Source organism: Ranitomeya imitator, chromosome 4 (genome assembly GCF_032444005.1).
Source record: "Ranitomeya imitator isolate aRanImi1 chromosome 4, aRanImi1.pri, whole genome shotgun sequence".
Classification (NCBI taxonomy): domain Eukaryota; kingdom Metazoa; phylum Chordata; class Amphibia; order Anura; family Dendrobatidae; genus Ranitomeya; species Ranitomeya imitator.
In genome coordinates, this window is record NC_091285.1 from 7,105,172 (window position 1) to 7,166,159 (window position 60,988).

Sequence of the window (60,988 nt, forward strand, 5' to 3'; positions counted from 1 at the left end):
AACACGTTTCAATCACAGTTCCAAGACCACATGACCCAAGTCTTCAGGCTTAAGTAGGATCCTGTTCATGACGCCAAGTTGGATCGCCCCCAGACACAGGGCCACGAGTTCTCGGTACCGGGCCTCACTGGTTCGGTTCTGAAGCTGTCACGGTGGCTAGACCCGGTCCGCGACCCTGCTAAGGGGCGTCCAATGAAGGTGGTAGTACAGTCTGTCAGGGGTTCGTGACGCCACCTGTGGTGTTCGGTCAGGGTGACCGACGCTGCTGTGGGGTCCGCTGGGGTGATGGAATGGCAGCTGGATGGTATACCTTCCCACAGGTGAAGTATGTCCCCAGGGCTTCCCAGTAAGGTGGATGGTGATGGTGTGAGGTGCAGGCAATAACGAGGACACAGGGTTGCAGTCTCTTTACCTCTTTACTGAAGGCTTCAGGATCCTCAATCCAGAGCACGTTTAACAGGGCTATCTGAGACCGGCCGGTCCGATGGGCACTTCCAGAGTTTCCTTCGCAGGTGGAAATCGTTGCCTACCAATAGCGCCTGTGTGTTGTAGTCCTACCCTGCTGAGCATTCGGAATAGTCCTCACAACTGCTGTTCTCGTTCGTTCTCTACAGCTCTCTCTGTCTTTTGTTCCAGATGTTACTAGTTTCTCGTCCACCAGGTATGTTTTGGCTAGGACGCACCCGTATGATGGGAAGGCCTGGAGGTCTTCCAGGACCCTAGAGACGCCCCTCTCCCACTGTTGCCCCCTATGTCTTCTTAGGAAATTTAAGGTAGACAGCCAACCTATAATTAACTATCCTGCGGAGTTCGAAGTAAGGCCTGAAGTCAGTTACTCCTACGGTGTTCCGGTCACCGACTACGCGCCTCAGTAAGATGTTGCCTCTCTCTCTCTCGGCACGACTCTTACTGGCTCTCCTTTGTGCTGATCTCGTTTACACTGTTCCACAATATCCTTCCCTTCGTGCCTCTTTCTTAGGATACCGCCGCAAGGTAGTGCAGGCGCGGCTCCGTTACGTTCTGTTCTGTTCGCTAGGCACCTGCCAGGTTCCCACGCCTGACAGGGACCCCCCTGTGTCTTCTCCCTGCAACACCCCCTGCCACGGGATGTTGCCTGGTTCCAACCCAGTCAGCTTCTCACTTACTTCCTCCCCAGCCCCTAGTTTTACCCGTGTGAGGAGTGGCCCAATAAATAAAGCCTTTTTCTCCCCCTAGTGGCCGGAGTGTGAAGTGTAATGTGTTCTGGTGATACCTGGTCAGTGGAATTCCTTCAGTGCCATCAGAGGTACCGCTGCTCCCCTTAGTGGCAGAGCGTCATACTGCAACGACCAGATCTCTGGGGCGCTGCATACCTGTAACCTGGTATATCACGGGTCTTGTGGGGTGTTCCCGGTATATGACGGGTCTTGTGGGGTGTTCCCTGTATACGGCTGGTCTTGTGGTGTGTCCCCGGTATACGGCAGGTCTTGTGGGGTGTTCCCTGTATACGGCTGGTCTTGTGGTGTGTCCCGAGTATATGGCGGATCTTGTGGTGTGTCCCCGGTATATGGCAGGTCTTGTGGGGTGTTCCCTGTATACGGCGGGTCTTCTGGTGTGTCCCCGATATACGGTGGGTCTTGTGGGGTGTTCCCGGTATACGGCGGGTCTTGTGGGGTGTACCTGGTATATCGCAGGTCTTGTGGGCTGTTCCCGGTATACGGCAGGTCTTGTAGAGTGTTCCCAATATATGTATACAGCGGTTCTTGTGGGGTGTTCCCAGTATACAGCGGTTCTTGTGGGATGTTCCCAGTATACGGCGGGTCTTGTGGGGCGTTCCTGGGATACGGCGGGTCTTGTGGGGTGTTCCCATTATACGGCGGGTCTTGTGGGGTGTTCCCGGTATACGGCGGGTCTTGTAAAGTGTTCCCAATATATGTATACGGTGGGTCTTGTGGGATGTTCCCAGTATACAGCGGGTCTTGTGGGGCATTCCCGGTATACGGCGGTTCTTGTGGGGTGTTCCTGGTATACAGCGGGTCTTGTGGGGTGTTCCCAGTATAAGGCGGGTGTTGTGGGGTGTTCCCATTATATGGCAGGTCTTGTGGGGTGTTCCTGGTATACAGCGGGTCTTGTGGGGTGTTCCCAGTATACAGCGGGTCTTGTGGGGTGTTCCCATTATATGGCAGGTCTTGTGGGGTGTTCTAGGTTGTGGAGACTCAAGGACAGTGAGTGTTCTCGTCCGCTGGTCCGGCTGTCTTTAGAAAGACCACATGGACCAGGGATCCTGTCACCGATGCCCACTCTCCTTTCCCCATGAGTATAATACTAATCAGACAACAGAGGGTGAAGGTAAAACAGTGTGGCAATAATTTATCGAACCATAAATCAGGCAGATAACTCAGAAAAGTCCCAGCAAAATTCACCAAGATGGTGCACATTACAGAGTCTCACCCTGATTCGCCGAGATAACGGTAGATAATGGTAGCTTCCAGGGTGGCTACCCCACCTGTGGCACGCACACAAAGAGGAGGTAACGATAAGTGTAGGAAGCGGACAGTCCATTGAAGTACAAGGCCAGGTGACCGGAGGGTCACAGCCTGGCTTCTCCAAGCATCTCCATGGAGCCAGGTTTCCTGTGGGCCCCAATCCTGACAACCCCAAACGTGGCTCAGTGATGGTCAATGCAGCAGATCTGTGCGTTTTCAGCCAGGGTCTGTGGTCCCCTAAGCTGGCATCCTGTAGAATGACACATTTGTGTCCCTCGTGATGGAGCCATGATGTCCTGGCTGATGTCTTATAAAGTGTTCCTGGCTGTGGTTTTGTAAAGAGTCTCTGGTTCTTTGGATCCCTTGTTATAGAGGAATATCCCACTTATATAGTTCACAGTTATTGTCCTTCAAGTCATCATCCAGAGGTCAAGAGGAAGATGTGAAGAGATTAACTCGCATTGTTTGAGTATTTAATCAAGTTGAATAGCTTTTACTCCTCTGTTTTGTAAGTCAACAAGCCACAAGACCCACACAATGGTCATTCAACATATTATCAAACATCGATTGTTCAATGACCATGCATCACTGTCTTGCAAAGATAGCACAAAATAAGCTTTAGAAGCTGATATAAAAGGCAAACATCAGCCATTAAAAAATCTTTAAAAAAAATCAACATTTAAGACTCATATAGTTCTTGACAAACTGAAGAACAAACACATAAATTCAAAAGTCAACATGCCTCCTTCCTAGCTTACTGAAAATGGACGTCGGGATAATTAAGATTAAATTAAGATGATATGCTGTGTTGTCACAGTCTCTATTTGGCCAGGTGACCGGATGGTCGCAACCTGGCTTCGCCGACCTGACCTGACATCTGTCCTTCAAGTCATCATCCACAGGTCAAAGGGAAGGCGGGATGAGGTCAACTCCCATTGTTTGAGTATTTAATCAATTTGCATAGTTTATTTTTCAATTTTTATGCAGGTCAACAAACTGCATGGTCTGGTACAATGGGTAATCAGCATATTAGCAAACATCAATTGTTCAATTACCCAGCATCCCTGTCCTACAAGGATAGCAACACAATAATCAATACAAGAGTCAATGTTTAGGCTCATATGAACAATGGCCTATGTCTCTTACCCACCAAAGAAAAACACACCAATTCAAGAGTCATCATTCAGACTCATATAAACAATAGTCTATGTCTCCTGGCCTACTGAAAAATATGTCTGGCTTAATTAAGAATAAATTCTATGTCGTCATACTGGTATATGGCAGGTCTTGTGGGGTGTTCCTGGTATATCACAGGTCTTGTGGTGTGTTCCCAGTATACACTAGATCTTTTGGGGTGTTCCCAATATACATTAGATCTTGAGGTGTGTTTGTGGTATGCATCGGGTCTTGTGGGGTTCCCAGTAGACAACGGTTCTTATGGGGTGTTCCCAGTATACGGCGGGTCTTGTGGGGTGTTCCCAGTAGACGTCGGGTCTTATGGGGTGTTCCCAGTAGACGGCGGGTCTTGTGGGGTGTTCCCAGTAGACGTCGGGTCTTATGGGGTGTTCCCAGTATACGGCAGGTCTTGTGGGGTGTTCCCAGTATACGACGGGTCTTATGGGGTGTTCTCAGTATACGGCGGGTCTTGTGGGGTGTTCCCAATTACACGTGGGTCTTGTGGGGTATTCCCAGTATACAACGGGTCTTCTGAAGTGTTCCCAGCATACAGAGGGTCTTGTGGGGTGTTCCCGATAATACAGTGGGTCTTGTGGGGTGTTCCCAATTACACGGGGGTCTTGTGGGGTGTTCCCGGTATACGGCAGGTCATATGGAGTGTTCCCGATTATGTGGCAGGTCTTGTGGTGGATCTTCAAGAGTGTTCCCGATTACACGGCGGGTCTTGTGGGGTGTTTCCAGTATACGACGGGTCTTATAGGGTGTTCCCAGTATACGGCGGGTCTTGTGGGGTGTTCCTGGTATATGGCAGGTCTTGTGGGGGGTTCCCGGTATACGGCAGGTCTTCTGGAGTGTTCCAGATTATGTGGCAGGTCTTGTGGGGTGTTCCTGGTATACAGCGGGTCTTCCGGAGTGTTCCTGATTACACGGCGGGTCTTGTGGGGGGGTTCCCAGTATACGGCGGGTCTTGTGGGGGTTCCCGGTATACGACGGGTCTTGTGGTGTGTTCCCACTGTGCGGCAGGTCTTCTGGAGTGCTCCCGATTATACGGCGGGTCTTGTGGGATGTTCCCGGTATACAGCGGGTTTTGTGGGGAGTCCAGGCATACGACGGGTCTTGTGGGGGGTTCCCAGTATCCGGCAGGTCTTGTGGGGTGTTCCCGGTATACGGCACGTCTTATGGGGGGGGTTCCCAGTATATGGTGGGTCTTGTGGGGTGTTCCCAGTATACGGGGGGTCTTCTGGAGTGTTCCTGATTATAAGGAGGGTCTTGTGGGGTGTTCCCAGTATATGGCAGGTCTTATGGGTGTTCCCGGTATACGGCGGGTCTTGTGGGGTGTTCTCTGTATACGGCAGCTCTTGTGGGGTGTTCCCTGTATACGGCGGGTCTTGTGGGGTGTTACCGGTATATGGCGGGTCTTGTGGGGTGTTACCGGTATACGGCGGGTCTTGTGGGATGTTCCCGTTATACGGCAGGTCTTGTGGGGTGTTCCTGATTATAAGGCGAGTCTTGTGGGGTGTTCCTGGTATACGGCGGGTCTTATGGGGTGTTCCTGGTATACGGCAGGTCTTGTGGGGTGTTCCCGGTATACGGAGGGTCTTGTGGGGTGTTCCTGGTATACGGCGGGTCTTATGGGGTGTTCCTGGTATACGGCAGGTCTTGTGGGGTGTTCCCGGTATACGGAGGGTCTTGTGGGGAGTTCCTGGTATATGGCGGGTCTTGTGGGGTATTCTCAGTATATTGCAAGTGTTCTGGAGTGTTCCCGGTATACGACGGGTCTTGTGGGGCCTCAGTATATGACGGGTCTTGTGGGGCCTCAGTATATGACGGGTCTTGTGGGGCCTCAGTATATGACGGGTCTTGTGGGGCCTCAGTATATGACGGGTCTTGTGGGGCCTCAGTATATGACGGGTCTTGTGGGGCCTCAGTATATGACGGGTCTTGTGGGGCCTCAGTATATGACGGGTCTTGAGGGGTGTTCTCGGTATATGGTGGGTGTTGTGGGGGATTCCCGGTATACGGCGGGTTTTGTGGGGAGTTCCCGGGATATGACGAGTCTTGAGGGGGCTCTGTGTACTTTTTAAGCACAGTCATCATTCTTGTGCCCGGGTGATGGGGAGTTCACGGCTCATTGATGGGGGAGGGGGTACTGATGCCGCCTGGCGCTGCCCCTTTTCCTAATATCGGGGGGCTATATTAGTCACCGATTTCAGTCACGTGACCGCGGTTATTTCGGTTGCCGCAGTCGGTGACACGGGGTCACGTATTTCTGCGCCTCTCGTACACGAAGAGGCAGATGGCGGCACAGCTCCCCTCCCCCGCCGCCCGGCTGAGGTTTCATTATACGGGTAGATGACATTACCGCTGCCGGCCGAGCCTGAAATATTAATGATCTGAGCCAGAGGAATGCGAGAGCCACGATCTCCATCTTCTGTCTTAACTCCGCTCCTGTCAGTGAATGGAAGCGTTTCTGGTTTACACTGAGGGCGTCGTTACAGTGGGTCAGTGCAGACAATGCCCGGTCCCAATAATGGACGACCTGCAGGATTGTTCTGCCTCTGAAAGGAAAACTTCACATTCTGACCACGTCCGGAGTCAAAAACAGAGAGCGTGAAAAATGGGAGACATGCACGGAAACCATACAGGAGCCCTAGGGATCATGGAGGGGTCCCAGCACATCATGTGAAGGGTGGTCAGCCCCGCCCCTTGGCGATGACATCACTGATATGACAGCGACATACGAGCCACGCTCTGTGATGTCATCGCTCCCAGCTTCTCTCCTGGTATTTCCAACTTTCTTAAAAAACTTCTCCAAAGAAAAAATAATAAATTTGTGGACAAATCTCCTGGATGATGGGTCTTTTATTCAGTTTTATTTAGTTTTTCGACCTCTTCATCACTGAAAGGGTTAAAGTCGCCCCCGTGGAGGAAAACTTCCCCCCATGACGAGCGAGTCGGGATTTGTACAGTTTTTTAAAGTTTTCTTTCTTCTCTAAAATAAAATCTCACAGGAAAAGAAACTGTTTTGGCGCCTCAACCACTGCAGCGTCCAGGCTTCATGGATGCTCTTCTTCCCAGGCAGGTGTCTCCCTCTATTCCACCCTGTGCAGAGTTCACCCGTTTAGAGGTCACCCCCTCCTACCAACCACAGCGCTCCTCCCCTGCGCCACATTCACCCCTCCTTCCAACTGCAGCGCTCCTCCCCTGTGCCACATCAGCCCCTCCTCCCAACTGCGGCATTCCTCCCCTGCGCCGCATTCACCCCTCCTCCTAATTGTAGCGCTCCTCCCCTGCGCCACATCAGCCCCTCTTCCTAACCGCGGCACTCCTCCTCTGCACCACATTCACCCCTCCTCCTAATTGTAGCGCTCATCCCCTGCGCCACATTCACCCCTCCTCCCAACTGCAGCGCTCCTCCCCTGTGCCACATCAGCCCCTCTTCCAAACTGCGGTGCTCCTCCCCTGCGCCACATTCACCCCACCTCCTAATTGTAGCGCTCCTCCCAATTGTAGCGCTCCTCCCCTACGCCACATCAGCCCCTCTACCCAACCGCGGTGCTCCTCCTCTGCGCCACATTCACCCCTCTTCCTAATTGTAGCACACCTTCCCTGCGCCACATCAGCCCCTCCTCCCAACTGCGGTGCTCCTCCCCTGCGCCACATTCACCCCTCCTAATTGTAGCGCTCCTCCCCTGCGCCACATTCACCCCTCCTCCCAACTAGAGCACTCCTCCCCTGCACCACAGCCCCTCTACCCAACCACGGCGCTCCTCCCCTGCGCCACATTCACCCCTCCTAATTGTAGCGCTCCTCCCCTGCGCCACATTCACCCCTCCTCCCAACTAGAGCACTCCTCCCCTGCACCACAGCCCCTCTACCCAACCACGGCGCTCCTCCGCTGCACCACATTCACCCCTCCTCCCAACTGCAGAACTCTACCCCTGTGCCACATTAGCCCCTTTTCCCAACCGCGGCACTCTTCCTCTGCGCCACATTCACCCCTCCTAATTGTAGCGCTCCTCCCCTGCGCCACATCAGCCCCTCCTCCCAACTGCAGCGCTCCTCCCCAGCGCCACATCAGCCCCTCTACCCAACCGCGGTGCTCCTCCCCTGCGCCACATTCACCCCTCCTCCTAATTGTAGCGCTCCTCCCCTACGCCACATCAGCCCCTCTACCCAACCGCGGTGCTCCTCCTCTGCGCCACATTCACCCCTCTTCCTAATTGTAGCGCTCCTTCCCTGCGCCACATCAGCCCCTCCTCCCAACTGCGGTGCTCCTCCCCTGCGCCACATTCACCCCTCCTAATTGTAGCGCTCCTCCCCTGCGCCACATTCAAGCCCTCCTCCCAACTAGAGCACTCCTCCCCTGCGCCACAGCCCCTCTACCCAACCACGGCGCTCCTCCCCTGCGCCACATTCACCCCTCCTCCTAATTGTAGCGCTCCTCCCCTGCACCACAGCCCCTCTACCCAACCGCGGTGCTCCTCCCCTGCGCCACATTAATTCCTCCTAATTGTAGCACTCCTCCTCTGTGACACATCAGCCCCTCTTCCCAACCGTGGCACTCCTCCGCTGCACAATATTCACCCCCTCCTCCCAACTGCAGCGCTCCTCCCCTGCGCCACATCAGCCCCTCTACCCAACCGCAGTGCTTCTCCCCTGCGCCACATTCACCCCTCCTCCTAATTGTAGCGCTCCTCCCCTGCACCACAGCCCCTCTACCCAACCGCGGCGCTCTTCCCCTGCGCCACATTCACTCCTCCTCCTAATTGTAGCACTCCTCCCCTGTGACACATCAGCCACTCTTCCCAACCGCGGCACTCCTCCGCTGCACCATATTCACCCCTCCTCCCAAGTGCAGCGCTCCTCCCCTGCGCGACATCAGCCCCTCTACCCAACCGCGGCGCTCCTCCCCTGTGCCACATTCACCCCTCCTCCTAATTGTAGTGCTCCTCCCCTGCGCCACATCAGCCCCTCCTCCCAACCGCGGCGCTCCTCCCAACTGTGGCGCTCCTCCCATGCGCCACATCTGACCCTCCTCCCAACTGCAGCACTCCTCCCCTACGCCACATCCGCCCCTCCTCTGCGCCACTTCACCCCTCTCCTCCCAACTGTGCCCCTCCTCCAAACTGTGGCGCTACTCCCCTGCACCACATCCGCCCCTCCTCTGCGCCACTTCACCCACTCTTCCCAACCACGGAGATCTTCCCTTGCGCCACATCAGCCCCTCCTCCCAACCGCGGCACTCCTCCCCTGTGCCACATTAGCCCCTCCTCCCAACCGTGGCGCTCCTCCCCTGCGCCACATTCGCGCCTCCTCCCAACTGCGGCACTCCTCCCCTGCGCCACATCTGACCCTCCTCCCAACTGCAGCACTCCTCCCCTACGCCACATCCGCCCCTCTTCCAAACCATGGCACTCCTCCCCTGCGCCACAACCTCCCCTCCTCTGCACCACTTCACCCCCTCCTCCCAACTGCGCCCCTCTTCCAAACTGTGGCGCTACTCCCCTGCACATCTGCCCCTCCTCCCAACCGCGATGCTCCTCCTCTGCGCCACCTCACCCCTCCTCCCAACCGCAGCGCTCCTCCCCTGCACAACATTGGCACCGCCTCCAAACCGTGGTGCTCCTCTCTTGCACCACATGCACTCCTCTTCTGCGCCACTTGACCCCCTCCTCCCAACCACGGAGCTCCTGCCCTGCGCCACATTCGCCCCTTCTCCCAGCCATGCCGCTCTTCCCTTTCAGCACATCTCCTATCCTCTCTTCATCTCCAGCACATCACCCCCTCCTCCCTTCCTCTCTAGCAAGTCACCCCCTCTTCCTCTCCAGCACGTCCCCCATCCTCTCCAGCACATCTCCCCCTCTTCCCTTCCTCTCCAGCACGTCCCCCTCTCTTCCCTTCCTCTCCGGATGTCCCCCCTCTTCAGCACATTTCCCCTCTTCCCTTCCTCTCCAGGACGTCCCCCCTCTTCCTCCTCTCCAGCACATCACCCCTCTTCCCTTCCTCTCCAGCACTTCTCCCCTCTTCCCTTCCTCTCCAGCATGTCCCCGCCACTACATGGATAAGCAGTAAGCCACACACCGTTGATTATTACAGGTTTTATTCTTCCCACATTTTGTGACGACTAATACTGGACGCACACAGATGCGGATGTCACCCCCAATCGCAGCGGGGAAAGAACAGAAGACTGAGGGTCTGTGAAGCTTCAGCACCGGAGGTGGGGGAGGGTGACTCCCTGACATCCTAACAGGGGGGGGGGGGGGCGATGTTAGAGAAACGACAAGGACCAGAAACGTTCAGCGGTTTGTAAGGCACTAGGAGCGGAGGACATAGAATGGCGGGGGACCCACACACGCGGGCGAGCGCGCGGGTATCGGGACATCACAACGTCACATGCCGGTAACTTTACGGTTAGTGTCTGGGACGACGGGAAAAAGAATTAAAAAAATGAAGTCGGAATCTATTGTGCAACCTGAAAGTAAAAAGGAAGTGAATATATATATTCTATATACTGGTGAGTCTATGGGAGGCGCGGAACACGGCGAGCGCCGCGCGGAACAAAACGAGCGCCGCGCGGAACACAACGAGCGCCGCGCGGAACAAAACGAGCGCCGCGCGGAGCTACATTGTAGCGCGGGGAGGAGCTAATAAAGTGACTTGGAATAGAGATTAGCAGCAGTGTCCGACTCAAGTCCTTCCGGAAGTTTCCACGCCTTTTCCCATCATTCCTCTGGTCTTTACGTGCCAGCTCCTTGCTCCACGTAGCCACGGTCGTCCTTCCTCGCGCCCCCTTGACAACATCCCAGATCTCTCTTCACAAAGTAAAACCTTTCTCGCCCCATTTATTATTCTTTTTTTTTTTCTTTTTTTTTTTTTTTGGTATTTTTAAAAATGGCGTCCACCGCCGTCCTGTAAAACGTTAAAAATGCCGAGTGTCTAAAATGTCATCGCTATCAACACTGAGGGAGGCATAAAACTAAAAGCGGTGCAAACGTTATCAGAGGTATCCAGAGTTTCCCCTCCCCTTATACCAAAAGGGGGCGGGGTTTAAAGGGGGGGGGAACAAAACTAAGTGGGGTCTCCCTTTGGCGCAGAGTGCAAATACACATCAACTTCTCTGCGAATATTAAAATCAGAAATTTAAATCTAGAATGATCCAGAACCCTAACTCTATAGACTCTGCATAAGCTTCTAGGTCTACGGCACCAGATCCTGGCGATCTACGATCAATAAATACAGCATCTCCAGGCGGCTCCTCGAGGGCGGGGCCTCCAGCAATGCCCACCCCCTCCAACAGTCCAGGGTGAGAGGGAGGGGCACTCGAAATGTGGGCAAAGTCCAAACCTAGATGGTGGAAGATTCCAGGGGTTCCATCCTCAGCACCCCTGTGCCCACTCTTGTCCTGACTGGGTGGCATGAGATGTCCACAAAGGAATAAAGTTGCCAGCAGGGGCGCACCTCCATGTTTAGTCTGTGCTTCCCCTCAGTCCCCCCCTCCACCTCCGGGGTCTAGATGTAGGGGTACTGATTAACCTTTGGCGGACTCAGGGGATATCCAGTGTAGACCGTGGAGGATGGAGATGCTGGGATGTAAGTCTGATGGGCGAACTGCGCCTGGTACTGACTAGGGTGAAGACTTGGAGATGGAAGCAGTCGGGGAGCCATGCTCACAGGGACGATACTGGCGGGGTAGGCTGCGTGGCGTGCGGATCCTTGAGATGCCACTAGATGAGCCACGGTGCCGGTGGAGCCCAAAGCAGCTGGTGCCGTGTAGGTGTAGAGGTGCGGCTGGCTGGGCAGGTGGGCTGTAGCCGCCAAGTGAGGGTGGACCGCCCCGTGGCTAGGACTATTGTGCGGGAAGGAGTACGGAGCCTGGGCCATGGTGGGGGTTATATACGCCTGCTGCCTCCGGTGGCCTCCGGATCGTTCTGTGCTAATGTGCTGAGACACCTGAGAAGGAGGACGAGAGAGACAGACATTATCGGATGTGACAGTCTACAGTGACCAGAGGAAAACCACCGTCAAATTTACATAGGACTAATTAATCAAAAGCAGAGCGCCGGGGCGACGCCAAGCCTCCCGCAGCGCCGGGGCGACCCGAGCCTCCCGCAGTGCCGGGGCGACCCGAGCCTCCCGCAGCGCCGGGGCGACCCGAGCCTCCCGCAGCGCCGGGGCGACGCCAAGCCTCCCGCAGCGCCGGGGCGACCCGAGCCTCCCGCAGTGCCGGGCGACCCAAGCCTCCCGCAGTGCCGGGGCGACCCGAGCCTCCCGCAGTGCCGGGCGACGCCAAGCCTCCCGCAGTGCCGGGGCGACGCCAAGCCTCCCGCAGCGCCGGGGCGACCCCAGCCTCCCGCAGCGCCGGGGCGACCCAAGCCTCCCGCAGCGCCGGGGCGACCCAAGCCTCCCGCAGCGCTGAGGCGACCCGAGCCTCCCACAGAGCCGGGGCGACCCGAGCCTCCCACAGCGCCGGGGCGACCCGAGCCTCCCACAGCGCCGGGGCGACCCGAGCCTCCCACAGCGCCGGGGAAAACATGATCCCATCCCACCCCGTGCTTTACCTGGCTGAGGTTGAGTGGCTGCTGTTGGAAGGCATGAGCGGCAGCTCTAGGCTGGCGATACGTGGCTGACGTGGTACAGTTGCTGGAGGAATGTGTAGCGGAAGCCGCTATGGAGGACGAGGATTTGGGCTTGTAGGAGTGGTGACTTGTTGTATCTACAGGTGAAAGAAAGAAGAGTGAGTGCAATCACCCCCCAACGGGGACAAGGTGTAAAGAGACGCCAGTTTTATCCCCCCACCCCATGGTGCACTTACCCGGCTGCCTGCGCTCACATTCCAGTCGCCCCTCACTTTGTTGGGTCTTCAGGGGCGGCACAATGATGGTGCGAGAGTTGACGGGGCAGGGGATATCAGGCTGGCATTTGGTCTCGTGTGCGGCGGTGTTGGGCGCACGTCGGTGCCTGGTGGCTGCGTAGGTGCTGGTGTTCTTTGAAGACTCAGAGATAGGAGAATCGTGCACCGTGACGCAGCTGATGACGTTCCGCCGCTGCTTGGGCAGGCTGTGGGGGTGGGAGAACACAAAGGGTTAATATTACAACAAGTGTTATCAAGCCTCCAGGGGGCGCTCCGCATGGGGGTGACCACATCAGAGGGGGCGGAAAAAGTCACATGAGGCAGAGGGCGCCGGAGGGTCAGGGACAAAGGAGACCATTAGTTACACTTCTCCCCAGGCTGCGGTGTCCGTGCGCCCTTCAGACAGTGGAGGGGCAGGTTTGGCTCGTCCTGTTTGTGCTGCCTTCATCATGTGGAGGCCCCCAGTGTGGACGGTGTGGGTCCCCCCTTTAACCAGTCTCCCAGTATCCCGAGTGTATCGGGGCTCACCTGGGCGCCACGTGCTTCTGCTCCTCCTCTTCGTCGGTGTCGCTGCTGATGGTGATGACGCTGACCGCTGGGCTGGGAGTATCCGGGATGACGATGGTTTGCCGCTGATGGTCAGCACGCGAATGGCCCAGCGAGCTCTCGCCCCAGCCACAGGTGATGGAGGGGACGCACGGAGCCGAGCTCTGCGGGATGGAACAGCGAGGGGGCGTGTTCTCCTTCACCCGCTTGGAACGCTGGGGGGAGTTGTGGGATTGGCTGGATGACACCTCGTAGGAGGAGTTATTTCTGCAGAGGAGGAGTCAGATATAGAAAAAAAACAAAAGTAACAAAATAAATTGTTATGAATTTAAAAAAAAAAAAAATTAAATAAAATATAAAGGATAATATAGCAGAATAGTGAGTGCAGCTCTGGAGTATAACACAGGTTGTAACTCAGGATCAGTAATGTAATGTATGTACACAGTGACTGTACCAGCAGAATAGTGAGTGCAGCTCTGGGGTATAATACAGGATGTAACTCAGAATCAGTAATGTAATGTATGTACACAGTGAGCGCAGCAGCAGAATAGTGAGTGCAGCTCTGGAGTATAATACAGGATGTAACTCAGGATCAGTAATGTAATGTATGTACACAGTGACTGTACCAGCAGAATAGTGAGTGCAGCTCTGGAGTATAATACAGGATGTAACTCAGGATCAGTAATGTAATGTATGTACACAGTGACTGCACCAGCAGAATAGTGACTGCAGCTCTGGAGTATAATACAGGATGTATCTCAGGATCAGTAATGTAATGTATGCACACAGTGACTGCACCAGCAGAATAGTGAGTGCAGCTCTGGAGTATAATACAGGATGTAACTCAGGATCAGTAATGTAATGTATGTACACAGTGACTGCACCAGCAGAAAAGTGAGTGCAGCTCTGGAGTATAATACAGGATGTAACTCAGGATCAGTAATGTAATGTATGTACACAGTGACTGCACCAGCAGAATAGTGAGTGCAGCTCTGGAGTATAATACAGGATGTAACTCAGGAGCTGTAATGTAATGTATGTACACAGTGACTGTACCAGCAGAATAGTGAGTGCAGCTCTGGGGTATAATACAGGAGGTAACTCAGGATCAGTAATATAATGTATGTACACAGTGACTGCACCAGCAGAATAGTGAGTGCAGCTCTGGAGTATAATACATGATGTAACTCAGAATCAGTAATGTATGTACACAGTGACTGCACCAGCAGAATAGTGAGTGCAGCTCTGGAGTATAATACAGGAGGTAACTCAGGATCAGTAATGTAATGTATGTACACAGTGACTGCACCAGCAGAATAGTGACTGCAGCTCTGGAGTATAATACAGGATGTATCTCAGGATCAGTAATGTAATGTATGTACACAGTGACTGCACCAGCAGAATAGTGAGTGCAGCTCTGGAGTATAATACAGGATGTAACTCAGGATCAGTAATGTAATGTATGTACACAGTGACTGCACCAGCAGAATAGAGAGTGCAGCTCTGGAGTATAATACAGGATGTAACTCAGGATCAGTAATGTAATGTATGTACACAGTGACTGCACCAGCAGAATAGTGAGTGCAGCTCTGGAGTATAATACAGGATGTAACTCAGGATCAGTAATGTAATGTATGTACACAGTGACTGCACCAGCAGAATAGTGAGTGCAGCTCTGGGGTATAATACAGGATGTAACTCAGGATCAGTAATGTAATGTATGTACACAGTGACTGCACCAGCAGAATAGTGAGTGCAGCTCTGGGGTATAATACAGGATGTAACTCAGGATCAGTAATGTAATGTATGTACACAGTGACTGCACCAGCAGAATAGTGAGCGCAGCTCTGGAGTATAATACAGGAGGTAACTGAGGATCAGTAATGTATGTACACAGTGACTGCACCAGCAGAATAGTGAGTGCAGCTCTGGAGTATAATACAGGATGTAACTCAGGATCAGTAATGTAATGTATGTACACAGTGACTGCACCAGCAGAATAGTGAGTGCTGCTCTGGAGTTTAATACAGGATATAACTCAGGATCAGTAATGTAGTGTATGTACACAGTGACTGCACCAGCAGAATAGTGAGTGCAGCTCTGGGGTATAATACAGGATGTAACTCAGGATCAGTAATGTAATGTATGTACACAGTGACTGCACCAGCAGAATAGTGAGTGCAGCTCTGGGGTATAATACAGGAGGTAACTCAGGATCAGTAATGTAATGTATGTACACAGTGACTGCACCAGCAGAATAGTGAGTGCAGCTCTGGGGTATAATACAGGATATAACTCAGGATCAGTAATGTAATGTATGTACACAGTGACTGCACCAGCAGAATAGTGAGTGCAGCTCTGGGGTATAATACATGATGTAACTCAGGATCAGTAATGTAATGTATGTACACAGTGACTGCACCAGCAGAATAGTGAGTGCAGCTCTGGGGTATAATACAGGAGGTAACTCAGGATCAGTAATGTAATGTATGTACACAGTGACTGCACCAGCAGAATAGTGAGTGCAGCTCTGGGGTATAATACAGGAGGTAACTCAGGATCAGTAATGCACATGCACAGTTCAGTCTTCCCCTCCCCCGGGGCGGACCTCTCACCTCACTGCAGAGTGATGCTGCTTTTTGCGAGAGGAGGAAGCACTGCGGATTGGCTGCTGTCTCATGACATGAGCCACGCCCACATTCAGCGGTTGGGCGGAGGGTAGGGTCACGTGACCCGCGAGGAGCGCCGGCTGCTGCATTATTGGGTTGTAGTGGCCGCCATGAGCGTGCGTGTTCCTGATGGGATGGAAAAATATTAATAAGAAGGTAAAACAAAAATATCATTTAATGAACTATGAATTACCCTGACCCCGGGACAGGCTAGTCCTGCCCGTCACCACCAGGGGCGCTGTGGTGCAGCTGAAAGGACTATCACTTGAGCAAACCAAACAAAAGCCATGTACAGTGGCCCCTCACCTCCAGTCCGCCAGCTGCTGGCTGCCAGTCATGCTGTCGGGGATGACCGCGGCGTGCTGCACAGAGGTATGAGCTGCCACTCCTGCCAGCTGCTGCCAGGCCGGGGGCAGCAGTATCTGCTGAGTGCCGCTGGGCCACGCCTGCTGCAGAGATACACAATGTCACTGTCCTGCATAGACTGCAATGTAACAGTGCCCCCTAGAGGCAGGGCAAGAGGGAAAAGCGTGTAAGCCGTCTGCACTGGAGCCCGTACCTGAGTCAGGAGCCCGGGCTGGATCTGCAGAGCCGGAGCGCCGGCGGCCTGTGTCACCAGGGGCACAGTGTTATCCATACGCACAGAGTAGCCACCATGTTTGGAAGGAGAGGCCTGCAGCCCTGCGGAGAACCATGGACATAATACATTGTGCAGGAATGGCGCATGGTAATGATCGGACTAGACAATCAGTGCTGCGCCTGCAGGCCCTATAGTCCTCCACTAACTGACAGCAAGCAGAGATCTTGCAATGGTTGGGATTGTGACTCTTCAGCCTCCTGCAGACTATACGCTGTATACACGGAGTGTCTCCGGCCGCGGGACACTTACCTTGGAAAGCTGGAGGACAGACGATCAGGGCCTGCTGGAAGGGGTCCGGCCGGGCACAGATCTGCGTGGCCCCGCTCTGCAGGGGCATGCTCCTCTGGGCAACGGCCGCCATAGAGGCCGCAGAGGTCTAGAAGAAGAGGAGGCCATGAGACAAGTAAATGAGGCGCTGACGGCAGCACCAGGCAGGAGCAGGGCGCTCACCTGGCTGTGCACAGTACTCAGCTGGTTGCTGAACGTCATGGTGAGGTTGGTGGAGGTGCTGGGGGCCACGTGCGTGATAAACGGGGTCTTGCTATGGTTCACAGTGTCGTACATATTCACCCGTCTCTTGCAGATCTCCATATTCTGGAAGCAAGACTTAACACTGTGGAGAGAGAGACCAGGAATGAAGGATGGGGCAGAGCGAGCAGAGCCGAGGAGGAGGATAGGGACGGGGCAGAGCGAACGGGGCTGAGGAGGAGGAGGGGCAGAGCGAGCGGGGCCGAGGAGGAGGACGGGGCAGAGCGAGCAGAGCCGAGGAGGACAGGGACGGGGCAGAGCGAACGGGGCTGAGGAGGAGGACGGGGCAGAGCGAGGGGGGCCGAGGAGGAGGACGGGGCAGAGCGAGCAGAGCCGAGGAGGACAGGGACGGGGCAGAGCGAACGGGGCTGAGGAGGAGGACGGGGCAGAGCGAGCGGGGCCGAGGAGGAGGACGGGGCAGAGCGAGCAGAGCCGAGGAGGACAGGGACGGGGCAGAGCGAACGGGGCTGAGGAGGAGGACGGGGCAGAGCGAGCGGGGCCGAGGAGGAGGACGGGGCAGAGCGAGCAGAGCCGAGGAGGAGAGGGACGGGGCAGAGCGAACGGGGCTGAGGAGGAGGAGGGGCAGAGTGAGCAGGGCCGAGGAGGAGGACGGGGCAGAGCGAGCGGGGCTGAGGAGGAGGAGGGGCAGAGCGAGCGGGGCCGAGGAGGACATGGCAGAGCAAGCGGGGCTGAGGAGGAGGATGGGGCAGAGCAAGCGGAGCCGAGGAGGACGACGGGGCAGAGCAAGCGGAGCCGATGAGGAGGACGGGGCAGAGGGAGCGGGGCTGAGGAGGAGGAGGGGCAGAGCGATCGGGGCCGAGGAGGAGGACATGGCAGAGCAAGCGGGGCTGAGGAGGATGACAGGGCAGAGCAAGCGGAGCCGAGGAGGAGGACGGGGCAGAGCAAGCGGAGCCGAGGAGGAGGACGGGGCAGAGGGAGCGGGGACTACGATAAGGAAGACAGAGCAGAGTGAGTGGGGCCAAGGAGGAGGACGGGGCAGAGTGAGCAGGGCCGAGGAGGAGGACGGGGCAGAGCAAGCAGAGCCGAGGAAGAGGACGGGGCAGAGCAAGCAGGGCCGAGGAGGAGGACGGGGCAGAGCAAGCAGGGCCGAGGAGGAGGACGGGGCAGAGTGAGTGGGGCCGAGGAGGATGGGGTAGAGTGATCTGGGCCTAGGATAAGGAGCATGGGGCAGAGCGAGCGGGGCCGAGGAGGAGGACGGGGCAGATACTGAAAACCTTCCATCCCAGACCTGATGAGGGCGACACTTCTCACATTACACCTGTTCTGACAACTCCATCCCCTTCTTAAACAAACTGTCTGACAACTGATCCTAATGTGACAATCCTGATTAGAGACGGGTTTAGGACTAATAGTAGGGAGACATCTGTCCTGCAGGGGGCGATATAACATCAGGCAATTGCTGCAGCATCTCCCGTGCCCCCCCATCCCGTCCCTAGGAGGCCCTAGGCTGACGCCATACTGTGAGCTATGAGGGAAGTCCAGGAGATGGGTCATGGTGACGAACGGATGGTTCAGGGTCTCGATGGGGGTTATCCTCTTGTCGGCGTCGATGGTCAGCATTTTCTTCAGCAGGTCGATGAACTCTCTCCTGTCCGCCTTCTCCACCAGCATGTCGCTGCCTTCCAGATCCGAGGTCATATTCACCTGCAGGGACGGAGCGGTCAGTAAGGCTGGACACACGACCACCAGCAGCAGTGGCCGGTCCATGGAGACCTCGAGGGCGGCCATAAAGCTGCAACGCCACAAATTACTGCTAAATGTGACATTCTGCAATTTTCTAACAAGCCATGTGGAAAAGATGACAAACACACACTATCTCCGCTTACTGACAGTAAACTGAAACATGCTCATTTTTATCCTAGAGATATGAATGTAAATAATAAAGGCTCCATTCACGTACTGGATGAGGATTTGGATTCATGCAAAAGGCCATTGGACTGACCAGTGCCGCCGCCAGCCAGACCCGTCCCCAGCGCCGCCGCCGGCCAGACCCGTCCCTCAGCGCCGCCGCCGGCCAGACCCGTTCCCCAGCGCCGCCGCCGGCCAGACCCGTTCCCCAGCGCCGCCGCCGGCCAGACCCGTTCCCCAGCGCCGCCGCCGGCCAGACCCGTTCCCCAGCGCCGCCGGCCAGACCCGTCCCCAGCGCCGCCGCTAGTCAGACCCATCCCCAGCGCCGCCGCTAGTCAGACCCGTCCCCAGCGCCGCCGCCGGCCAGACCCGTCCCCAGCGCCGCCGCCGGCCAGACCCGTCCCCAGCGCCGTTGCCATCCCGGACCGTTCCCTCACCTGTGCCATATCATCCAGGCAGTTGAAGATGTACTTTCTGGCCTCCTTGGATTTGATTCCGGTCTCAGATTCATGATCATCAGGGGTCTACCGCAAGAAAGAGACAAGTCTATTACTCCCTGTTATCAGCCATTATCCAGACAATCCATATAACATATTGAACGCCATGGCCCCCGATGGGCCGGCTGTGGTGGTGCGAGGCCTGATATATTCAGATCCTTGCGGCAGCTTTATATGTCACAATTTGTGGCGCACATCACTACTGAGAAGGAGCATGGTAAAGCCACACATAACGAGGCCGATTGTTGGCGTTCATCGGCTTTACTTTGGGACCAGGGCTGGAAATCATTTTGTGGTTTAATTGATGTCATAAAATTTATGTCAGAACCTGATGGAAATCACAGCCGAACACTACAAGTGCCCATAGTGGGGAAGGTTTGCCTTTTGTTGGCACACTTAGGTATTGTACCACCAGCGACTGCGGCTGGCACAAAAAAACGTTGCCTTTATTACTGACCCCATAGGGCCTCAATACTGTTAATAATAGGAATGTATGTGTTACCCACAGCAACCAATGACAGTGCAGCTTTCTTTTCTCCAGAGCAGTTTCAGAAATGAAACGTGCTTTCTGATTGGTTGCTATGGGTAACAGAAACTGTTTTACTACTGACAGGCTTTCATTGACGCCTCTAGGCCGCCATATGCATAACAATTTTTTCCATTTACGAGGATTAATTAATGAACGATAACGTATTTATCACGGAGCTCCCCGCATACCTTCAACCTCCACAGAGGATACGGAGAGTCGCCATCACGATTAAAGAACCTGGTGGTCTTCGTCCCGGAGCTGAGCAGATATTCGGCAGGTAGACCCTGAGTCTGGGAGATGTACCGGATCTGAGAGGAAATAAAGCGCATCTTATAATAGTGCCGGAGCGAAATCACACATGGACCCTCTCATTTATATCACCCATGGCTGATACCAGGGAGCAATAGATTGTACTCGCCTAATGTCTCCAGGCTAGATGGCTAATAACAGCGAGCGGACGCACAGGATATATATATAGCGGGTACAGTGGCTGAGAACGATGCACGCGCCATAGAAAACAACTCACCTGATCATACTCAGACGCCCCGGGGTACAGAGGCCACCCCAAAAACAGCTCGGCAATCACACACCCCAAAGACCACATGTCGATGGCTTCACAGAACGGTAATCCCAGAATAATCTCCGGAGCCCTGAAATAAAGAGAAATCATAGATCAGGTGACGCGAAAGAGACTGTAATCATTGTTCATTATAACAGGGACCACAAAAGGGTTAATGATGCCTAAGAGAATTGATTCACAGGGTACACAGACCCCTGCTTCCCAAGTGCAAAGGGTTAATGACGCCTAAGAGAATGGAGTAATGTTCTGTCACCGCACACTCTTGATAGATGCTTGTGAGGACTTTATTGTACAGATATAGATGCAGCGATAACACAATTCATGAATAAGGAATCGGTGCAGGGACAAAGAGTTCACTGAATGGTGTAAAGGATATCCTGCTTGCAACAGGACACCTGGGTCCAGGGTAGGTCCGGCGCACCTGCCGCTTGGATTGTAGGCTGCAATGAGAATGGATTCACAGGGTACACAGACCCCTGCACCCACCTTCCCAACTGCAAGGGGTTAATTCCGCATCCCACTTCGAGAAGGTGATAAACAAGGTCCCAACTCAAATTCAGGTCTGATGCATCATTATAACTACATTGATCTAGAATATCCCTGTAATATACACCGGGCCGACCCAGAACATCCCCATAATATACACCGAGTCGATCCATAACATGCCTGTAATATACACCGGGCTGACCCAGAACATCTCCATAATATACACCGAGTCGATCCATAACATGCCTGTAATATACACCGGGCTGACCCAGAACATCCCCATAATATACACCGTGCCGACCCAGAACATCTCCATAATATACACCGAGTCGATCCATAACATGCCTGTAATATACACCAGGCCGACCCAGAACATCCCCATAATATACACCGAGTCGATCCATAACATGCCTGTAATATACACCGGGCTGACCCAGAACATCCCCATAATATACACCGTGCCGATCCAGAACATCCCCATAATATACACCGTGCCGATCCAGAACATCCCCATAATATACACCGTGCCGATCCAGAACATCCCCATAATATACACCGTGCCGATCCAGAACATCCCCATAATATACACCGTGCCGACCCAGAACATCCCCATAATATACACCGTGCCGATCCAGAACATCCCCATAATATACACCGTGCCGACCCAGAACATCTCCATAATATACACCGTGCCGATCCAGAACATCCCCATAATATACACCGTGCCGACCCAGAACATCTCCATAATATACACCGTGCCGACCCAGAACATCTCCATAATATACACCGAGTCGATCCATAACATGCCTGTAATATACACCGGGCTGACCCAGAACATCTCCATAATATACACCGAGTCGATCCATAACATGCCTGTAATATACACCGGGCTGATCCAGAGCATCCCCGTAATATACACCGTGCCGACCCAGAACATCTCCATAATATACACCGAGTCGATCCATAACATGCCTGTAATATACACCGGGCCGACCCAGAACATCCCCATAATATACACCGAGTCGATCCATAACATGCCTGTAATATACACCGGGCCGACCCAGAACATCCCCATAATATACACCGAGTCGATCCATAACATGCCTGTAATATACACCGGGCTGACCCAGAACATCCCCATAATATACACCGTGCCGATCCAGAACATCCCCATAATATACACCGTGCCGACCCAGAACATCTCCATAATATACACCGAGTCGATCCATAACATGCCTGTAATATACACCGGGCTGACCCAGAACATCCCCATAATATACACCGTGCCGATCCAGAACATCCCCATAATATACACCGTGCCGACCCAGAACATCTCCATAATATACACCGTGCCGATCCAGAGCATCCCCGTAATATACACCGGGCCGATCCAGAACATCCCCGTAATATACACCGGGCCGATCCAGAGCATCCCTGTAATATACACCGGGCTGACCTAGAACATCCCTGTAATACACACAAGGCTGATCCATAACATGCCCGTAATATACAAAAGGCTGCTCCAGAACATCCCCGTAATACACAGGGCCGACCCAGAACATCCCCGTAATATACACCGGGCTGATCCAGAACATGTCCATAATATATACGAGAATGATCCAGTCTGCCCCCCGTAATTTATATTCAGCTGTTTATATCTGTGTCTGGGAATGACTGATGACAGCTGTTAGAGCATGTACTACAAATCCCATCATGGATATTACTCGGATTTCACAGTGTCACGTATCAGGGGAGCTCCGTCATTCACAGCTAAGTTTGGAGATTTGGATACCACATACATACACACACAGCAGAGAGGGGGCACAGATTATTCCTGCAGGTACAGAACGTAAATCTCCAAAATAGCAGATGTCTCCAGAGAAATCCCACTGCAATGCAGGCAAATCAAAGGCCTGTGCCATCATCATCAGTGTGACCGATCAACATGAAATCCAGATCAGTGTGGCCGTATACAGCAGGAGTATCCAAGGCCTGTGCCATCATCATCATCAGAGGGACCGATCAACATGAAATCCAGAACAGTGTGGCCGTATACAGCAGGAGTATCCAAGGCCTGTGCCATCATCATCAGTGTGACCGATCAACATGAAATCCAGATCAGTATGGCCGTATACAGCGGGAGTATCCAAGACCTGTGCCATCATCATCATCAGAGGGACCGATCAACATGAAATCCAGAACAGTGTGGCCGTATACAGCAGGAGTATCCAAGGCCTGTGCCATCATCATCAGAGGGACCGATCAACATGAAATCCAGATCAGTGTGGCCGTATACAGCGGGAGTATCCAAGACCTGTGCCATCATCATCAGAGGGACCGATCAACATGAAATCCAGATCAGTGTGGCCGTATACAGCAGGAGTATCCAAGGCCTGTGCCATCATCATCATCAGAGGGACCGATCAACATGAAATCCAGGACAGTGTGGCCGTATACAGCAGGAGTATCCAAGGCCTGTGCCATCATCATCATCAGAGGGACCGATCAATATGAAATCCAGATCAGTGTGGCCGTATACAGCGGGAGTATCCAAGACCTGTGCCATCATCATCAGTGGGACCAATCAACATGAAATCCATATCAGTGTGGCCGTATACAGCGGGAGTATCCAAGGCCTGTGCCATCATCATCAGAGGGACCGATCAACATGAAATCCAGATCAGTGTGGCCATATACAGCAGGAGTATCCAAGGCCTGCGCCATCATCATCAGTGTGACCGATGAACATGAAATCCATATCAGTGTGGCCGTATACAGCAGGAGTATCCAAGGCCTGCGCCATCATCATCAGTGTGACCGATGAACATGAAATCCATATCAGTGTGGCCGTATACAGCAGGAGTATCCAAGGCCTGTGCCATCATCATCAGAGGGACCAATCAACATGAAATCCAGATCAGTATGGCCGTATACAGCGGGAGTATCCAAGGCCTGTGCCATCATCATCAGTGGGACCGATCAACATGAAATCCAGATCAGTATGGCCGTATACAGCAGGAGTATCCAAGGCCTGCGCCATCATCATCAGTGTGACCGATGAACATGAAATCCAGATCAGTATGGCCGTATACAGCGGGAGTATCCAAGACCTGTGCCATCATCATCAGTGGGACCGATCAACATGAAATCCAGATCAGTATGGCCGTATACAGCAGGAGTATCCAAGGCCTGTGCCATCATCATCAGAGGGACCGATCAACATGAAATCCAGATCAGTGTGGCCGTATACAGCGGGAGTATCCAAGACCTGTGCCATCATCATCAGAGGGACCGATCAACATGAAATCCAGATCAGTATGGCCGTATACAGCGGGAGTATCCAAGGCCTGCGCCATCATCATCAGAGGGACCGATCAACATGAAATCCAGATCAGTATGGCCGTATACAGCGGGAGTATCCAAGGCCTGCGCCATCATCATCAGTGGGACCAATCAACATGAAATCCAGATCACTATGGCCGTATACAGTGGGAGTATCCAAGGCCTGTGCCATCATCATCAGTGGGACCAATCAACATGAAATCCAGATCACTATGGCCGTATACAGCGGGAGTATCCAAGGCCTGCGCCATCATCATCAGAGGGACCGATCAACATGAAATCCAGATCACTATGGCCGTATACAGTGGGAGTATCCAAGGCCTGTGCCATCATCATCAGTGGGACCAATCAACATGAAATCCAGATCACTATGGCCGTATACAGTGGGAGTATCCAAGGCCTGTGCCATCATCATCAGAGGGACCGATCAACATGAAATCCAGATCAGTATGGCCGTATACAGCGGGAGTATCCAAGGCCTGCGCCATCATCATCAGAGGGACCGATCAACATGAAATCCAGATCAGTGTGGCCGTATACAGCAGGAGTATCCAAGGCCTGCGCCATCATCATCAGTGGGACCGATGAACATGAAATCCAGATCAGTGTGGCCGTATACAGCAGGAGTATCCAAGGCCTGCGCCATCATCATCAGAGGGACCGATGAACATGAAATCCAGATCAGTGTGGCCGTATACAGCAGGAGTATCCAAGGCCTGCGCCATCATCATCAGAGGGACCGATCAACATGAAATCCAGATCAGTGTGGCCGTATACAGCAGGAGTATCCAAGGCCTGCGCCATCATCATCAGTGGGACCGATGAACATGAAATCCAGATCAGTATGGCCGTATACAGCAGGAGTATCCAAGGCCTGCGCCATCATCATCAGAGGGACCGATCAACATGAAATCCAGATCAGTATGGCCGTATACAGCAGGAGTATCCAAGGCCTGCGCCATCATCATTAGCAGCAGCTGTGGGAGAGACCATACTAAATAAACACCGGCATGGCTGCTTGGCAGGGGAATCCGATCATCAATCAATAAGTAATCCTCACCAGTATGGACTCTGTACATGAGGCCTGCACCACCATCATCATCATCACAATCCACAACAGTACTGCAGGAGCATACGAGGCCTGCGCCATTATCATCATCTAAGGGACTGGCCAACAATTCCTCACCAGTACGGCAGGTGCACATCAGGACTGCGCCATCATCATCATCGGGAAGAAGGTAACTTTGCAGAATGTTTGTTTGTTATTAAACGGTGCAAAATTTCTCCGATAGACAAACTCCAAAATTATTTCACTCCTCAGAGTGAATGTCGAGTATTGTCTGCTCCAAACCATGCAAGAGACAGCAAAAAAACACACAAAACTGCGCCAAATTTATCCCGAAGGACACTCGGCAGGTGTGCACAGCTTTCAGGCCCGGAGCAGACATGGAGGTGACGGCACAGATCCCCCTTCTGGGAGCCACCTACAGATCTGCTCATCCTGGGCCACCTGTTTCCTAAATAGCATTTTTTTGACTACGGTGAAGATTGACACATGCTGTAAGCATGGGAAACAAAGAGTGAGACAGGAGCCTGGCGGCTGCTACAATGCGTCCTGCGCGCCCCGCCACCACACATGAAGCCGATGGCGTCCAGATATACAGGACTGGGGTGTGTGAATGAGGTCACATTGGGGAGACATCTCTGCTGCCACATCTGTCTTCTCCAGGCAGAACAGCTGCCAGAAGGGGGAGAGCCGCCGCCGCCAGAAGGAGGAGAGCAGCCACCACCAGCAGGGGGAGAGCCGCCGCCACCACCGCCGCCAGCAGAAGGAGGAGAGCAGCCACCACCACCGCCAGCAGGGGGAGAGCCACCACCACCGCCAGCAGGAGGAGAGCCACCACCACCAGCAAGGGGGGGAGCCGCCACCACCACCGCCATCAGCAGGAGGAGAGCCACCACCACCAGCAGGGGAGAGCCGCCGCCACCACCGCCGCCAGCAGGAGGAGAGCCGCCACCACCAGCATTGGGAGAGCCACCACCACCAGCATTGGGAGAGCCACCACCACCAGCAGGAGGAGAACTGCCACCAGCAGGGGGGAGCCGCCCCCACCACCGCTGCCAGCAGGGGGGAGAGCCACCACAACCGCCGCCAGCAGGGGGGAGAGCCACCAGCAGGGGGGGGAGAGCCACCACCAGCAGGGGGGAGCTGGCACCACCACCGCCGCCAGCAGGGGGAGAGCCACCACAACCGCCGCCAGCAGGGGAGCCATCACTGCCACCATGAGCGGGGGGGAGCAGCCACCACCACCGCCAGAAAGGGGGAGCCGCCACCGCCATCCGCACTATGCTGCAGAATCTCAAAGAAAAAAAATCAAGCATCAGCCAACAGTCGTGACCAGAGAGCACAAACAGCCATGACAATGGGGGGACGGGAGGGAGGACGGCAGCATGGAGGCACCAAAGAACCCAGATCACTGCTTGCAGAGAGGAGGCCTGACCCACAGCGGCACACGAAGGGTTACAGTCCGAAAATCAGCGATAATGTACAGAAGCCGTGTATCTAATCCTCTCCTGTGTGATACCATCTGCTGAGCCGTGTATCTAATACTACCCTGTGTGATACTGTCTGCTGAGCCGTGTATCTAATCTTATCCTGTGTGATACTGTCTGCTGAGCCGTGTATCTAATCCTCTCCTGTGTGATACTGTCTGCTGAGCCGTGTATCTAATCCTATCCTGTGTGATACTGTCTGCTGAGCCGTGTATCTAATCCTCTCCTGTGTGATACTGTCTGCTGAGCCGTGTATCTAATCCTCTCCTGTGCGATACTGACTGCTGAGCCGTGTATCTAATCCTCTCCTGTGCGATACTGACTGCTGAGCCGTGTATCTAATCCTCTCCTGTGCGATACTGACTGCTGAGCCGTGTATCTAATACTCTCCTGTGCGATACTGTCTGCTGAGCCATGTATCTAATCCTCTCCTGTGCGATACTGTCTGCTGAGCCGTGTATCTAATCCTCTCCTGTGCGATACTGTCTGCTGAGCCGTGTATCTAATCCTCTCCTGTGCGATACTGTCTGCTGAGCCGTGTATCTAATCCTCTCCTGTGTGATACTGTCTGCTGAGCCGTGTATCTAATCCTCTCCTGTGTGATACTGTCTGCTGAGCCGTGTATCTAATCCTATCCTGTGTGATACTGTCTGCTGAGCCGTGTATCTAATCCTCTCCTGTGTGATACTGTCTGCTGAGCCGTGTATCTAATCCTATCCTGTGCGATACTGTCTGCTGAGCCGTGTATCTAATCCTCTCCTGTGCGATACTGACTGCTGAGCCGTGTATCTAATCCTCTCCTGTGCGATACTGACTGCTGAGCCGTGTATCTAATCCTCTCCTGTGCGATACTGACTGCTGAGCCGTGTATCTAATACTCTCCTGTGCGATACTGTCTGCTGAGCCGTGTATCTAATCCTCTCCTGTGTGATACTGACTGCTGAGCCGTGTATCTAATCCTCTCCTGTGCGATACTGTCTGCTGAGCCGTGTATCTAATCCTCTCCTGTGCGATACTGTCTGCTGAGCCGTGTATCTAATCCTCTCCTGTGTGATACTGTCTGCTGAGCCGTGTATCTAATCCTCTCCTGTGCGATACTGTCTGCTGAGCCGTGTATCTAATCCTCTCCTGTGCGATACTGTCTGCTGAGCCGTGTATCTAATCCTCTCCTGTGTGATACTGTCTGCTGAGCCGTGTATCTAATCCTCTCCTGTGTGATACTGTCTGCTGAGCCGTGTATCTAATCCTCTCCTGTGCGATACTGTCTGCTGAGCCGTGTATCTAATCCTCTCCTGTGCGATACTGTCTGCTGAGCCGTGTATCTAATCCTCTCCTGTGTGATACGGTCTGCTGAGCCGTGTATCTAATCCTCTCCTGTGTGATACTGTCTGCTGAGCCGTGCATCTAATCCTCTCCTGTGTGATACTGACTGCTGAGCCGTGTATCTAATCCTGTCCTGTGTGATACTGACTGCTGAGCCGTGTATCTAATCCTCCCCTGTGTGATACTGACTGCTGAGCCGTGTATCTAATCCTATCCCGTGTGATACTGACTACTGAGCTGCATCTAATCCTACCCTGTGTGATACGGTCTGCTGAGCCGTCTATCTAATCCTCTCCTGTGTGATACTGTCTGCTGAGCCGTGTATCTAATCCTATCCTGTGTGATACTGTCTGCTGAGCCGTGTATCTAATCCTCTCCTGTGTGATACTGTCTGCTGAGCCGTGTATCTAATCCTCTCCTGTGCGATACTGTCTGCTGAGCCGTGTATCTAATCCTCTCCTGTGCGATACTGTCTGCTGAGCCGTGTATCTAATCCTCTCCTGTGTGATACTGTCTGCTGAGCCGTGTATCTAATCCTCTCCTGTGTGATACTGACTGCTGAGCCGTGTATCTAATCCTCTCCTGTGCGATACTGTCTGCTGAGCCGTGTATCTAATCCTCTCCTGTGTGATACTGTCTGCTGAGCCGTGTATCTAATCCTATCCTGTGTGATACTGACTGCTGAGCCGTGTATCTAACACTCTCCTGTGTGATACTGTCTGCTGAGCCGTGTATCTAATCCTATCCTGTGTGATACTGTCTGCTGAGCCGTGTATCTAATCTTATCCTGTGTGATACTGTCTGCTGAGCCGTGTATCTAATCCTCTCCTGTGTGATACTGTCTGCTGAGCCGTGTATCTAATCCTATCCTGTGTGATACTGTCTGCTGAGCCGTGTATCTAATCCTCTCCTGTGTGATACTGTCTGCTGAGCCGTGTATCTAATCCTCTCCTGTGTGATACGGTCTGCTGAGCCGTGTATCTAATCCTCTCCTGTGTGATACTGTCTGCTGAGCCGTGCATCTAATCCTCTCCTGTGTGATACTGACTGCTGAGCCGTGTATCTAATCCTGTCCTGTGTGATACTGACTGCTGAGCCGTGTATCTAATCCTCCCCTGTGTGATACTGACTGCTGAGCCGTGTATCTAATCCTATCCCGTGTGATACTGACTACTGAGCTGCATCTAATCCTACCCTGTGTGATACGGTCTGCTGAGCCGTCTATCTAATCCTCTCCTGTGTGATACTGTCTGCTGAGCCGTGTATCTAATCCTATCCTGTGTGATACTGTCTGCTGAGCCGTGTATCTAATCCTCTCCTGTGTGATACTGTCTGCTGAGCCGTGTATCTAATCCTATCCTGTGTGATACTGTCAGCTGAACCGTGTATCTAATCCTCTCCTGTGTGATACTGACTGCTGAGCCGTGTATCTAATCCTGTCCTGTGTGATACTGACTGCTGAGCTGTGTATCTAATCCTATCCCATGTGATACTGACTACTGAGCTGTATCTAATCCTCCCCTGTGTGATACTGTCTGCTGAGCCGTGTATCTAATCCTCTCCTGTGTGATACTGTCTGCTGAGCCGTGTATCTAATCCTATCCTGTGTGATACTGTCTGCTGAACCGTGTATCTAATCCTCTCCTGTGTGATACTGTCTGCTGAGCCGTGTATCTAATCCTATCCTGTGTGATACTGTCTGCTGAACCGTGTATCTAATCCTCTCCTGTGTGATACTGACTGCTGAGCCGTGTATCTAATCCTCCCCTGTGTGATACTGTCTGCTGAGCCGTGTATCTAATCCTCTCCTGTGTGATACTGTCTGCTGAGCCGTGTATCTAATCCTATCCTGTGTGATACTGTCTGCTGAGCTGTGTATCTAATCCTGTCCTGTGTGATACTGTCTGCTGAGCCGTGTATCTAATCCTCTCCTGTGTGATACTGTCTGCTGAGCCGTGTATCTAATCCTATCCTGTGTGATACTGTCTGCTGAGCCGTGTATCTAATCCTCTCCTGTGTGATACTGACTGCTGAGCTGTGTATCTAAACCTCTCCTGTGTGATACTGTCTGCTGAGCCGTGTATCTAATCCTCCTGTGTGATACTGACTGCTGAGCCGTGTATCTAACCCTCTCCTGTGTGATACTGACTGCTGAGCCGTGTATCTAACCCTCTCCTGTGTGATACTGACTGGTGAGCTGTATCTAATCCTCTCCTGTGTGATACTGACTGCTGAGCCGTGTATCTAACCCTCTCCTGTGTGATACTGACTGCTGAGCCGTGTATCTAACCCTCTCCTGTGTGATACTGACTGGTGAGCCGTGTATCTAATCCTCTCCTGTGTGATACTGACTGCTGAGCCGTATATCTAATCCGCTCCTGTGTGATACTGTCGCAAACGGCACAGTGTATACGGCATGCACTCACTGTATGGCGGTATTATCCCACGTTCTGCGCGGTTATATAGGAGCCGGGTGGTCTGCAGTCCGGTGTCTCGCACACGGCACAGTGTATACGGCATGCACTCACTGTATGGCGGTATTATCCCACGTTCTGCGCGGTTATATAGGAGCCGGGTGGTCTGCAGTCCGGTGTCTCGCACACGGCACAGTGTATACGGCATGCACTCACTGTATGGCGGTATTATCCCACGTTCTGCGCAGTTATATAGGAGTCGGGCGGTCTGCAGTCCGGTGTCTCGCACACGGCACAGTGTATACGGCATGCACTCACTGTATGGCGGTATTATCCCACGTTCTGCGCGGTTATATAGGAGCCGGGCGGTCTGCAGTCCGGTGTCTCGCACACGGCACAGTGTATACGGCATGCACTCACTGTATGGCGGTATTATCCCACGTTCTGCGCGGTTATATAGGAGCCGGGCGGTCTGCAGTCCGGTGTCTCGCACACGGCACAGTGTGTACGGCATGCACTCACTGTATGGCGGTATTATCCCACGTTCTGCGCGGTTATATAGGAGCCGGGCGGTCTGCAGTCCGGTGTCTCGCACACGGCACAGTGTATACGGCATGCACTCACTGTATGGCGGTATTATCCCACGTTCTGCGCGGTTATATAGGAGCCGGGCGGTCTGCAGTCCGGTGTCTCGCACACGGCACAGTGTATACGGCATGCACTCACTGTATGGCGGTATTATCCCACGTTCTGCGCGGTTATATAGGAGCCGGGTGGTCTGCAGTCCGGTGTCTCGCACACGGCACAGTGTATACGGCATGCACTCATTGTATGGCGGTATTATCCCACGTTCTGCGCAGTTATATAGGAGTCGGGCGGTCTGCAGTCCGGTGTCTCACACACGGCACAGTGTATACGGCATGCACTCACTGTATGGCGGTATTATCCTACGTTCTGCGCAGTTATATAGGAGTCGGGCGGTCTGCAGTCCGGTGTCTCACACACGGCACAGTGTATACGGCATGCACTCACTGTATGGCGGTATTATCCTACGTTCTGCGCAGTTATATAGGAGTCGGGCGGTCTGCAGTCCGGTGTCTCGCACACGGCACAGTGTATACGGCATGCACTCATTGTATGGCGGTATTATCCTACGTTCTGCGCAGTTATATAGGAGTCGGGCGGTCTGCAGTCCGGTGTCTCACACACGGCACAGTGTATACGGCATGCACTCACTGTATGGCGGTATTATCCCACGTTCTGCGCGGTTATATAGGAGCCGGGCGGTCTGCAGTCCGGTGTCTCGCACACGGCACAGTGTATACGGCATGCACTCACTGTATGGCGGTATTATCCCACGTTCTGCGCAGTTATATAGGAGCCGGGCGGTCTGCAGTCCGGTGTCTCGCACACGGCACAGTGTATACGGCATGCACTCACTGTATGGCGGTATTATCCCACGTTCTGCGCGGTTATATAGGAGTCGGGCGGTCTGCAGTCCGGTGTCTCGCACACGGCACAGTGTATACGGCATGCACTCATTGTATGGCGGTATTATCCCACGTTCTGCGCGGTTATATAGGAGCCGGGTGGTCTGCAGTCCGGTGTCTCGCACACGGCACAGTGTATACGGCATGCACTCACTGTATGGCGGTATTATCCCACGTTCTGCGCGGTTATATAGGAGCCGGGCGGTCTGCAGTCCGGTGTCTCGCACACGGCACAGTGTATACGGCATGCACTCATTGTATGGCGGTATTATCCCACGTTCTGCGCGGTTATATAGGAGTCGGGCGGTCTGCAGTCCGGTGTCTCGCACACGGCACAGTGTATACGGCATGCACTCACTGTATGGCGGTATTATCCCACGTTCTGCGCGGTTATATAGGAGTCGGGCGGTCTGCAGTCCGGTGTCTCGCACACGGCACAGTGTATACGGCATGCACTCATTGTATGGCGGTATTATCCCACGTTCTGCGCGGTTATATAGGAGCCGGGCGGTCTGCAGTCCGGTGTCTCGCACACGGCACAGTGTATACGGCATGCACTCATTGTATGGCGGTATTATCCCACGTTCTGTGCGGTTATATAGGAGTCGGGCGGTCTGCAGTCCGGTGTCTCGCACACGGCACAGTGTATACGGCATGCACTCACTGTATGGCGGTATTATCCCACGTTCTGCGCGGTTATATAGGAGCCGGGCGGTCTGCAGTCCGGTGTCTCGCACACGGCACAGTGTATACGGCATGCACTCATTGTATGGCGGTATTATCCCACGTTCTGCGCGGTTATATAGGAGTCGGGCGGTCTGCAGTCCGGTGTCTCGCACACGGCACAGTGTATACGGCATGCACTCATTGTATGGCGGTATTATCCCACGTTCTGCGCGGTTATATAGGAGTCGGGTGGTCTGCAGTCCGGTGTCTCGCACACGGCACAGTGTATACGGCATGCACTCACTGTATGGCGGTATTATCCCACGTTCTGCGCGGTTATATAGGAGTCGGGCGGTCTGCAGTCCGGTGTCTCGCACACGGCACAGTGTATACGGCATGCACTCACTGTATGGCGGTATTATCCCACGTTCTGCGCGGTTATATAGGAGTCGGGCGGTCTGCAGTCCGGTGTCTCGCACACGGCACAGTGTATACGGCATGCACTCACTGTATGGCGGTATTATCCCACGTTCTGCGCGGTTATATAGGAGTCGGGTGGTCTGCAGTCCGGTGTCTCGCACACGGCACAGTGTATACGGCATGCACTCATTGTATGGCGGTATTATCCCACGTTCTGCGCGGTTATATAGGAGTCGGGCGGTCTGCAGTCCGGTGTCTCGCACACGGCACAGTGTATACGGCATGCACTCATTGTATGGCGGTATTATCCCACGTTCTGCGCGGTTATATAGGAGTCGGGCGGTCTGCAGTCCGGTGTCTCGCACACGGCACAGTGTATACGGCATGCACTCACTATATGGCGGTATTATCCCGACGTTTACGCTCGCGGCAGTGATTACGGTCTATTTTTACCCGTGTGGCACCTCGCAGGATCAGCGGTGACATTAATGCAGTCAGAGATCCGGCAGATTAGGAGACACGATGACGGCCGCAGCTGATCCCCACAGGTGATTCCGATAAAGGGAACCTGCGCCCCCAGTAACAGGCTGTTATCACAGGTCACATGACCGGGACTCACCTGTAATATCTGGACTGCAGGTAGGTGGAGCACACGGCTTTGGACACGTGACTTGCTGAACCAAAATCGATGACCTTGACCCGGTACGGCTGCCGGGAGGGGTCCACCAGCATGATGTTCTCCGGCTTCAGGTCGGCGTGGATGAGGCCGAGGCTCTTCAGCTTCATGAGCGCGGTGCCCACCTGCTGCAGGACCGGCCGGATGTACTTCAGGGGCAGCGGGCTGAACTTGTTCTGCTTCAGGAAGTCGTAGAGGTTCTGCTCCAGCATCTCGAACACCAGGCAGGTGTGGTTCTTGTGCTGGAAGCACTCGTACGCCCGCACAAAGTTGTAGTCGTCGGCGCTCTCCGTGCTGAGCCGCGCCAGGATGCTCACTTCGATCTGCCCCTGCCGGGCGTAGGACGGGTGGTTCTTCAAGATCTTGATGGCCACAATCTCGTTGGTGCCCCTTTTCCAGCACTTGACCACCTGGCCGAAGGTGCCGCGTCCCAGGAACTCCAGCACCTCGTAGGTGTTGGTCATGGAGCAGAGGACCTCGTGCTGCACCAGCTGGTAGTCTCCTTCACTGTTGGAGCCGCTGTTCTTGGAGGTGGCGGTGGAGGTGGTGGCGGCCGTGGCTCCGCTGGCATTGTTCTGGGTCATGGGAAGATGCTCGTCTACGATCTGCACGCTGCCGTTGTCCAGCTCCTCGCACTTCCTCTTCAGGCCGCACTTCTGGTAGGTGTCCAGAAGGCTGACCGTACTGCGCCGCATCAGGTTGGTCTGGGGGCCGCTGAGCGTCGGACCGCTCGCTGGTGCCGCTGAAGACCCACTACTGGAAGAAGAGGTCACCACAATGTGACCAGCACTGGTGGGGAAGATGACCGTCTGCTCGTAGGGTGCCTGAAGGAGGGACGCAGCGTGGGAGAGCACCGGCTGCCCGGACGCGGAGCTGCTCTTGCCTGGGTTATAGACCTTGCTGTGGCAGCCGTAGCCGGTCATATCCCAGGTGGGCCGCACCTCCAGCTTCAGCTTCTTCACACTACAGAAGGAGGAGGACGGGAGGACGAGGGACGAGAACATGGACAAGGAAGAGGCCATACCTGCGGGGGAAAGCACAAGACATGTCAGGAGCCAGCCGAATCCATCAACAGGGGTATATACAATGTCGCCCTCTACAGGGGGGCAGCGGCAGGACATGAGGAGCCTCAGCAAGACCCCCAGATAATAGGGACGGGGCAAGGGGACAGTCATTAATAAACCTCGGCAACAATAATTCCCTCACCACACTAGGGGAATGGACTGGCTGATACCAGGGAGTAATAGATGTGTAGGATGTAGTATAGCAGGTCACCTCCCTGGCTGTGCAGTGACTACCCACCACTGGGGGCGCTGTCTGACCGTAGTTCTCTGTACAGATCTTCCATTACCAGCTATGTGTAGACAGAACATTCTGTACATTAACCCCTTGTGGTAGGTGGTGGTGACATCTGGACCCCCCTTCACCACCACCCTCGGGGCCAGGAGCCATCAATCACCGGCTGGTGATGTCACGGTGATGTCATATGACTCAGCCGGTGACTCACCGCGACATCACCCGGAGAAGCCGCATCCGGCAGCAGCTGCGGAATATTCTGTTACCAGAATTATAGAACGTTCCCTGGAAACGTGAATGTCCTGATCCGTTTACAGTCCCTATTAACCCCTAGGGGGTGACTGAGCCTTCCGCAGACTGTGGAGGACACGGAATCCTAGAGAGACAAATGTAACAATCTGCAGGAAACAAACGTCACTTTCTTCGCTTACTCTTGTGTCAGGATTCATTCAGCACATGAACCAGGTGGCTTAGGATGAGCAGAGGTCCCAGCTGCATGGATCATGGATCTGGAGGCACAGTGTAGTCTGAAGCTCCCGGGCCCTAATAAAACATCTGCATCAAAGATCATGTATGGAGGGGCCAGGCCGGACCGCTCTGTGGGGTCACAGCGGGGACAGTCTCCAGTAGAAGCTACTTATTCCTCTCGGGCCGTGAATTACAGCTTTATTCAGCACATGAGCGCGGGACACAATATGGGAATAAAATCAAGACGGAAACGTCAAGAGCCTCAGGGCAACCAAGAGACCGTAAGGAAAGCTCCACGAATACCCGGGGGGCGACACAGGGACCGGGGGGGTGGGGAGGTTTAGTGACAGGGCCCGGGGCCGAGCGACACAGGGACCGGGGCCGAGCGACACAGGGACCGGGGCCGAGCGACACAGGGACCGGGGCCGAGCGACACAGGGACCGGGGCCAAGCGACACAGGGACCGGGGGCCGAGCGACACAGGGACCGGGGCCGAGCGACACAGGGACCGGGGGGCGAGCGACACAGGGACCGGGGGCGAGCGACACAGGGACCGGGGGCGAGCGACACAGGGACCGGGGGCGAGCGACACAGGGACCGGGGGCGAACGACACAGGGACCAGGGGGCGAGCGACACAGGGACCGGGGGGCGAGCGACACAGGGACCGGGGGGCGAGCGACACAGGGACCGGGGGGTGAGCGACACAGGGACCGGGGGCGAGCGACAGAGGGACCGGGGGCGAGCGACACAGGGCCCAAGGGGAGCAAGAGAGAGTGCACACAGAGGCTGCACAGGAGGAAGAGGCAGCACACAGTGACCGCACACCGTCATGTTCTACTGTAGCAATGGTTAGAGTCGTCGCTCTTGGCTCGTGGACCCCCATAATGCTGCGCTCTCATTTCCAGCCCCTCTCGTGCCGTGATGACTTTTAATGTGACAACATATAATCTGCAGACGGAAGTGGAAGCTGCAGATCCTGTAAATATCCTGGAAAGACGCCGACTCCACGAGATAATCGCACGGCAGAATACGGGGTCCGGAAATCTGGCTCCATCCTTGGGGGCAGCAGGTTGTAATGTATCATCACTTGTTGGTATTTTTGCTGTATTATGTTGCACCGTTAATATATTATAGTTTTGACTCCGTCACCGCTTATTACGCTCTTACCACTTTTATTACCCTGTATTCTATCACACCTTTATATTTGTGGCGACATATAAACTTAGATAACTTTCTTACATTTTTTACAGTAACGTTACATTTTATTACTTTTTTTATTTGGGGCGATCTAATATTCTATTACACCATATTATATCACTTCGGTGTATATTACACTATATTATGTCACCTGGTTTTACAATACACAGTTTATCAGTTCTTTATTTTTTGCTATATTATGTGTTTCATCATATCATCTTTTAGTATTTCTGACTCAAACGTTACATTTTATTACCTTTTTGTACATGACTTTTTTTTTTTTTTACTTTGGGCTTTTTTATGTCCCATTACACTACATTATATCCCGTTGTCGCACCTTACACCGTCTTCTATTACTTCTTTGTATTTGTGCCGCTTACGTTACATTTTATTACACCACTTTCCATCCGACAACGGCCCGATGCTTGATTACGCTCCATAATGATGTGCGATATACGGTTATATTAGCGGCTGGTTCCGTGCCAGCGCGGGGCGAGTCTTGGGGAGGCAGTCAGGCATGTAAGCGCTGAAGACGGGTTCACCAGCTAATTTTTTTTTTTTTGTTGTTAGAATTTAGGTCACCGGCTTCGGATGGGAAGGAAAATACATGTAAAAGAATTATATATAAAAAAAAAAAAAAAGGAAAGTGGGGCGCGGTGAGACGGCGGCCGTCTCTGTTGTGCAATCCTGGACACAAAGGCGAGAAAACAAAACAAAAAAAAAATCACAATCTAATTGGTTTAACAAAACAAACAAGATGATGAGTCTCAGGCCGGGTTCAATAAGTGACGTACGGGCGACAGTTTATGGCGCCGAAACCCACCGCCACCGCCATGACAGGCGCTTTATTAGGGACCTCTCTGACCTTTCCTGGCGCCTGTGCACTGCAGGACTTGGCTCTTCGCGATGCCAGGGAGCCATGAAGCAACAGGAGGGCGGCGATCATAAGAAGATGGGAGGTCCGGACCACTCATTGGACCGGACCGCCCCCCGGTGAGTATAATTAAACTTATTTTTCTGATCTTTTAGGTCCGATCGGGGGCTTATCTAACGCATTATAGAACGATCTACATCAGCCTGAAAGGTGGTGGCCGCATCTTATATCAGCCAAACCTGGGGACAGGTGCCCTTTAATGTGCACTCTGCCCCATCTTGGCTGAAAAGAAACAGAAATGTAGAAATTTTGTAAATGTAATAAAAAAGAAAAACTGAACTATCCCATCGCCATAAGTCTTCAGCCCCTTTGCTCAGTATTGGGGAGAAGCCTCTTTTGAGCTTGTACAGCCATGAATATTCTTGGGAATGAGGCAACAAGTTTTCCACCCCTGGATTTGGGGATCCTCGGCCATTCTTCCTTGCAGATCCTCTCCAGTTCCGTCAGGTTGGATGGTGAACGTTGGTGGACGCCATTTTCAGGTCTCTCCAGAGATGCTCCATTGGGTTTAGGTCAGGGCTCTGGCTGGGCCGGTCAGGAATGGTCACAGAGTTATTCTGAAGCTGCTCCTTTGTTATTTTAGCTGTGTGCTTAGGATCATTGTCTTGTTGGAAGGTGAACCTTCGGCCAAGTCTGAGGTCCAGAGCACTCTGGAAGAGGTTTTCATCCAGGATATCTCTGTACTTGGCCAAGTCTGAGGTCCAGAGCACTCTGGAGGAGGTTTTCATCCAGGATATCTCTGTACTTGGCCGCATTCATGTTTCTTTCAATGACAACCAGTCGTCCTGTTTCTGCAGCTGAAAAACACCCCCATAGCATGATGCTGCCTCCACCATGCTTCACTGTGGGGATTGTGTTGGGCAGGTGATGAGCAGTGCCTGGTTTTCTCCACACATACCCCTTAGAATTATCACCATAAAGGTCTATCTTCACTGCATCAGACCAGAGAATCTTATTTCTCATAGTCTGGGAGTCCTTCATGTGTTTTTTTTTAGCAAACTCTATGCGGCTTTCATATGTCTTGCACTGAGGAGAGGCTTCCGTCGGGCCACTCTGCCATAAAGGCCTGACTGGTGGAGGCTGCAGTGATAGGTGACTTTGTGGAACTTTCTCCCATCTCCCTACTGCATCTCTGGAGCTCAGCCACAGTGATCTTGGGGTTCTTCTTTACCTCTCACCAAGGCTCTTCTCCCATGATTGCTCAGTTTGGCTGGACGGCCAGGTCTAGGAAGACTTCTAGAGGTCCCAAACTTCTTCCATTTAAGGATTATGGAGGCCACTGTGCTCTTAGGAACCTTGAGTCCTGCAGAAATTCTGTTGTAACCTTGGCCAGATCTGTGCCGTGCCACAATTCTGTCTCTGAGCTCCTTGGCCGATTCCTTTGACCTCATGATTCTCATCTGGTCTGACATGCACTGTGAGCTGTGAGATCTTATATAGACAGGTGTGCGCCGCTCCAAATCAAGTCCTATCAGATTACTTACACACAGCTGGACTCCAATGAAGGAGGAGAACCATCTCAAGGAGGATCACAAGGAAATGGACAGCATGGGACTTACATATGAGAGTCTGAGCAAAGGGGCTGAAGACTTATGACCATGTGATATTTCAGTTTTTCTTTTTTATTACATTTGCAAAAATTTCTACATTTCTGTTTTTTTCAGTCACGATGGGGTGCAGAGTGAACATTAATGAGAACAAAAATGAACTTTTTAGAATTTAACAAATGGCTGCAATGAAACAAAGTGAAAAATGTAAAGGGGTCTGAATACTTTCTGTACAGCACTGCATATGGGGGCAGCTCCACACCTGGCTATGTATATAGGGGCACTGTATATGGGGGGCACTGCCTATATACAGCACTGCATATGGGGGCAGCTCTCCACCTGGCTATGTATATGGGGCACTGTATATGGGGGGCACTGCCTATATACAGCACTGCATATGGGGGCAGCTCTCCACCTGGCACTGTATATGAAGGCAGCTCTCCGCCTGGCACTGTATATGGGGGCACTGCCTCTATACAGCACTGCATATGGGGGCAGCTCCACATCTGGCTATGTATATAGGGGCACTGTATATGGGGGGCACTGCCTCTATACAGCACTGTATATGGGGGCAGCTCTCCGCTTGGCACTGTATATGGGGCACTGTATATGAAGGCAGCTCTCCGCCTGGCACTGTATATGGGGGCACTGCCTCTATACAGCACTGTATATTTGCAGATGATACAAAACTATGTAAAGCAGTTAATACAAGAGAAGATAGTATTCTGCTACAGATGGATCTGGATAAGTTGGAAACTTGGGCTGAAAGGTGGCAGATGAGGTTTAACAATGATAAATGTAAGGTTATACACATGGGAAGAAGGAATCAATATCACCATTACACACTGAACGGGAAACCACTGGGTAAATCTGACAGGGAGAAGGACTTGGGGATCCTAGTTAATGATAAACTTACCTGGAGCAGCCAGTGCCAGGCAGCAGCTGCCAAGGCAAACAGGATCATGGGGTGCATTAAAAGAGGTCTGGATACACATGATGAGAGCATTATACTGCCTCTGTACAAATCCCTAGTTAGACCGCACATGGAGTACTGTGTCCAGTTTTGGGCACCGGTGCTCAGGAAGGATATAATGGAACTAGAGAGAGTACAAAGGAGGGCAACAAAATTAATAAAGGGGATGGGAGAACTACAATACCCAGATAGATTAGCGAAATTAGGATTATTTAGTCTAGAAAAAAGACGACTGAGGGGCGATCTAATAACCATGTATAAGTATATAAGGGGACAATACAAATATCTCGCTGAGGATCTGTTTATACCAAGGAAGGTGACGGGCACAAGGGGGCATTCTTTGCGTCTGGAGGAGAGAAGGTTTTTCCACCAACATAGAAGAGGATTCTTTACTGTTAGGGCAGTGAGAATCTGGAATTGCTTGCCTGAGGAGGTGGTGATGGCGAACTCAGTCGAGGGGTTCAAGAGAGGCCTGGATGTCTTCCTGGAGCAGAACAATATTGTATCATACAATTAGGTTCTGTAGAAGGACGTAGATCTGGGGATTTATTATGATGGAATATAGGCTGAACTGGATGGACAAATGTCTTTTTTCGGCCTTACTAACTATGTTACTATGTTACTATGTTACTATGTATATGGGGGCAGCTCCACACCTGGCTATGTATATAGGGGCACTGTATATGGGGGGCACTGCCTCTATACAGCACTGTATATGAAGGCAGCTCTCCGCCTGGCACTGTATATGGGGCACTGTATATGAAGGCAGCTCTCCGCCTGGCACTGTACAGGTCCTTCTCAAAAAATTAGCATATAGTGTTAAATTTCATTATTTACCATAATGTAATGATTACAATTAAACTTTCATATATTATAGATTCATTATCCACCAACTGAAATTTGTCACGTCTTTTATTGTTTTAATACTGATGATTTTGGCATACAACTCCTGATAACCCAAAAAACCTGTCTCAATAAATTAGCATATCAAGAAAAGGTTCTCTAAACGACCTATTACCCTAATCTTCTGAATCAACTAATTAACTCTAAACACATGCAAAAGATACCTGAGGCTTATATAAACTCCCTGCCGGGTTCATTACTCAAAACCCCCATCATGGGTAAGACTAGGGACCTGACAGATGTCAAGAAGGCCATCATTGACACCCTCAAGCAAGAGGGTAAGACCCAGAAAAAAATTTCTCAACAAATAGGCTGTTCCCAGAGTGCTGTATCAAGGCACCTCAATGGTAAGTCTGTTGGAAGGAAACAATGTGGCAGAAAACGCTGTACAACGAGAAGAGGAGACCGGACCCTGAGGAAGATTGTGGAGAAGGACCGATTCCAGACCTTGGGGAACCTGAGGAAGCAGTGGACTGAGTCTGGTGTGGAAACATCCAGAGCCACCGTGCACAGGCGTGTGCAGGAAATGGGCTACAGGTGCCGCATTCCCCAGGTAAAGCCACTTTTGAACCATAAACAGCGGCAGAGGCGCCTGACCTGGGCTACAGAGAAGCAGCACTGGACTGTTGCTAAGTGGTCCCAAGTACTTTTTTCTGATGAAAGCAAATTTTGCATGTCATTCGGAAATCAAGGTGCCAGAGTCTGGAGGAAGACTGGGGAGAAGGAAATGCCAAAATGCCTGAAGTCCAGTGTCAAGTACCCACAGTCAGTGATGGTGTGGGGTGCCATGTCAGCTGCTGGTGTTGGTCCACTGTGTTTCATCAAGGGCAGGGTCAATGCAGCTAGCTATCAGGAGATTTTGGAGCACTTCATGCTTCCATCGGCTGAAATGCTTTATGGAGATGAAGATTTCATTTTTCAGCACGACCTGGCACCTGCTCACAGTGCCAAAACCACTGGTAAATGGTTTACTGACCATGGTATTACTGTGCTCAATTGGCCTGCCAACTCTCCTGACCTGAACCCCATAGAGAATCTGTGGGATATTGTGAAGAGAAAGTTGAGAGACGCAAGACCCAACACTCTGGATGAGCTTAAGGCCGCTATTGAAGCATCCTGGGCCTCCATAACATCTCAGCAGTGTCACAGGCTGATTGCCTCCATGCCACGCCGCATTGAAGCAGTCATTTCTGCCAAAGGATTCCCGACCAAGTATTGAGTGCATAACTGAACATTATTATTTGATGGTTTTTTTGTTTGTTATTAAAAAACACTTATTTGATTGGATGGGTGAAATATGCTAATTTATTGAGACAGGTTTTTTGGGTTATCAGGAGTTGTATGCCAAAATCATCAGTAGTAAAACAATAAAAGACCTGACAAATTTCAGTTGGTGGATAATGAATCTATAATATATGAAAGTTTAATTGTAATCATTACATTATGGTAAGTAATGAAATTTAACACTATATGCTAATTTTTTGAGAAGGACCTGTATATGGGGCACTGTATATGAAGGCAGCTCTCCGCCTGGCACTGTATATGGGGGGCACTGCCTCTATACAGCACTGTATATGAAGGCAGCTCTCCGCCTGGCACTGTATATGGGGCACTGTATATGAAGGCAGCTCTCCGCCTGGCACTGTATATGGGGGCACTGCCTCTATACAGCACGGTATATGGGGGCCGCACGTGTCGCACACGTGTGAATACTCAGCCGTGATGTACAGACTGCATCACTCGCGTCCTAAAGAGGATTAATCCCTAATCTCAGGTCACAGCAGATTATTAGGAGAACGGCACAAGGACACGGGGTCTGAGCGGTCCGGCAGGAGCAGCCATCACCTGCGCACTGACACCGCCACCGGTGCTGCCCACGGTGTATACAGAATCTACCGCTCGCAGGACCCGTCCGGCCTCGGCCATCATCGCGTCCAAGGACCTTTACAATTAAAAAAATGCGCCCACACGCGGCACCAAAAACCCAGACACGGCGCAGTCAGTAACACATGGCGTCAGTCCAATCTAAGCGCCAAGAGCAAAATATCCCAGCCAATAATACTCAGCAGAAGATGGCGGCATTATTATTTCACAGATGAGTTGCAGAATAATCCAGGCTCCTTAAAGAATTTACATGGCACCATAGAATGGCATTATCAGGGCACTATATGGACGTACTTCATGGTGGCATTATGTGATATATCTGTGTGCATATCAAATACCACCCAATGGTGCCAAGATACTACTGCCCTGATGGTACCACCCTATCGAGCCAAGATAATACTGGTACCACCCTATGGTGCCAAGATAATACTGCCCTGATGCTACCACCCTATGGTGCCAAGATAATACTGCCCAGATGGTACCACCCTATGGTGCCAAGATTATACTGCCCTGATGGTACCACCCTATGGTGCCAAGATAATACTGCCCTGATGGTACCACCCTATGGTGCCAAGATAATACTGCCCTGAGGGTACCACCCTATGGTGCCAAGATAATACTGCCCTGAGGGTACCACCCTATGGTGCCAAGATAATACTGCCCTGAGGGTACCACCCTGTGGTGCCAAGATAATACTGCCCAGATGGTACCACCCTATGGTGCCAAGATTATACTGCCCTGATGGTACCACCCTATGGTGCCAAGATAATACTGCCCTGAGGGTACCACCCTATGGTGCCAAGATAATACTGCCCTGAGGGTACCACCCTATGGTGCCAAGATAATACTGCCCTGAGGGTACCACCCTATGGTGCCAAGATAATACTGCCCTGAGGGTACCACCCTGTGGTGCCAAGATAATACTGCCCAGATGGTACCACCCTATGGTGCCAAGATTATACTGCCCAGATGGTACCACCCTATGGTGCCAAGATAATACTGCCCTGATGGTACCACCCTATGGTGCCAAGATAATACTGCCCTGATGGTACCACCCTATGGTGCCAAGATAATACTGCCCTGAGGGTACCACCCTGTGGTGCCAAGATAATACTGCCCTGATGGTACCCCCCTATGGTACCAAGATAATACTGCCCTGATGGTACCACCCTATGGTGCCAAGTTAATACTGCCCTGATGGTACCACCCTATGATGCCAAGATAATACTGCCCTGATGGTACCCCCCTATGGTACCAAGATAATACTGCCCTGATGGTACCACCCTATGGTGCCAAGTTAATACTGCCCTGATGGTACCACCCTATGGTGCCAAGATAATACTGCCCTGATGGTACCCCCCTATGGTACCAAGATAATACTGCCCTGATGGTACCACCCTATGATGCCAAGATAATACTGCCCTGATGGCACCACCCTATCGAGCCAAGATAATACTGGTACCACCCCATGGTACCAAGATAATACTGCCCTGATGGTACCACCCTATGCTGCCACATACATAATACCAACATTTAGTGGCCACATGGAGCAGCACATAGTGCCAACAAACTAGTGCCACACATCTATGTATAAGGATAAATACATATGTATATAGCGGGATTATCCTTGACACTGCATGGTGAGCTTTGGAGCATTGCATATGGCAGTATGATGTTGGCACTATGTGGCGGCATTATGTGACCTGCGTATGCCATTTTTTTCTTAGCACTAAATGTTGCTGTATGTGCCAATATTATATTGGCACATTATAGTGGTATTATAAGTGCTGTATACGGCAGCATTACCTTGGCACTATGTGGCGGTATTACACAGGATGGGCAGCGCGGTGGTGCAGTGGTTAGCACTGTATAGTGACTCAGTGGTTAGCACTGTATGGCGGTATTACACAGGATGGGCAGCACGGTGGTGCAGTGGTTAGCACTGTATAGTGACTCAGTGGTTAGCACTGTATGGCGGTATTACACAGGATGGGCAGCGCGGTGGTGCAGTGGTTAGCACTGTATAGTGGCGCAGTGGTTAGCACTGTATGGCGGTATTACACAGGATGGGCAGCACGGTGGCGCAGTGGTTAGCACTGTATAGTGACTCAGTGGTTAGCACTGTATGGCGGTATTACACAGGATGGGCAGCGCGGTGGTGCAGTGGTTAGCACTGTATAGTGACTCAGTGGTTAGCACTGTATGGCGGTATTACACAGGATGGGCAGCACGGTGGCGCAGTGGTTAGCACTGTATAGTGACTCAGTGGTTAGCACTGTATGGCGGTATTACACAGGATGGGCAGCGCGGTGGTGCAGTGGTTAGCACTGTATAGTGACTCAGTGGTTAGCACTGTATGGTGGTATTACACAGGATGGGCAGCGCGGTGGTGCAGTGGTTAGCACTGTATAGTGACTCAGTGGTTAGCACTGTATGGCGGTATTACACAGGATGGGCAGCACGGTGGTGCAGTGGTTAGCACTGTATAGTGGCGCAGTGGATAGCACTGTATGGCGGTATTACACAGGATGGGCAGCACGGTGGCGCAGTGGATAGCACAGCAGCCTTGCAGCGCTGGAGTCCTGGGTTCAAACCCCACCCAGGACAACATCTGCAAAGAGTTTGTATGTTCTCTCCGTGTTTGCGTGGGTTTCCTCCGGGTTCTCCGGTTTCCTCCCACATTCCAAAGACATACTGATAGGGAGTGTAGATTGTGAGCCCCATTGGGGACAGCGATGATAATGTGTGAAAACTGTAAAGCGCTGCGGAATATGTTAGCGCTATATAAAAATAAAGATTATTAGTTATAAAGATGAAAAATAATAAAAAGAAAAATAGAAGTTGCTGCAGTTTGGATTTGTGTCATCTTCTATCAAATAATGGATCTTACAGATTGTTACCCCCCTTCGTACCCGGCAAAGCTGGACGACATCCCCCCTATAGGGAGCGGCTAGTGGGGTCCAGGCTCCGGACTGCTGGGTATGGGGGTGCAGGGCCCCGGGCGGCCGGCAGGGGGCGCCGCTCCTGTCTGGCAGAAATCATCCTGCAGCAGCTCCACAATATGTCACCTTTGTCTGAGATTTACTGGAGGCAGAAAACAAAACGAGGGAGTGGGAGACCCCCAGGAGCAGCGCCCCCCACAGCCCTCCTCAGACAGTGGGCTACAGGAAGGGGGTGGGGATGGACGGCAGCGGAGGGGTTAAGAAACTTCGGTTCCCAGCAACTCTGTACAGATCCGAGCCATAGGCAGATACAGATAGAGGGCCCCACAGGGAAAGAAGGGCCCCGAGAGAGGGACAAACACACACACACCGACCCACAGAGAGGGGCCCCCACAGAGAGAGGGACAGAGAGAGAGAGGGGCCCCCACAGAGAGAGGAGACACACACACACACAGGCCCCCACAGAGAGAGAGGGACACACACACCAACCCACAGAGAGGGGCCCCCACAGAGAGAGGGACACAGAGAGAGAGAGGGGCCCCCACAGAGAGATAGAGAGGGACACACCCACCCACAGAGTGATAGAGAGGGCCCCCACAGAGAGAGGGACACAGAGAGAGAGAGGGACACACACACACACCCCCACCCACCCACCGAGAGGGGCCCCCACAGAGAGATAGAGAGGGGCCCCCACAGAGAGAGGGGACACACAGAGAGAGAGGGGCCCCCACAGAGAGAGAGGGACACACACACACCCCCACCCACCCACCGAGAGGGGCCCCACAGAGAGAGGACACAGAGAGAGAGAGAGAGAGGGGCACACACACACACAGAGAGGGGCCCCCCACAGAGAGAGAGGGACACACCCACCCACAGAGAGATAGAGAGGGGCCCCCACAGAGAGATAGAGAGGGGCCCCCACAGAGAGATAGAGAGGGGCCCCCACAGAGAGAGGGGACACACAGAGAGAGAGAGGGGACACACAGAGAGAGAGGGACACACACACACACCCCCACCCACCCACCGAGAGGGGCCCCACACAGGGAGAGAGGGGCACACACACACACAGAGAGGGGCCCCCCACAGAGAGAGAGGGACACACACACACCAACCCACAGAGAGGGGCCCCACAGAGAGAGAGAGGGGACACACACACACAGGCCCCCACAGAGAGAGGGGACACACACACAGGCCCCCACAGAGAAAGAGAGGGGCCCCCACAGAGAGAGGAGACACACACACACACAGGCCCCCACAGAGAGAGAGGGACACACACACACACAGGCCCCCACACACACACGGGCCCCCACAGAGAGGGACACACAGAGAGAGAGGGACACACACACACACGGGCCCCCACACAGAGAGGGGCCCCCACAGAGAGAGAGAGGGGGACAAAAAGGCCCCTACAGAGAGAGAAAGGTTCCCCCACAGAGTGGTCTATATATAGAAGAGCACACAGAGGGGCCCCGTCCTCCGGCCATGCTGGGGTTAATGCTCTGCCCCCAGCACAGGATGGGGGGGGGGGGGGATCATGGGGTAAGATCTGTATAATATTTCTGGAGATAACATACACAATGGCGGCTCTCCTCCTCCTCCTCCTCCTCCTCCTCCCATCCTTCCTCCATAGGGTCGGGGAAAAGTCATGTACAGTTCAGGTTAACCCCCTCCAGCCCAGAAGGAGAAGAGGAGGAAGCGGAGCAGAATGCAGGGGACTGTGTGGAAGACCTAACTGTACCCCCCCCCCCCTCTGTATACAGCCCCTGACACGTCCCCCCCTCTGTATACAGCCCCTGACGCGTCCCCCCCTCTGTGTACAGCCCCTGACGCGTCCCCCCCTCTGTGTACAGCCCCTGACATGTCCCCCCCTCTGTGTACAGCCCCTGACATGTCCCCCCCCTCTGTGTACAGCCCCTGACATGTCCCCCCCCTCTGTATACAGCCCCTGACATGTCCCCCCCCCTCTGTATACAGCCCCTGACATGTCCCCCCCCTCTGTATACAGCCCCTGACATGTCCCCCCCCTCTGTATACAGCCCCTGACATGTCCCCCCCCCTCTGTATACAGCCCCTGACATGTCCCCCCCCTCTGTATACAGCCCCTGACATGTCCCCCCCCTCTGTATACAGCCCCTGACATGTCCCCCCCCTCTGTATACAGCCCCTGACATGTCCCCCCCCCTCTGTATACAGCCCCTGACATGTCCCCCCCCTCTGTATACAGCCCCTGACATGTCCCCCCCCTCTGTATACAGCCCCTGACATGTCCCCCCCCTCTGTATACAGCCCCTGACATGTCCCCCCCCTCTGTATACAGCCCCTGACATGTCCCCCCCCTCTGTATACAGCCCCTGACATGTCCCCCCCTCTGTATACAGCCCCTGACATGTCCCCCCCTCTGTATACAGCCCCTGACATGTCCCCCCCTCTGTATACAGCCCCTGACATGTCCCCCCCTCTGTATACAGCCCCTGACATGTCCCCCCCCTCTGTATACAGCCCCTGACATGTCCCCCCCCTCTGTATACAGCCCCTGACATGTCCCCCCCTCTGTATACAGCCCCTGACATGTCCCCCCCTCTGTATACAGCCCCTGACATGTCCCCCCCTCTGTATACAGCCCCTGACATGTCCCCCCCCTCTGTATACAGCCCCTGACATGTCCCCCCCTCTGTATACAGCCCCTGACATGTCCCCCCCTCTGTATACAGCCCCTGACATGTCCCCCCCTCTGTATACAGCCCCTGACATGTCCCCCCCTCTGTATACAGCCCCTGACATGTCCCCCCCTCTGTATACAGCCCCTGACATGTCCCCCCCTCTGTATACAGCCCCTGACATGTCCCCCCCTCTGTATACAGCCCCTGACATGTCCCCCCCTCTGTATACAGCCCCTGACATGTCCCCCCCTCTGTATACAGCCCCTGACATGTCCCCCCCTCTGTATACAGCCCCTGACATGTCCCCCCCTCTGTATACAGCCCCTGACATGTCCCCCCCTCTGTATACAGCCCCTGACATGTCCCCCCCTCTGTATACAGCCCCTGACATGTCCCCCCCTCTGTATACAGCCCCTGACATGTCCCCCCCTCTGTATACAGCCCCTGACATGTCCCCCCCTCTGTATACAGCCCCTGACATGTCCCCCCCCTCTGTATACAGCCCCTGACATGTCCCCCCCTCTGTATACAGCCCCTGACATGTCCCCCCCTCTGTATACAGCCCCTGACATGTCCCCCCCTCTGTATACAGCCCCTGACATGTCCCCCCCTCTGTATACAGCCCCTGACATGTCCCCCCCTCTGTATACAGCCCCTGACATGTCCCCCCCTCTGTATACAGCCCCTGACATGTCCCCCCCCTCTGTATACAGCCCCTGACATGTCCCCCCCTCTGTATACAGCCCCTGACATGTCCCCCCCTCTGTATACAGCCCCTGACATGTCCCCCCCTCTGTATACAGCCCCTGACATGTCCCCCCCTCTGTATACAGCCCCTGACATGTCCCCCCCTCTGTATACAGCCCCTGACATGTCCCCCCCCTCTGTATACAGCCCCTGACATGTCCCCCCCCTCTGTATACAGCCCCTGACATGTCCCCCCCTCTGTATACAGCCCCTGACATGTCCCCCCCTCTGTATACAGCCCCTGACATGTCCCCCCCTCTGTATACAGCCCCTGACATGTCCCCCCCTCTGTATACAGCCCCTGACATGTCCCCCCCTCTGTATACAGCCCCTGACATGTCCCCCCCCTCTGTATACAGCCCCTGACATGTCCCCCCCTCTGTATACAGCCCCTGACATGTCCCCCCCTCTGTATACAGCCCCTGACATGTCCCCCCCCTCTGTATACAGCCCCTGACATGTCAGGTTAACCCCCTCCAGCCCAGAAGGAGAAGAGGAGGAAGCTGAGCAGAATGCAGGGGACTGTGTGGAAGACCTCTAACTGCACCCCCCCCCCCTGTGTACAGCCCCTGACACGTCCCCCCCCCCTCTGTGTACAGCCCCTGACACGTCCCCCCCTCTGTGTACAGCCCCTGACACGTCCCCCCCTCTGTGTACAGCCCCTGACACGTCCCCCCCTCTGTGTACAGCCCCTGACACGTCCCCCCCTCTGTGTACAGCCCCTGACACGTCCCCCCCTCTGTATACAGCCCCTGACACGTCCCCCCCTCTGTATACAGCCCCTGACACGTCCCCCCCTCTGTATACAGCCCCTGACACGTCCCCCCCTCTGTATACAGCCCCTGACATGTCCCCCCCCCCTCTGTATACAGCCCCTTACATGTCCCCCCCCCCTCTGTATACAGCCCCTTGCCGCTATCTCCTCTATATACATGAATAGACCCTGTATATACAGTGTCAGCCCCTTAGATTTATAGATCCTATATATACAGAGCGCCGGCCCCCGAGATGTAGATTCTGGGTATTCAGCCCCTGACATGTCCACCCTCTGTATACAGCCCATGACATCTATATATACTGTACAGGAGCAGCCCCTTCTATACTTCTATTTCCTGCATATACAGCGGCCCCCGATATCTACACCAGGAGATACAGCAGCCTCTTACCCCTATTGAACTTGTATATTCCCCAGTAGCCCCCTCTATCCATAGCCCCTGTATACTCTGCAGCTCCCTCTATCCATAGCCCCTGTATACTCTGCAGCCCCCTCTATCCATAGCCCCTGTATACACTGCAGCCCCCTCTCTCCATAGCCCCTGTATACACTGCAGCCCCCTCTCTCCATAGCCCCTGTATACAATGCAGCCCCCTCTATCCATAGCCCCTGTATACTCTGCAGCCCCCTCTATCCATAGCCCCTGTATACTCTGCAGCCCCCTCTATCCATAGCCCCTGTATACTCTGCAGCCCCCTCTATCCATAGCCCCTGTATACTCTGCAGCCCCCTCTATCCATAGCCCCTGTATACTCTGCAGCCCCCTCTATCCATAGCCCCTGTATACTCTGCAGCCCCCTCTATCCATAGCCCCTGTATACTCTGCAGCCCCCTCTATCCATAGCCCCTGTATACTCTGCAGCCCCCTCTATCCATAGCCCCTGTATACTCTGCAGCCCCCTCTATCCATAGCCCCTGTATACTCTGCAGCCCCCTCTATCCATAGCCCCTGTATACTCTGCAGCCCCCTCTATCCATAGCCCCTGTATACTCTGCAGCCCCCTCTATCCATAGCCCCTGTATACTCTGCAGCCCCCTCTATCCATAGCCCCTGTATACTCTGCAGCCCCCTCTATCCATAGCCCCTGTATACTCTGCAGCCCCCTCTATCCATAGCCCCTGTATACTCTGCAGCCCCCTCTATCCATAGCCCCTGTATACTCTGCAGCCCCCTCTATCCATAGCCCCTGTATACTCTGCAGCCCCCTCTATCCATAGCCCCTGTATACTCTGCAGCCCCCTCTATCCATAGCCCCTGTATACTCTGCAGCCCCCTCTATCCATAGCCCCTGTATACTCTGCAGCCCCCTCTATCCATAGCCCCTGTATACTCTGCAGCCCCCTCTATCCATAGCCCCTGTATACTCTGCAGCCCCCTCTATCCATAGCCCCTGTATACTCTGCAGCCCCTTCTATCCATAGTCCCTGTATACTCTGCAGCCCCCTCTATCCATAGTCCCTGTGTAACCAGCAGTCCCATATGTCTACAGGTCCTGTACACCCTGCAGCCCCCCATGTCTACAGCCCCCTGTACACCCTGCAGCCCCCCATGTCTACAGCCCCCTTTACACCTTGCAGCCCCTATGTCTATAGCTCCTGTACACCCTGCAGCCCCCATGTCTATAGCTCCCTGCACACCCTGCAGCCCCCCATGTCAGTAGTCCCCTGCACACCCTGCAGCCCCCCCATGTCTATAGTCCCCTGCACACCCTGCAGCCCCCCATGTTTATAGTCCCCAGCACACCCTGCAGCCCCCCCATTTCTACAGCCCCCTGCACACCCTGCAGCCCCATTTCTACAGCCCCCTGCACACCCTGCAGCCCCCCATGTCTACAGCCCCCTGCATACCCTGCAGCCCCCCATGTCTACAGCCCCCTGCATACCCTGCAGCCCCCCATGTCTACAGCCCCCTGCATACCCTGCAGCCCCCCATGTCTATAGCCCCCTGCACACCCTGCAGCCCCCCATGTCTATAGCCCCTGTACACCCTGCAGCCCCCCATGTCTATAGCCCCCTGCACACCCTGCAGCCCCCCCCCCATATCTATAGCTCCTGTACACCCTGCAGCCCCCAATATCTATAGGTCCTATACACCCTGGAGCCCCCATGTCTATAGCTCCTGTACACCCTGCAGCCCCCCATATCTATAGCTCCTGTACACCCTGCAGCCCCCCCGTGTCTACAGCCCCCTGTACACCCTGCAGCCCCCCCCGTGTCTACAGCCCCCTATACACCCTGCAGCCCCCCATGTCTACAGCCCCCTGTACTCCCTGCAGCCCCCCATGTCTACAGCCCCCTGTACACCCTGCAGCCCCCCCATGTCTACAGCCCCCTGTACACCCTGCAGCCCCCCCATGTCAACAGCCCCCTGTACACCGTGCAGCCCCCCCCCATGTCTACAGCCCTCTGCACACCCTGCAGCCCCCCCCATGTCTACAGCCCCCTGTACACCCTGCATACCCCCCCATGTCTACAGCCCCCTGTACACCCTGCAGCCCCCCCATGTCTACAGCCCCCTGTACACCCTGCAGCCCCCCATGTCTACAGCCCCCTGTACACCCTGCAGTCCCCCCATGTCTACAGCCCCCTGTACACCCTGCAGCACCACCCCCCATATCTACAGCCCCCTGTACACCCTGCAGCCCCCCCCATGTCTACAGCCCCCTGTACACCCTGCAGCCCCCCCCCCCCATATCTACAGCCCCCTGTACACCCTGCAGCCCCCCCCCCCATGTCTACAGCCCCCTGTACACCCTGCAGCCCCCCCCCATATCTACAGCCCCCTGTACACCCTGCAGCCCCCCCCCATGTCTACAGCCCCCTGTACACCCCCCCCCCATATCTACAGCCCCCTGTACACCACACCCCCCCCCCCGCTATAGGTCCAGGCTCTTACATAACAGGAAGTATTGATACAATGTAACAATTTAATATCAAACACACGTAGAATAAACAACACATTAACCCTTCCCCACCCGCTGCCTGGAGGATAATGGGGGCTCTTACCTCCACAGATAGGGGTCGCGAGTGCCGGATCTGGGGGGCTTCATGGCAGTGACCCCAGTGATTGACAGGCTGACAATCTTCTGCAGTCTTCGGGTTCAGGGCCCCCTCCTCCTGGCTCCTGACATTTCTGGAGAGTGGGGGAGCAGGGAGATTGGGGGGCAGCTGTCAGCTCCGCGCGTCAGTCAGACAGCAAGACCCCCATGTCTGGTGCATCCCACCCAGTGCACCCTAATACTGGGGAGCAGGGCCTAGCTGTGTATGGGGGAGAGGGCTCTGCAGGATTTAGGGTGACCCACAGCCCCAGATGGGGGGCCAGAGATCCAGGAAGACAGATCCCCCAGGGCAGTAGTGCAGCCCCCTGTGAGGTCCCCCATGCAGGAGCCCTGCACCCAACCTTCCTGCAAGCTGCAAAAAGTTCAATTTAGAAAAGAGAAAAGGCAGCAGCAGAAGGAGGAGGAGAAGGAGAAGGAGGAGGAGGAGGAGGAGGAGGCCCTGGGTCTTTCTTTCTCCAGCTCTTGCAAAGCAATCAAACGCCCATCGCATAGATGATGTGCGGGAGGGGGAGCCCTGGGTGCTGGAGATGGTGGGTGGGGGGCCTCTGTTTAACCAACACATTTCAATCAGGAATGAAGGGGAGGGAGGGGGTCGTTATCTCATTAACCCTGCAATCCCCAGGCAGGCTGCACTGCAGATAATCAGCTCCTCTGCCCCATCAGACCCCAGGCCAGGGATGGGCTGCAGCAGATACAGACTGGTCCCATGTGTCATACAGCACTGCCAGGATGAGGATAGTCAGCTCCTCTGCCCCATCAGACCCCAGGCCAGGGGATGGGCTGCAGCAGATACAGACTGGTCCCATGTGTCCTACAGCACAGCCAGGATGAGGATAGTCAGCTCCTCTGCCCCATCAGACCCCAGGCCAGGGATGGGCTGCAGCAGACAGACTGGTCCCATGTGTCCTACAGCACAGCCAGGATGAGGATAGTCAGCTCCTCTGCCCCATCAGACCCCAGGCCAGGGGATGGGCTACAGCAGATGCAGACTGGTCCCATGTGTCCTACAGCACAGCCAGGATGAGGATAGTCAGCTCCTCTGCCCCATCAGACCCCAGGCCAGGGGTGGGCTGCAGCAGATGCAGACTGGTCCCATGTGTCCGGCAGCACAGCCAGGATGAGGATAGTCAGCTCCTCTGCCCCATCAGACCCCAGGCCAGGGATGGGCTGCAGCAGATACAGACTGGTCCTATGTGTCCTGCAGCACAGCCAGGATGACGATAGTCAGCTCCTCTGCCCCATCAGACCCCAGGCCAGGGGATGGGCTGCAGCAGATACAGACTGGTCCCATGTGTCCTACAGCACAGCCAGGATGAGGATAGTCAGCTCCTCTGCCCCATCAGACCCCAGGCCAGGGGATGGGCTGCAGCAGATACAGACTGGTCCCATGTGTCCTACAGCACAGCCAGGATGAGGATAGTCAGCTCCTCTGCCCCATCAGACCCCAGGCCAGGGATGGGCTGCAGCAGACAGACTGGTCCCATGTGTCCTACAGCACAGCCAGGATGAGGATAGTCAGCTCCTCTGCCCCATCAGACCCCAGGCCAGGGGTGGGCTGCAGCAGATGCAGACTGGTCCCGTGTGTCCGGCAGCACAGCCAGGATGAGGATAGTCAGCTCCTCTGCCCCATCAGACCCCAGGCCAGGGATGGGCTGCAGCAGATACAGACTGGTCCTATGTGTCCTGCAGCACAGCCAGGATGACGATAGTCAGCTCCTCTGCCCCATCAGACCCCAGGCCAGGGATGGGCTGCAGCAGATGCAGACTGGTCCCATGTGTCCTACAGCACAGCCAGGATGAGGATAGTCAGCTCCTCTGCCCCATCAGACCCCAGGCCAGGGGATGGGCTGCAGCAGATGCAGACTAGTCCCATGTGTCCTACAGCACAGCCAGGATGAGGATAGTCAGCTCCTCTGCCCCATCAGACCCCAGGCCAGGGGTGGGCTGCAGCAGATACAGACTGGTCCCATGTGTCCTACAGCACAGCCAGGGTGAGGATAGTCAGCTCCTCTGCCCCATCAGACCCCAGACCAGGGGATGGGCTGCAGCAGATACAGACTGGTCCCATGTGTCCTACAGCACACCAAGGATGAGGATAGTCAGCTCCTCTGCCCCATCAGACCCAAGGCCAGGGGATGGGCTGCAGCAGATACAGACTGGTCCCATGTGTCCTACAGCACAGCCAGGGTGAGGATAGTCAGCTCCTCTGCCCCATCAGACCCCAGGCCAGGGGTGGGCTGCAGCAGATGCAGACTGGTCCCATGTGTCCTACAGCACACCCAGGATGAGGATAGTCAGCTCCTCTGCCCCATCAGACCCAAGGCCAGGGGATGGGCTGCAGCAGATACAGACTGGTCCCATGTGTCCTACAGCACAGCCAGGATGAGGATAGTCAGCTCCTCTGCCCCATCAGACGCAAGGCCAGGGGATGGGCTGCAGCAGATGCAGACTGGTCCCATGTGTCCTACAGCACAGCCAGGATGAGGATAGTCAGCTTCTCTGCCCCATCAGACCCCAGGCCAGGGGTGGGCTGCAGCAGATACAGACTGGTCCCATGTGTCCTGCAGCCAGGATGAGGATAGTCAGCTCCTCTGCCCCATCAGACCCCAGGCCAGGGGTTGGCTGCAGCAGATATAGACTGGTCCCATGTGTCCTACAGCACACCCAGGATGAGGATAGTCAGCTCCTCTGCCCCATCAGACCCCAGGCCAGGGGATGGGCTGCAGCAGATACAGACTGGTCCCATGTGTCCTACAGCACAGCCAGGATGAGGATAGTCAGCTCCTCTGCCCCATCAGACCCCAGGCCAGGGGTTGGCTGCAGCAGATACAGACTGGTCCCATGTGTCCTGCAGCCAGGATGAGGATAGTCAGCTCCTCTGCCCCATCAGACCCCAGCCCAAGGGATGGGCTGCAGCAGACACAGACTGGTCCCATGTGTCCTACAGCACAGCCAGGATGAGGATAGTCAGCTCCTCTGCCCCATCAGACCCCAGGCCAGGGGTGGGCTGCAGCAGATACAGACTGGTCCCATGTGTCCTACAGCACACCCAGGATGAGGATAGTCAGCTCCTCTGCCCCATCAGACCCCAGGCCAGGGGTGGGCTGCAGCAGACAGACTGGTCCCATGTGTCCTACAGCACAGCCAGGATGAGGATAGTCAGCTCCTCTGCCCCATCAGACCCCAGCCCAGGGGATGGGCTGCAGCAGACAGACTGGTCCCATGTGTCCTACAGCACAGCCAGGATGAGGATAGTCAGCTTCTCTGCCCCATCAGACCCCAGGCCGGGGATGGGCTGCAGCAGATACAGACTGGTCCCATGTGTCCTACAGCACAGCCAAGATGAAGATAGTCAGCTTCTCTGCCCCATCAGACCCCAGGCCGGGGATGGGCTGCAGCAGATACAGACTGGTCCCATGTGTCCTACAGCACAGCCAGGATGAGGATAGTCAGCTCCTCTGCCCCATCAGACCCCAGGCCAGGCAGATTCCTCCACTTGTAAAGTCAGGGGTCGTTGGGGGGTGCAGCGGTGACAGTTGCACCCAGGCCCTGGAGTTTGAGGGGTCTAAGCCTCCTAAGCCCTTACAGATAATCCCGGAGCTCTGCTTGCCGTCAGTGAATTGTAACATTCCTAAAGGAGGATGAGAACCTGTCACTGCTGGATTTGTTACAATGTGTCAGTGTCTCTAGAAGTCCTGGGAAAAGGCGGCTTTTCTCTGTGAATTGATGATGATGATACATTGTAACAAATGTATCAGAGCAGGAGATGTTCTTACTTTCCTTTGGGATATAATAATAGTATTTCCATTCACTGACAGCAGGCAGGGATCTCCAAGGCGGTGACCTAATGAAAACAATGGTGGCGTCATTTACACGAGACTCAGCGCCGGCCCTTTAATACGTTCCGTAGTGGAATCCGCCCCAAAATCTGCCCCTGTTCTGGATTTGGCCGAGGATTTTTCCCCGGTTCAGGCGTCCAGCTGGAGCAGAGCTGGTGGCACCGACCCGATGAGCTGCGGCACATTCTGCTCCACCTGCGCTGAGGACATCATACATGGAGGACATCATACAGCAGCATGCAGGACATCATACAGCAGCATGGAGGACATCATACATGGAGGACATCATACATGGAGGACATCATACAGCAGCATGGAGGTCATCATACAGCAGCATGGAGGTCATCATACAGCAGCATGGAGGACATCATACATGGAGGACATCATACATGGAGGACATCATACAGCAGCATAGAGGACATCATACATGGAGGACATCATACATGGAGGACATCATACAGCAGCATGGAGGACATCATACAGCAGCATGGAGGACATCATACATGGAGGACATCATACAGCAGCATAGAGGACATCATACATGGAGGACATCATACAGCAGCATAGAGGACATCATACATGGAGGACATCATACAGCAGCATGGAGGACATCATACAGCAGCATGGAGGACATCATACATGGAGGACATCATACAGCAGCATGGAGGACATCATACAGCAGCATGGAGGACATCATACAGCAGCATGGAGGACATCATACAGCAGCATGGAGGACATCATACATGGAGGACATCATACAGCAGCATGGAGGACATCATACAGCAGCATGGAGGACATCATACAGCAGCATGGAGGACATCATACATGGAGGACATCATACAGCAGCATGGAGGACATCATACAGCAGCATGGAGGACATCATACAGCAGCATGGAGGACATCATACATGGAGGACATCATACATTGAGGACATCATACAGCAGCATGGAGGTCATCATACAGCAGCATGGAGGACATCATACATGGAGGACATCATACAGCAGCATGGAGGACATCATACAGCAGCATGGAGGACATCATACATGGAGGACATCATACAGCAGCATGGAGGACATCATACAGCAGCATGGAGGACATCATACAGCAGCATGGAGGACATCATACAGCAGCATGGAGGACATCATACAGCAGCATGGAGGACATCATACATTGAGGACATCATACAGCAGCATGGAGGACATCATACAGCAGCATGGAGGACATCATACATGGAGGACATCATACAGCAGCATGGAGGACATCATACAGCAGCATGGAGGACATCATACAGCAGCATGGAGGACATCATACATGGAGGACATCATACAGCAGCATGGAGGACATCATACAGCAGCATGGAGGACATCATACATGGAGGACATCATACAGCAGCATGGAGGACATCATACAGCAGCATGGAGGACATCATACAGCAGCATGGAGGACATCATACATGGAGGACATCATACAGCAGCATGGAGGACATCATACAGCAGCATGGAGGACATCATACATGGAGGACATCATACAGCAGCATGGAGGACATCATACAGCAGCATGGAGGACATCATACATGGAGGACATCATACAGCAGCATGGAGGTCATCATACAGCAGCATGGAGGACATCATACATGGAGGACATCATACAGCAGCATGGAGGACATCATACAGCAGCATGGAGGACATCATACAGCAGCATGGAGGACATCATACAGCAGCATGGAGGACATCATACATGGAGGACATCATACAGCAGCATGGAGGACATCATACAGCAGCATGGAGGACATCATACATGGAGGACATCATACAGCAGCATGGAGGACATCATACAGCAGCATGGAGGACATCATACAGCAGCATGGAGGACATCATACATGGAGGACATCATACAGCAGCATGGAGGACATCATACAGCAGCATGGAGGACATCATACAGCAGCATGGAGGACATCATACATGGAGGACATCATACAGCAGCATGGAGGACATCATACAGCAGCATTGAGGTCATCATACAGCAGCATGGAGGACATCATACAGCAACATGGAGGACATCATACAGCAGCATGGAGGACATCATACTGCAGCATGGAGGACATCATACAGCAGCATGGAGGACATCATACATGGAGGACATCATAAAGCAGCATGGAGGACATCATACATGGAGGACACCATACATAGAGGACATCATACAGCAGCATGGAGGTCATCATACAGCAGCATGGAGGACATCATACAGCAGCATGGAGGACATCATACATGGAGGACATCATACATGGAGGACATCATACAGCAGCATGGAGGACATCATACATAGAGAACATCATACAGCAGCATGGAGGACATTATACAGCAGCATGGAGGCCATCATACATGGAGGACATCATACAGCAGCATGGAGGACATCATACAGCAGCATGGAGGACATCATACATAGAGAACATTATACAGCAGCATGGAGGTCGTCATACAGCAGCATGAAGGTCATCATACAGCAGCATGGAGGACATCATCCAGCAGCATGGAGGTCATCATACAGCAGCATGGAGGACATCATACATGGAGGACATCATACAGCAGCATGGAGGATATCATACAGCAGCATGGAGGTCATCATACAGCAGCATGGAGGACATCATACATGGAGGTCATCATACAGCAGCATGGAGGACATCATACAGCAGCATGGAGTACATCATACAGCAGCATGGAGTACATCATACAGCAGCATGGAGGACATCATACATGGAGGACATCATACTGCAGCATGGAAGTCATCATACAGCAGCATGGAGGTCATCATACAGCAGCATGGAGGAAATCATACAGCAGCATGGAGGACATCATACAGCAGCATGGATGTCATCATACATCAGCATGGAGGATATCATACTGCAGCATGGAGGTCATCATACAGCAGCATGGAGGACATCATACTGCAGCATGGAGGTCGTCATACAGCAGCATGGAGGACATCATACATGGAGGACATCATACTGCAGCATGGAGGACATCATACATGGAGGACATCATACTGCAGCATGGAGGACATCATACATGGAGGACATCATACATGGAGGACATCATACATGGAGGACATCATACTGCAGCATGGAGGTCATCATACAGCAGCATGGAGGACATCATATATGGAGGACATCATACAGCAGCATGGAGGACATCATACAGCAGCATGGATGGCATCATACATGTAGGACATCATACAGCAGCATGGAGGACATCATACAGCAACATAGAGGACATCATACATGGAGGACATCATACAGCAGCATGGAGGACATCATACAGCAGCATGGAGGACATCATACATGGAGGACATCATACTGCAGCATGGAGGACATCATACAGCAGCATGGAGGACATCATACATGTAGGACATCATACAGCAGCATGGAGGACATCATACAGCAACAAAGAGGACATCATACATAGAGTACATCATACAGCAGCATGGAGGACATCATACATGGAGGACATCATACTGCAGCATGGAGGACATCATACAGCAGCATGGAGGACATCATACATGTAGGACATCATACAGCAGCATGGAGGACATCATACAGCAACAAAGAGGACATCATACATAGAGTACATCATACAGCAGCATGGAGGACATCATACATGGAGGACATCATACTGCAGCATGGAGGACATCATACAGCAGCATGGAGGACATCATACATGTAGGACATCATACAGCAGCATGGAGGACAACATACATGTAGGACATCATACAGCAGCATGGAGGACATCATACAGCAACAAAGAGGACATCATACATAGAGTACATCATACAGCAGCATGGAGGTTATCATACATGGAGGACATCAAACTGCAGCATGTAGGACATCATACAGCAGCATGGAGGACATCATACAGCAACAAAGAGGACATCATACATAGAGTACATCATACAGCAGCATGGAGGACATCATACAGCAGCATGGAGGTCATCATACAGCAGCATGGAGGACATCATACATGGAGGACATCATACAGCAGCATGGA

General features: G+C 53.5%; 1 protein-coding gene across 2 annotated transcripts; it reads right to left on the reverse strand.

The window, feature by feature from the left end:
• Positions 1-9,727: 9,727 nt before the first annotated feature.
• HIPK2 (homeodomain interacting protein kinase 2) lies at positions 9,728-53,575 on the reverse strand. 2 transcript variants are annotated; one of them, XM_069762845.1, is made up of 15 exons: positions 53,057-53,575; positions 33,667-34,747; positions 20,300-20,423; positions 19,962-20,081; positions 19,185-19,271; positions 18,359-18,543; positions 16,801-16,963; positions 16,600-16,726; positions 16,270-16,391; positions 16,017-16,156; positions 15,657-15,836; positions 13,024-13,308; positions 12,457-12,701; positions 12,203-12,357; positions 9,728-11,594 (listed from the first exon to the last, which is right to left on the reverse strand). In XM_069762845.1, exons 2-15 carry the CDS (start codon positions 34,743-34,745, stop codon positions 11,154-11,156), a joined length of 3,453 nt encoding a protein of 1,150 aa, XP_069618946.1. In that variant the 5' UTR covers positions 34,746-34,747; positions 53,057-53,575; the 3' UTR covers positions 9,728-11,153. The 2 variants fall into 2 exon arrangements, with proteins under 2 accessions (XP_069618946.1, XP_069618945.1); XM_069762844.1 differs by having other exon boundaries at positions 16,017-16,159; positions 53,057-53,192.
• Positions 53,576-60,988: the final 7,413 nt, after the last annotated feature.

What these genes read in the sequence shown, in the direction of transcription:
- HIPK2 (XM_069762844.1), bottom strand. Translation starts at nt 34,745, where the DNA reads ATGGCCTCTTCCTTGTCCATGTTCTCGTCCCTCGTCCTCCCGTCCTCC. An exon ending in CTGCAGTCCAGATATTACAG is followed by an intron (nt 20,424 to 33,666) that starts GTGAGTCCCGGT and finishes TCTTTATTTCAG; the next exon opens with GGCTCCGGAGATTATTCTGG. An exon ending in AGCCCGGGCTCCTGACTCAG is followed by an intron (nt 16,160 to 16,269) that starts GTACGGGCTCCA and finishes GTATCTCTGCAG; the next exon opens with CAGGCGTGGCCCAGCGGCAC.